The sequence below is a fragment of the Polyodon spathula genome, chromosome 2 (genome assembly GCF_017654505.1).
Source record: "Polyodon spathula isolate WHYD16114869_AA chromosome 2, ASM1765450v1, whole genome shotgun sequence".
In the NCBI taxonomy this organism is placed as follows: domain Eukaryota; kingdom Metazoa; phylum Chordata; class Actinopteri; order Acipenseriformes; family Polyodontidae; genus Polyodon; species Polyodon spathula.
This window is the reverse complement of record NC_054535.1, coordinates 99,482,233-99,543,180: the sequence shown is the minus strand read 5'-3', so window position 1 is coordinate 99,543,180 and position 60,948 is coordinate 99,482,233. Positions and strand designations below refer to the sequence as shown.

Sequence of the window (60,948 nt, the reverse complement as noted above, 5' to 3'; positions counted from 1 at the left end):
TGTTCTGGTTAGCTTTGAATAGAACCAGTGAAGTTTGAATTAGTTCTGCAGATTGCGTACCCCCTGCATTTTAATGCTGTAAGCCTTTCATGTCTGTGGCTAATATAAAAGGAGTGCACTTATATTGTGGAGTAAGCACAAAATAATTGAAGGAACAAGGAAAGTGAAATATGTTTGCATGTTATCTCCCAACTGTAAGGAATTATTTTTTTGGGGGAGGGATTTGACACGGAATAACGTAAAGAAATATCAACGTATACTCCTAATTTTGTAAAGAGAACTTTATTGTATAGCAACTGCTTCTTACACATGAATTAGTCATACCTGCTAACAGCCACCCAAGGGACCTTGTTAAAATGGTGTGTACAGGTCATTTACCATGGCAATATATATCCACAGGGATTCATCAGACTTTATAAATTCCCAGTGTGGGCTCCAGTCTTATAGCTGGCTGGCTGGCAGAATATCTGTATCCTATTGCATTGGAATGTAGGCATCCTACAGCTTAGCTGGGATTTAAAAGAAAGTTTTCTAGGATCTCTCTATCCACCTTAAACATATTTACAGTTAGAAAGTGCTGTGCTAATGTTCCTGCAGGCAGACTGCTGACAGTTATTGATTTGGACGAATTGAACCCTTCACATAGCAGACCCTTCAGACTAGAGATAATGCTAACAGGATCAGTAGTTGGTGTGTAGAACATGCTAAAGAACTGTCAGCTTTCAAGCTAGGTTCTGATTTTTAGTTTTTTTTTTAGTTTTTGCTTTTAGCCAGCAGAGCCCCGTAGGAGGTATCCTTAAGAGATCTGTTAATAAGTGGTGACAGAGCAACACACACTACGTGCTTGGAAATAGGTCATATCATGTCTTATTTATAATTACTGACTGTACAGTATTGTGTAAACATCTGATACCAATATTAAGAAGTGTTTTTTGTGTTAGTTTTTAAGTGGTACACAGAGCAGGGTTGTCAAATGTAACTGTTCCTTTGTGAGGACCTCTTCTTGGGTCATATTGCTGTCAGTTTCCTGAGTTGTCAATGGAGTGCCACATAGCTGACCATTCAGGCTTTTCCAGCCATGGAATTAATCTGTTGATCACCCTTTCTTATAATTCTGAACAGTATGTTTTAAAACCTAGCAATAACTATTGTTATTTTTTATAATTATGAAGTACCTTTTGTACTGTGTCCCTTCTCCATAAGAACATTCCACAATTGCTCCATATTGTTGAAGAGAAAGCACTCGCATTGAGATTGTGCTCATGGAATGGGTCCCATGGAGTGACAGTCATTCCATACTTTATTTTCCCGTCTCCAGCAATCTGTTCAGAAGTTTGTGTTTATGGCAGGGAATATTTTGACGTAACAGAAACAGACCCCTCTGGGTGGCTTTGTCATACCCATGCTATCACTTTTGCACAGTACTGTACACAGAGAAACAGCAAGACATATTTGTGATGTGGCAGTAATCATTCCCTTCGCCGTGTTTCAGTTCTGGCTTGCCTCGAGGTTGATGGCTGTACAGAAGCATTTCTAATGCAGATAAGACAGGTTAGACAGTCCTGTGGGCTGGTCACTGGCAGCTGTTTTCACCCCCATGCACTCTTGTACAGCTGGGAGCCTGTCTGCAGATCAGAAGCACAGTGCAGCACATGTGGGATTTGAAATGGCCCAGATTGCAATTAACACGTTTACCATTCTGGAAAATAGAACCAGCACTTTTATTTATTTTAATAAATATCACTAATGAATTATTGTCACCTTTAATAACCTTTTTATAAAATAAACTGTGCATCTTGGATAGGTCAGGATAGGGCCATACTGTGTTTGGATCTTTGTTCACAATCTAGTACTACTGGGAAGATTTGTTTGTGTTGTGCAGAAAAACAGAATACCTCCTGATTTACTATTCTTTGTGTGTGTTTTAAGGGTTCATATTTTTTACATTACAAACAAGATTAATTGAGGTTCTGAAAGCTGTGCTGCATCAATTCCTGTGACAGCAATAGCCCAGTTCTATTCTGCCTGTTTTCCTGCTGCACTGCCACTGCATTCTAATCTGAATCATGCTGCAGAAGATTTGCAGAGTGAGTATCACATGAAGACAAAAAAAGAGAAGGATGGGTTTGTTTTTAACCCTTTACTGCCCAGTGTTCAATATATTTGACATTGAGAAAATAGGTATTAAATGGGTATGGGAGCATACCCAGGGCAGTAAAGGGTTACTACTTTTTTAATAGATAAGTATTTTTTGTGTTTGTAGGTTTTCAGTGAGCTGTTTTTATTTCTATAGTTTTAGTTTTTACAAGACGTGTGTTCTTTTGACCAAGTACTTTGTGTTTTTTTATATATATATAATTATATTCTAACTTTTTGAAAGGATTGTTAAGGTTTTGTTTTGTTTCTTTCAGTTGCAGTGTGTTTGTGTTTCGTTTGAGATCCCTAGTGTGACCCTTTGTAGCGCTAACCATTGTTGAGAGGATCTGGAATTTGAAGGGTAGACAGAATAAAACATTCTTGATTTATTTCTTTAACTTCACCCGCTTTGTTTCCATGTGTGGAGGTTATTTTCCTTCCTAATGTACATGGATACATGGATTTCATGTGTGTGGAAGATGTGGTATTAATTCCTATGATTTACAAACTGACAGGGTTTTAATGACGATGTAGTGACCCCATAACTGCAGCAGCTGTATACCTGCATCAGATTGTAGCCTGAGAACTGTAGAACTTCCAGGTTTCACACAAAGGGGATTAGGATTACTGAAATGAGAGGACTATGAAACAGAACAGGTTTTACTGAACTGATACCAGGCGAGGATGGTTTTATAGATGTCATGTACAGCTGGGTGCAAGTGCATTGGAACACCTCAAGATGTGCCCTGCTGACCCTGCAGAGTATCAGCAGTGAAGTGCAAGCTTGAGACAGCCACATACAATCTATTATTATGATACAAAACAATGGAGATTACAAATGTATTCTAAAACCCTACTGCAAATTTTACCTGAGAGGCAAAGCAGAAAAACAACATGCAATTTCTTTTTAGGGTATTCAGTGATCATTATTTTGCGTGTCTATGTTGACTTGCGTTTTATTTTTATGATGTTTTCTCTGTTGCTAATTGATGGAAATTAATAGAGTTCCTAAGTCAACAATGCAGGGCTTCTGCTGCAAGTTTACCTTAATCTCCATTTTCACCAGTGCTGCTAAGAATACAGTTTCCTGCAGTATAAATTGGTATTGTAAAGGGATTGGGATGTGGAAGTCTAAAGAGTGAGTTTTCTGAGGTAGCACACAGGAGGATGTTAAATCTCCCTGTATTGCACCCAGTTTAATTGAGCTGTATGTGACCAAGCAGCTGAAGCGTGGCTAATAACGTTTCTTACTTGGTGTTTAATTATCAGCCAAATAACACACTGCTCATCCTGACTCTAGCCGAGTATCTAGGAGGGTTAACTAGACTGACTTAATAAACAACCCTTGTGTATTGAGCACTACTAATGGAGAATCATAATGACTGTAGCTACTAGTTCTTTTAAATGTTTCTGTTATATGTTTTACTTTGTGCATATTACCATCATTTTATGGAACCCGTTATCGATAATGCAGTTTGAATAAAGTTCTTTGCCAGTACGTATCGTAATCTCACATTGTTGCACTGATCATGGCAATATGTGTAATGAAGTAAAGGATTTTTACAATTAACGGCATATGTTTACTGCTCGTATAAAATACGTTTTCCAATCCTAATGGGCCAGTCGATTTTTCTTTTTCTGCAGTGGTTTCAGCTGAGAAGTGCGTCTAATGGTATATGACGAGAGAAGTGTATGCATGCATTCTGAGCACTCTTAACTGTTTGCTGATAACAGCATGTTGAAGTTTTTCATTAACAAATCTGAATAATGTCACTTGTTGCACAAAGTTCTTCCATGGTACAGTGTAGCACATGTGTGGACCTCTTCAGTGCTGGTTTAACCGTATATATCCTGCCATGGACCACCTTAATTGGGTAATTTATACACATCATGTACTGTATTGAGGTTTGTTAAAAGAATATGTTTGTTCTTATTGCTGCCGAAAGCACTGTTAACTGTGTAACCTGTATGTTAACCAATTTTTGCTTTTTTGTTAATTATATATTTGATCTGTGTTCTATTTCTGGCCAACACTACAGATTGAACATGCAACATGTACCTGAACCAGTGAACTCTTTTACCTTAAATATCTGGCTTGCCTGGGCACATCATGATCACATTCATGAATCAATGATTAGCCACTCGCTAGATATGTGCAATATTATTATATTAGAAGTAGAAACGTTCATTAATAAATTAAAAAAAAAAAAAAAAAAAAAAACATGGTATTTAAATGTACATTGTATTGTAAAGGGTTAAAGTTGGACCTTCATATTGCATTGAGCGATTGCCTAATATTCCAAGATTACATATTTAAGTAACAGATATCATTTTTAAAACTAATATAGCAATGTCATTGAAATGTAAAATAATTGCTTTTAATAGTTTTTTGCCTTTTATTCTGCCTATTCTTTATTTTACCATTGTAATCCTGAGTTCAAACCTGCATTGTGTCCAAGGTGAATAAAACCTTGTATACCAAGTACTGAAATTGCCTCTTTTTTCTGTACGAGTGATGTAACATCGTATTCGCAGTTTTGGTGCTGACTTTAATGATTCGCTGATTTTATTCAATAAAGTATATTTATTTCAACTTGTCCCTTGTTTCCTCATTATTATGCTGTGTGCATATGCATAGTTGAGACTATTTGTGTTCTGCCCTTACAGTGAGAATGCAAGTGTGACATTAGAATGACATTACGGTGGAAATGGGAGCGTATGACTGTACTGCTATAGACTAGGGTGTTACACTGAGGGAGCACATGACTGTATGCTAGACTTGGCTTGTGTTATACCGAGGGAGCAAATGACTACTGCTATAGACTAGGGTTGGGTTACACTGAGGGAGCACATGACTGTATTGCTATAGACTAGGCCTGTTATACCGAGGGAGCACATGACTGCTGCTATAGACTAGGCTTGTGTTATACTGAGGGAGCACATGACTGTGTTGCTATAGACTAGGCTTGTGTTATACTGAGGGAGCACATGACTGTGTTGCCATAGACTAGGCTTGTGTTATACTGAGGGAGCACATGACTGTACTGCAATAGACTAGGCTTGTGTTATACTGAGGGAGCACAAAAAGCAATACATGCTGCAGTTTAGAGGTTACTCCATCCGCTCTCTTATCAGAGTTTGATGCAACACTGCCTCCCATGCTTACAACACCTAGTTTGAGCTGACGTTGCCGGTCAGACCGACCACTTCAAAGTGTATTTCTCAAGGAATGAGTACTGCACTGACTCAAGTTCTGTTCATTGTGTTTGGTTCTGGTTTGGAAACTCATTGGGTATGTCTTACCAGGTCAGTGATCACTCCTCCACCTCACTGAGGATTTGTAACACTTCAAAAAAGAATTAGGAAGTTAAAGAAAAACAAGACAAAACATTTTTTTCTGTAGAATATTGTCACTGTATTTCAAAATAAAACCTGTGTTTGTAACTTGTTTGAATTGAACAAGTTAAGCATAATGTTGAGACTTTAGACCTCTGCTTTTGATAGGTCAGTAGCTTCACTGCTGTCCCTGCTGGTATCTGTTCTTTGCAGTAGCTACGGTCCGCTGAAGCCAAGAAAGGGCTCTCAATTCACTGTAGCTTTTCCAGCTGTTGAACTGCAGAGAAATATGCAAAACCATCTGACCTACCGGGTATAGAAGTCTGGGGAGAACTACAGAACGGGATCACAGCCCATTTGAACTGTAAACTTCCGATTTGTTTTAAGCACAAGGTATATGAACATTAAAAGTTATTACTCAAACAATATTCCTTTTTAGCATTTCTACATTAATGCTTAAAACATCTGAGAGTAAAAGGTAAACCCTTAGCCCAATCAGGTGTTTCACCAAATTAAAAAGGTCGAACCACAAGCCCTTGACTAGTGTCTCCCATTGTTTTTACATCATTATACAGATTTCTTTTGGCAATAATAAACTCTGCAAACAGTCCCTAGGAAGCTCGTCATGAAGCTTCTTCATACCAAAGACATATTTTATAAATATTCTATACAGAAACATATTTGGCAAATCAGTTCTTCTTAATCTTTAAATTGCATCATTTCAAAGTCTTTAATTTCAGATAAGACCAACACAAGCTGCTGGTTTCTGAAAACAGTTCAAAATATTGCCAGGTTTATACACCTAAAAAATACAATCATAATAAATACCCAAGTACCATAAGTTAAAAAAGAAAGAAAATATTCCAAAATAAAATGAAGAAAAATTTTACAAATGAAGATAACCAAATAATAACCTCAAATTTACCATTGCACAAAAAAAAAAGGCAAAAACATTTATAGATTTAACCAAACAGTCCGGTATGATTGAAGTTTCCAAGTAGAGTACAAAGCTGTTGAAAAAGAAAGAAAGAAAAGACAGCGTGGGCAGCTTCCTACAGTGTGCAGGGCCACCATTTCTGGTCCTTTTCCAGATCATTCGGAAAATAAAGAAGTATGGAATACCTGATTGTGTGATTTCAGTGGTCTCCCGAGGCTCCTCCAGTATTGCTCTGTGCTGTGTATACAGGGGCTCAGCGCAGGCCTTGCCCTCATATTCAAGCCACATAACCCTTTATTAAATTGAATACTGGGACCCCCCTTTCACACCTGGGATACAGGTCAAGAGGCTAGGTAGTTCTACAGAGAGGAAAGCCGGTCAGGGCTGTACTGTAGTAATCTTCCTGCACACACTGAATAAAGTAACTTGTCTACAAAACCACACCATACAACTTTGAAACTTTTGAAAACCAAAGACTTCCTTACCTCAAAGATTGTAAGGGGAACCAAAAAATAAACTGAAGGTAAAGTCAGCTGCCATATCTTTTTGTTGGTAAGGTCAATTTTTATGTCTAAACAATAGTAGTGTAAAAATAATATTTATAATAATAAATGAAGAGAGTGCTCACCATCATGCTTTGTCCTGAGGTTGAAGCACAAAGCATGGTGTGCCATCTGCTCGAAATGGAAGTGAAAAGCAGACCACATATTTCTCAATAACATGGAATGCTATAAAAAAAAGTTTTTTTTTTATCAGCATCATCATTATCGTCGTATTTTATACTTCAAATAATACTTTCTATCTTCCAGGTGGATGAAGAAGGAAGGAAGGAAAGAAGGAAGAACTCCTGTGGGCACCAGCATGGCGTTCACATTACAGAGACGGTCAAACTAAAGAACAGCCACGCTTTAGCTGCATTCTATGAGCTTGGCCAGGCTATCCCGCAGCTCGGTCAGTTCAAAGATTTTGCCGTCTAGGATCTCGAGCAGTGTTTTTAAATTGTTGCGGAAGCTCTCCTGCTGCATTTGGCTGTTCTCCAGCCGCTGCCCCAGCTCCGTCAGCTGTCCCCCCAGGTCTGCGTTCCTCGTTTCTGTTTCCTGCAGTACAGGGGAGGCACAACATTTACATATTGAGGCTCGAGAGCCTTAGCCTGCAGAACTGTCAACAAGCGACAGCACAAAACAGCAAGTCACATGCAGTATATACTTCCAACTACTGCAACTACAATATTTGATATACTGTGTTAGCATCGGGGAACAAGTAGTGACCTACATCCACTGTATGTATGTGGTGATAATGCAGACAGACTGACAGCTTCAACCACATAGCCCCAGATTTGTAAATGTCAAACGGACAAGCAATTCAATGAAATTCCCAGGTTTTATCGCTGGATATATGTACCAGACATATGTAATCCGGTACACCTGGTGGTACCCCCTGGCTTCCAGAGATAAGCATCCCAAATGAGGGACAAAAAATTTAAGCACAGGGCTATGCATATGTTGGACAATTGACTATAATATATAACGCAGTGTCCCTCACACGACAGCCAGTTTACTCTGCACTTGATCACACAGCTGGATTACCTGTTAGTTCTGGGTTTAGAGGGAGACAGTACTCCTGTATGCCCAACTAATAATAAGTGTAACTGATTAAGTGCTCAGCTACTCTGCCCAAACTCATTCATTCTGGTGAAATTGCACTGTATGTGGAAACCAGCCTACTTTTTTTTCAATTTGGTCTCTAAGTTCAGAGCAAGGTTCATCAAAGTTTTGGAAAAATAACAGCAACCAGTCCCTACATGCTGTGCTGCTACTACTCCTGACAGAAAGGTTTCCTTGTTTCAACTTACCTGACCCTTAGTAGATCGAGAACACTACATCCTTTGATTCAAACAGCCCCTCTACCCCACACACAAGCACAGAGAACACGACATCCTTCGATTCAAACAGCCCCTCTACTTCATACACAAGCAGGGCACAGTATGATGTGAGAAGGACAGCTGGTGAATACCTGAGGCAGACCGAGCATGTGTCTGTTTCATCTTTCTGGCTTTTGAAGGTAATATGAGTTGGAAGGAAACAGCACCCTACCTGAAGCTTCTGCGTGAGAGTGTCTCTCTGAGTCTGCAGCTGTCGGGCATGTTCCATTTCCTCTCTCAACCTCTCGATTTCCTTCAAGAACAAGCGACATAACCCATTCCCCTTAGCGCATGACCACAGCCAATCGCTGAGACCAAAAATCATTTCAAACATGTAAAAAGCAGGCTATGAGAAAACTTTCTTACCTCTTCCTTTGCTTTTAATGTTGACTCCAGTTCTTCTATTGTTTGGTTTAACTCTGTCTTGTGAGATTTGATTGCATTTGCTTGACTGCTCACACACTCCAGCTCAGTCACCTGTGGAAGGTTACAGTAAGAAGTCATCTTGCACAATGGGTACACTCACCGGAACGCTGGCAGGAGGCTTCAGTTCTACTGACGTGTGTGTCACACAGCGGTCCCTGGGATTCTGAGAGACACATCAGCAATCCGAATTGTTCTCTCACTCTGCTAACTGGCAGTTATTTGCAATAAGCAAATCTCATTTAAAAAAGGCAGTAAAGTTATCTGTTAACATATTCAAAATATAGCTGTTAAAATCTTCAGTTGAATTTCCTTCATAAAGGTAGGGGGTTTAAGAATACAAAACTAACTTGACTAAAAACACAACTGAGACAGATCCAAACTAAATCCTGTCATCTTTAACCACGTCTGGAACAATCATGTGTTTCTCATGTTCAAATACTCAATATTCAAACATTCTTACATCTTTAACAAACTGAAAAAAATACAGCAGCAAAATGACATTAAATAAACCTGGTGCCCCTTCAAACTCCATGAGAAACAAGAGAAAAACACCCTTCTGTACCCTCCTTGTGTATAAATGACACTACAGGATCAAACACAAGCATGATTAGTTTAACCTCTAAATATGTCTCAGGCTCTGTTTGCGAGAATATTTGAATATTTGTCCAGGAACTACCTTATCCATTTACACTGTCTTACTGGAAGAGTATCTCATCTGCTTTTTATTGACGTATTTTAGACCAGAGAGTCCAGTTTTCCAGTACACTGAAAATCGGACACGCATTGCCTGTTAACACTCAATGCCAACGTCGCAGAAAGGCGACCACCGGCTCTGTGCCAGTGGTACAAATGTGTGACAGACTGCTGTGCCTTTAATTATCAATTGCTGTTACAAAAGCAACATAAGAGCTGGACAAATTGACAACACAACAATGAGCTGCTCAATTTCAGCTTTTGATAGGTACATAATTTAATATATGCTGCCGTTCAATTATTTTCAGCAACTTGCTGTCAAGCTAGATGTTGCTAACGTCAAGCAGGTGCCTGCCTGGAGGTGGTGCCTGCATTGTGTAGCTAATATATATTTGAATATCATGGCATATGTGTATATCACTGTCATGTCAGAAAGGAAGCCGTGTCCAGTGAGGTAGCTTGCTGTATGAACAGAACTAGTTACCACACAAAATTACTCAAAATATTAGTCACAATATTTAGATGCTCCGTGAAAAGTCATGTATTATTTATTTATTTTACTGCAATAAAGTCTAGTTTGTTTTAATTGTGTAGACAATATTTTAAAAAGATACTCTGAAGCTCTGTAAACAGTGTGCGCTGGTCACATTTGTTTGTGAGGTTTTGAATTAAACAAATAGAATCAAGAAATAGATACATGTGTAGTGTTTTTTTCCTTTGTTTTTAGTACTTTCAATGTCATTTTTATATAGTTATATTTGGCTATGTTTAAATGCTGTTTAGTTTCTGTAGTAACAGGGTTTTGCGTGACAGCTCCAGTGGCTGCAGTACGAGCAGCAGTTCCCTTGAGGAAAGAGAAAGTCAACACGGGGGTGGGACAATGAGACCTCTTCTAAAGATCTGCATGGTTAATCTGCTCTGCGATTCATCCGTGTATCTGCAGTTCTGGTGCAGACTATTGAACTGATAGCCTCATCTTTCCATTTTTATTTTTATATTGAATAATTTTTTCATCTTTGATGGTGATCGAGTAGAGCCCTCTTGTGGCCAGAAGTAATGACTACAACAACATCAACAGGAGGTCTACATTTCTACCAGTTACAGTGCTTCCTTGGGGACCTGTGTGTCTGCTAATTATAATTTGAACTGATAATTTGCTTAATTAGACCTTTTTAATTGTTTTCAGCTCTTAAACAGTTGCAGGTTTGAAGTTAGCGATAACATTTTATAAGTAACTTGAACTATGCAACTGTTTAAGAGCTGAAAACAATGAAAAAGGTCTAATTAAGCAAATTATAATTTCAATGAAGAGTCTAGTTAAGTAATACAATGAAGGGTCTAGTTCTAGAAGCACTGAGTTGAAGGTTAATTCTACTGCAACTGCAACTCATTATCCTGCCTGCCCCCTTCACTCCCTCTTGCATTGCTGTGAATAATACCAGAGCCCATGTGCTATAGCCCTGATTTCACCAGGTGCTGCTGCTGCACTGCTGCCCTCAGCAGTTCAGTGTAACCCTGAGTGCTTCGTCTCCTTGGATCAGAGACAAAGGTAGGAATGATGCATTCAAAACACTTGACTTTAGGCTTTACCAAACCATTCAAGTTTGAGCACACTCAAAAACTTCCCATATTGCGCACCCAAAACCTTCCTCTCATGGATGCTTTGCTGAAAGATCTGCGCACGAGTTGAGGCGATATGAGTTATTTTATAGTTTTGGGGTTTTATTTTTGATCACGTCCCTTTAAACATATTTTAAGCCGATTCGCTTTCTTAATCAAACACTGATTACAACAGGAAGTTGTTTCTTTTTACCCTCATATCTTGATTGAGTTAACAAACAACGTGCATTGATCTCAGCTGATTCTATTTGAACCTGCATTCCGTTCTGTCTCTAATCTGTCTAATTCAGCTTATTAATTTCCACTGCGTTAGTGTCTAGTAGTGCATCAACATATTTAAACAATCTGGTATTCAGTTAAGGCTTAACAACTATTAATTAAGGTTTAAAGGGATGGAAAGAGATGGAAAATACAAACCGAAAACTAGAAGCCCTATTTATAGTCACCCAATATTCTTTCCACCTCTTCGTGGATAACATCAACCTGTGTTCTACCAGATATTGTGCTCGTTCCTTCTGGGAATGTGAAAATAAGACTGTGATGAGTCAAAGGGTTTTCGGTCTGTGATTCAGCCTCCCGACAGTAGATGGCATCAAACCAACTCGGGACTTCCCTTACCAAGATCTCGTGACCATGGCAAAAGTCATCTTTTGAGGGGCGGCACCTTGGTGAGGGGCGGAAGTACGAGTATGTAAATTCCAGCCACTGGAGTCAAGTGAAGGATAAGGACACTTGTCAGTTGAGGATTGGTGTTCCACTGACTACAGAGGCGGGACATTACATACTAAAGGGAACGTACTACTGTGTTCGGGGTTGGTCCGAAAGTAAAATAGGAGGAGTAACGGGTGGAGGGAGAGATTGGTTTTGGTGCAGCGGGTTTTTTAAAACAAAAAACACTAACATTTCTTTTGTCTTTTTTTGTTTATGTATGGGTCGCCACGAAGACAATTAAAGACGAGTCATCACGGTTTGTTTTGGATTTCACCCCTGCACTCCTTCCCTCACACCATTTTGTTTTCTTTTGTTATTTAATCATTTTGTTGTGTATAGAGAATAAAAATAAATTATTTTATTTCTGTACACATAAATTACTGTCTGGACATTCCATTTAATACACTCTCGCCTCACAAAGACAATAGCCAGAAAAGACAGCATATCCATGCAATATTCTTATAAACTTCCCCTGTTACTCGTGGGGATAAAGTGCTCAATTTGACTTTTTCTTTTTTTTTCTACACACAAGCGCACAGACACAAGCACACACACACAAGCACACAGACACAGACACGCACCCTTTTATGTAGCCTCTCGGCCTCGTCCTGGTAGGCGGCGAGCTGCTGTTTCCACTGCTTCACGTTGCCCGTGGACTCGAGGAGCGCCGCTGTCAGCTTGGCGTTGTTTCCCTTGAGAACCGCCAGCTCCGCCTCCCAGTGCTTATTGATTGCAGAGCTGCTGCTAAAGAGAGCAAGCACAACAAGCACATCAAAACAGCATTCTGACTGCAGAGCTGCTGCTAAAGATAGCAAGCACATCAAAACGGCATTCTGATTGCAGAGCTGCTGCTAAAGAGAGCAAGCACAACATGTACATCAAAACAGCATTCTGATTGCAGAGCTGCTGCTAAAGAGAGCAAGCACATCAAAACATTGATTGCAGAGCTGCTGCTAAAGACAGCAAGCACAACAAGCAATTAAAAACAGCATTCGTGGCTCCCGAGTGGAGCATCTGGTAATTATCCGAGTGGAGTGCAGGATGTGCCCTATAGCCTGGAGGTCGCCGGTTCGAGTCCAGGCTATTCTATTGCCGACCGTAGATGGGACGCCCCAGGGGGCAGCGCACAATTCACTGAGCGCCACCCGGGGGGGGGGTTTAGGTTGGCCAGGGTGTCCTCAGCTCAATGTGCACCAGTGACCCCTGTAGTCTGGTCATGCACCTGCCAGCTTGCCTGTAAGCTGCCCAGAGCTGCGTTGTCCTCCGACTCTGTAGCTCTGAGATGGCTCGGTGAGTCTGAAGTGTAAAAAAAAAGTAGTGGGCTGACGGCACATGCTTCGGAGGACAGCGTGTGTTTGTCTTCACCGCTCCCGAGTGCGGGGGTGGTAGTGGTGAGCTGAGCCAAAAATAATTGAATATGTCAAACGAGATTGTGAAATTATAGGCATACTGTAGTGAATCTGCAGGGCAGATTCAAGCCAGGGACCTATACAGTCATGACAGCTAGATACATTTTAAATATACGTAACCTGTGTTAAAAAATAAAAGCTTTTCTGTTCTTTTTTGTGCTATCTGGTTATCAGCAGTAATAAGCTCAGAAATTGTGCGCTGTGTCTTTAAATGAAGCATGCTTGCTAGTACGCATGTAAAAAAATGGAAGCAATGTAAATCACAATGTAAATCACAGTGCTGAAAGAAGTTCAGAGGAGGTTTTAAAACTTGTCTTGATAAAAAGAGTTATTCAAGAATATAGTCTATCAAATATAATTGCATTTTACTCAGGATATTTTGTGGACTGGACCAGACACTTAATTTCTCTGGAAACTGCTGGAATTCAACCAGGGGCCCCTGCAGCGTTTTTTCTTCAGTACAGGACGACAAGAAAGAAACTCCATACGAACTCTGCTATAAACACTGAGTGCATTCTTGAATTGCCTACGGTTGGTGTTTTTTGTAAATGAATGAACATGTTTGTGGAGAAAGCAGATTTCATTGAGACAAATGATCTTTACTTAAAGTGAATGATATTTCCTTTAGAGAAATTCCAATTGATTTTCCGAGGGACATTTTCTTGACATTGCCTATCGAGTTCTTACCTAGCTGAGAACCCATCGCCCCACATAAAAGAAATGCTGCTTCATATTATGTACCAAGCCTGATAGAAGTTTGCTTCAGAACAGGCAAGTGCTGCAGACACTGTGTGCTTTCTGTGGATCTGTTCTATACAGGCAAGAATCCCCTTTAATGTATTCCTTCCACTAAGAACCAGCAGGATAATAACTGGCAATGAGCTGAATGGCTCCACTTTTGGAGTTTAGTATTCTAATTTATATGAGTCACAATGGGCTAGCCTGTACTCTTCAGTCCACCTGCGGTCTGAATGCTACAGCTAAGTGGAGCAGCACTGTAAACCAATGCTAGATACATACACAGTAGGAGGGCCGTCATGTTTAGGACACCAGTCCTCCTTTCACCAGTAAATGTACCTGCTTAATCATATGTGGGATATTAATGTAACTCATGGATGTGCTGCATGTACCCTGTAGACTCCTCTGTATTTGGTGAAGCTTGGTGGATGGGGGTCAGTATGGAGGTGCAGCTATTGGTAAAGAAGCCAACGAGAATCTGGAACAGTAAGACATTCTTTATATAACTCATGCTCATAACTTCAAGCTTTGTGACTCAGCAATGTAGGTGTTCTGGTTTACTGTGGCCTGTTTTAGTCTGAACAATTCCACAAAAACAAAATGGTGCTGAGCACATTCCAGGACACACCCACACTCCATGACGTATTAACGTCTTATAAATCAGAAAATCCAAGACTGCACTCAGGAACTACTATTAAACATTAAAAGTGACATTCCTACAGGGAATGAAACAAGACACAAAACAGCATGTGTTGATGCTTAGTGGATGGCAACAGTGAATGAACACATGCATCAAGCAGGGCGTGAATGCAGCTGCAGCATTTTGAGCTCAGTCAATACTTTTAAAGCATTGGGGATTTTTTGTAACTAGACCTTTTGTATATGTCACATAGCTGATCTCAGCATGGTCATCTTCATTCATGTGCAATGAGTAACACAGCTGACCTCAGCATGGTCATCTTCATACATATGCAATGAGTAACACAGCTGACCTCAGCATGGTCATCTTCATTCATATGCAATGAGTAACACAGCTGATCTCAGCATGGTCATCTTCATTCATATGCAATGAGTAACACAGCTGATCTCAGCATGGTCATCTTCACTCATGTGCAATGATTTTGATCCAATATATATTTATTTGCTTTGCAATCTGTGCTAATCTTGCTTTGACCTCATCTACAGCTCTGGTGGCTAGCCATAGATATTTGTATCACAGGACAGATGAGCCAAAGTGTTGCAAGTGTTTCAGTGTAGTGTGCTTTTCTCTCTTACCCCTCTTGGTTTGGTGAGACAAGGTGCATGTGTGTCAGTATGGTGGGTACAGCTCCATTGATGTTCCTGCAGGGAGTCAAACAAGACATTAGACAAAATGTGATGACACCAAATTGACAGAAACAGAGGATGCAAGGCACACAAATCATGCATGTGACTGCATCAATCTGAGATATACAAATGTAAACTGGTATACTGACATAGGAGAAACCATTCATGAACGTGCAGAAATGTGGTTCAGAACAAAGCAATGATTCCTTGTAGCCCAAGCATAAACAATGTCACCACTGTGCACTAAATGGTGAAGGAGGCTTTGTTTAGCTAAACACTGGATCACAGGAATACCACTGCCTGTCATTTCAAGACACCTGGCTGTCTAGCTGTTCTTTTTATATCCAATGATTGACTGGTATTGTAAAATGATGCCAGTGATTTTCTAGTTGTTTCATAACTGTGCTAAGCTATCTGACTGTTCAAATTGCCAGTTTCCAGGCACTATATAATATGAAGTGGTCATTGTGATTGTCCACCAAATAACATTCACATTCAAACACTTAAGACAAAATGAGACATTTATCAGGGAACACAGATAAATCCATTCTGCTCATCGGGTTCCAATTTCACCTCCCAGTCAAACACTACACATCTAAAAACAGCAACTCACATTGTGCAAGGCAGTGCTGTAGGAAATGAAGAATACAGAAAGAAAGAGGGAGGGGGGCACTGAGCTCATTCCTTTCTGCCTGCAGACAAGGATCTGTAGACGCTGCAGAGCAACTCGGCGTGGGTATTACTAAGGTATTGCTCTTGGGGGCAGGTTCTGGGGTACACTCTGGTCTACCAGTACTTAGAAGTTAGACATGTTTCTGAGAGCTCTACTGAAGCTGCAGGTGTGCTTTACCAGGATGTAGTGACTGAAGCAGACAATGATGCAAAGTGAGTCTGAACAAAAAGAATATTCAAATCTGATATTTCTCATCTTACTAAGTTGCTCTTTAAGGCTTAGGGTTAGGGTGAGGCAGCTCTGTGGTATTCGTGCTCTTTATGGGTTAGGGTTAGGCAGCTCTGTGGTATTCGTGCTCTTTAAGGGTTAGGGTTAGGCAGCTCTGTGGTATTCGTGCTGTAAGGGTTAGGCAGGTCTGTGGTACTGATGCTCTAAGGGTTAGGGTGAATCAGCTGTGTGATATTCGTGCACTAAGGGTTAGTGTAAGGCAGCTCTGTGGTATTCGTGCTCTTTAAGGGTTAGGGTGAGGCAGCTCTGTGGTATTCGTGCTCTTTAAGGGTTAGGGTTAGGCAGCTCTGTGGTATTCGTGCTCTTTAAGGGTTAGGGTTAGACAGCTTTCTGGTATTTGTGCTCCAAGGCTTAGGGTTAGGCAGGTCTGTGATATTTGTGCTTTAAGGGTTAGGGTGAGGCAGCTCTGTGCTATTCATGCCTTTTAAGGGTTAGGGTGAGGCAGCTCTGTGGTATTCGTGCTTTTTAAGGGTTAGGGTTAGGCAGCTCTGTGGTATTCGTGCTCTTTAAGGGTTAGGGTGAGGCAGCTCTGTGCTATTCATGCCTTTTAAGGGTTAGGGTGAGGCAGCTCTGTGGTATTCGTGCTTTTTAAGGGTTAGGGTTAGGCAGCTCTGCGGTATTCGTGCTCTTTAAGGGTTAGGGTTAGGCAGCTTTGTGGTATTTGTGCTCTAAGGCTTAGGGTTAGGCAGGTCTGTGATATTCGTGCTCTTTAAGGGTTAGGGTGAGGCAGCTCTGTGGTATTCGTGCTCTTTAAGGGTTAGGGTGAGGCAGCTCTGTGGTATTCATGCTCTTTAAGGGTTAGGGTGAGGCAGCTCTGTGGTATTCGTGCTCTTTAAGGGTTAGGGTTAGGCAGCTCTGTGGTATTCGTGCTCTTTAAGGGTTAGGGTGAGGCAGGTCTGTGCTATTCGTGCTTTTTAAGGGTTAGGGTGAGGCAGCTCTGTGGTATTCGTGCTTTTTAAGGGTTAGGGTTAGGCAGCTCTGTGGTATTCGTGCTCTTTAAGGGTTAGGGTGAGGCAGCTCTGTGCTATTCATGCCTTTTAAGGGTTAGGGTGAGGCAGCTCTGTGGTATTCGTGCTTTTTAAGGGTTAGGGTTAGGCAACTCTGCGGTATTCGTGCTCTTTAAGGGTTAGGGTTAGGCAGCTTTCTGGTATTTGTGCTCTAAGGCTTAGGGTTAGGCAGGTCTGTGATATTTGTGCTTTAAGGGTTAGGCAGCTCTGTGGTATTCATGCTCTTTAAGGGTTAGGGTTAGACAGCTCTGTGGTATTTGTGTGGTATGTCTATTCTGTCACATGAGTGGATCTCTGTTAGTGTAAAGTACACAGTGAATAGCTAAGTCTCGTCCAATGCACTTCCATCATGAAAACTAAACAAGTCATTAGTCAATTAACTGCTCTTCAAAGCATGCTTTCCTTGAACAGGACATACGTGATCACAGATTACATTCCCTTGAAAGAAAATAATAACAAAATGCTTATTACAAGCAGCTTATCTTTACCACCTGGCTATGCAGCAATTTGATTTTATCATTAGTTGTATGGAGCAAAAAACGTCATGACTCTGATCTTAGATATGAAGCTGTCTTCAGTCAATACCTTTTGTATTGTCAACCACATACTGAAGCGTTATATTTTTCTTGTAAGTAGCTAAAATGGTACAGAAGTGGAGTTTCATTTATCACAGTATGAGTCTCTCTGAGCAGAAATAGAGCCTCTTAAAACGACAGACGGTCAGAAACTTCAATATTCTTTGGTTTAAAAAAGTGGCAATTACCAGTTACTTGCACTAATGAATTGAACTAGTGTAAGCATTTCGACTTTTAGAACTTGAACAGGACAACAAAAGACTTCAGCGGCATCCTAGGTTGTGGTTGTCACGTCCACTACACACTTCTGATACATCTGTTCAATTACACCAAGAATAGAAGAGGAAAACAGAATGGCTTGCAACAAAACTGCAGACATCCACCAAATAGGTAAATGTTTCAGGTAATAATAATTTGCCAGGTAAATGTTGTATGAGGACAGACAAATGCTTGTGTTTATATAATATGCTAAAAAGGCAGCAAAAACACATCTGACTGATTATCCCATAACCCCATGTAAAGCCTGTCTGTAGTCATTCTGATCTTGACTTGCTGATATTGCTAAGTGTTGCTTGGGGTATAACAAGTTGCTGGTGAAGAGTGGTCTTGTCAAGCTGGAGCATGTTCTTGCCATAAGTACCTTGCACACACACACACACACACTAGTAACATTTTCAGTCAGCCTAAATACAGTGCCCTGTCCCTTAATAACACATTAGTAGGGAGCCATAGTTCCATTTGCTACTGGAATGGCATTATGAAGCAATGGGAGCCACGACCATGCTGCTTTATAATCGATTATAACACTAATGTGCGATCATCATGTGCATGACAATCATGTGCTTTCAATGCGTATTGATCGTGATACTGATTGATTGAGGGGGAGTGATCAATAGGGTATGGGTGTATCTGAGTGCAGCGGGAGTGATCAATAGGGTATGGGTGTCACCTGAGGGCAGGGGGAGTGATCAATAGGGTATGGGTGTCACCTCAGTGCAGGGGGAGTGATCAATAGGGTATGGGTGTCACCTGAGTGCAGGGGGAGTGATCAATAGGGTATGGGTGTCACCTGAGTGCAGGGGGAGTGATCAGTAGGGTATGGGTGTCACCTGAGGGCACTCCCAAGGTGTTTTGCAGCAAAGGCTCCGTAGAAAACAAAGCCATCCGATTAAAAACGGAAGACAGGGAAAGTAGCAAGCAGGTACTTGACAGTGGCTTGAGGTTCATGCCCATACAAAACCTGATCCCACCTGACCCAGCATCACTGCACTCTGCTCACCTCTATGTTTTCGGAAGTGTGTGACTGTGCAGAAAACAAGGTGTGGGGTTGTGGGTTCTATACACCTCACAGTAGAATATGGAATGCCGCCCCTGATTCTCAGTCAATCAGAGGCTTATATGAAAGAGTTTTTGATGTTACCTGGAACAGGGTGGTGATTATGTTAAATGTGTTATTTCTGTTACTACTCGATGGTGTCTATTGCATGATGATCGTGTTGTTTTTGCAATCAAACAGATCTTTGTGTTTAACAGTTCTCCAGCAGTAGCCAGTACAGATGCAGAGTTTGTGGATCTGTTCCTGGGTGATGTCATGGAGCACTCCCTTTACACTGCAGCGTGTTCATTTTGAAGTACTAAAGCACTGTGCTGCCTGGGAGCAGGGAGACAGCCTGCATGCGAATGTTAGGGAATGTCTCCCAGCTGGACACTGCTGTGGAACAGCAACAGCCAGGCTGGTTTCACAGGCTTCCACTGTCATTAACCTTGGACTAAAGTGAACTCTAAATGTGTGCGAATCACGGTTGCTTATTAATAAATTCCAGTACACACTGTGAGGTTTTATTATTTACAAATTGCTGAAATATGTACAGGGATGCAATATACGTGGCCGCCATTGTATTTGCGAAGAGTTTTGTTTATTCAACTCTAGTAGCGTTACTAAAAACTCCCAGGGAAGCCCTACAAAGGAGCCTTCTCCTCCCAGCTCACACAGGGTAATGTGTGGTGTATTTAACTCCTTGCCTGCCTCACCCTCTCTGCGCTGTGTGGACCAGCTCAGACACCTTTCCCTTCCACAGCCTCTCCAATCTCTCCCTTCCATCACTCTTGCTATACTGCTGCAGCCTTCACTTTGTTTATGTGTGATATATACAGCGAGGACCACAAGCTTTGCATCGCCTACAATTTCAGGGTTGAGACATAATAAAAATAAACTATAAGAACATCATTTAGATCTTTTATTGAACATCATGTAATCAAATAAAATACAAAATTATATCACAAAAGTCTAACGGAAGTACAGTATTTCATGTTAGATTTCAAAATATCACATTTCAATTTGTCTGTTTTTTGTTAAGTATATGGAGATCTACAAAGCATTATGTAATTCACTATTTTAAAATAACATTATTCAGCAGGTTTTATTTAACTTTATGAACCAAAATGAGTTAATTCTATAGGCTGAATGAACACGTGGCTGTCGCTGTATGTACCACTCTCCCTCTGCTCTGTGCGGAAGTCAATATGAAAGATGCCCACACACATTGTGGCCTGTAACAGGTAAATGAATGACACAGAACAGAGGAACAAACCCATCTTAATGTTTCTACCCTTCTGTGTGTGCTTTTTGAGGGCCCCAGTGCAGGAAAGCATTGAATTGAATGTTTACTTTAATTACAATCATTTGTCTTCCATACCACAGTACCTACATCTATTGCAAATAAGTATTTTTTTTAGAATGAAAACATTTCCCAACTTTGTAATGTGCACTTTGTTTTTGTAATAAGCCACTGCAGTTTTCTTAAGTATATTTTGTTAAGGATATGTATTCTTTTTAGTGATAAAAACAAACAAAAAAAAAACACATTTTGAATAAATCAAACAATTGATGCTATTTGAGAAATATCCACCGAAATAACATTTAATAACACATATACATAGCCAGAAAAATGAAGAAAGATATTACAACTGAAATATTGGTATTGCATACAAGCAAGTAAAGGGTTTTATAAATATATAGACTCTGTCGAGGTAAATGCAATTCATATAAAGACATTCTATTCATTTAAACGTATATAAATGTTGAATAAACTCACAAAAAATGTACAAAAACAGTCAACATCAGCAATCATACAGTATAAACCACTTCACAAGACCATCCAAGCACAGTACTACAATATAGTCAAAACATATTTCAAACTGGTATCAAATAGAAAGAGTGCAAGATGCAGTTCAAATCTAGAACATATCCATGGAATACACCTTTAGCATCAATGTATATTAACAACTACATTGTTTCTGTAAACTGTATAATACTGGGAAAGCCGGCTGTGTAACTTCCAAACGTACTGTAGATCTTCACAGCCCGCAGTAACAGCGGGACCCGCTGCAACACACACTGAACAACAACGATGCATAACTGAGCTTCTCTGAAGGGCAGTCAGGACGTGTTAATATTGCGATTGAAGAGAAGTATCGGACACTTTAAAATCAAGCACAAACCAAGGACACAAACAGTAGTCTAATTCCTGAAACCCGAAATGACGACGTCTCCGTTCGCTTTTTTTAAAGGGAGCAGACTCGACAAGTTTTAAACAGTTGTCTGAAAAAAAAAAAAAAAAAAAAATACAAGATCGAATTTAAAATGCCACGTTTTTATTGGAGGGGGAAAAAAAGAAAGAGCAGTTTTTGTTGCTGTTCATGCTGGGTAACCTTTCTGTTAACAACATTGCATTAAATCACGCCATTCAATGTTTTAAAATGGATTGGTTGCATTGCTTCATGTTATATTAAAAGGAGACTGTTAGACTCAGATTCGCTCAACACTATGTGAAAAGTAATTCCTCAGAACAAGCTGGTACTGGTGATCTATAATAAGTTAACAGCTTGTGTGTAGGGTGTCTGCATTATTATTGCGTTTCGTACTTAATGGCACATCACTTGTCTGCTGCAAGTAAGCACTCTATCAGTGTTGGTACCATTCCCCCCCCAGCTGCAATATTTCACTGGTGACCTGTCATGCATGTCACTGTCACTCCAGGTTATTACTAAAAATCAAATTCCTAAGGGTAAAGATTGTAGTGGCTTTCATTACACACCTAGGTGTGTATATAATGGGATACAGTCCTCTTCGCTTTGTACTATATGCCTGGACTGAGCCAATCTCTGTCTCTCAAATCAGAGACACAGGCAAAGTCAGCAGTGTGACCATTGTCATCCCTGCAGCCAATTCCCTGCCATTTCATACCTATGATTTATTATGCTGTCCTGCAGTTATTTTAAAGTAAATTAGAAGCAGTTTTATAACTTTTGGTGCCAACTAATAGGAACACCCTTTAGCCGGCTATCTGTCCGAGTAGATCTAGGACAGGGAGAGTATGTTGAGCCAGCATTCCAGCTGTGCTCCAGTCTCCCTGCACGGCACTGTAAAGGGCATGCCTCACCTCAGTGGGGAAAGACACAGTGTGAACTGGAGGAATCTCCATGGAAGCTGCAGTCACATTACCTGTTAGACAACCCTCATGGATGCCACCAACTAGATCTGAGAAATCCCTAATCCCTCGTCCCTCATCCCTAACCTGCATGTTTAGGGAGGTCTGCAAACTCACTGATATCTATTAAAATCTGAATCAAGTAATTGGTCCAAAGTGTGCCGCTGCTGCTTTAAGTCGCTAGGCACGAGGTACTTCGGGAACGCCTTGGAAAGGAAAAGACCTTTTTCCAAACCTCGGAATCGACTCACCCCAGCAGTGCCCTTGGAAGGTTTAATTTAAATCTTCCTAGTTCTCATCTAGAACATTTCTAGCCTGATTGAATCCGGCGGTTGGCAGCACTGTATGGGGCATCAATGGGGTTATTTTGCATTACCAGCCTCCTATTGGCAAAAAAAATACTGCCAGTTGCAGCATTAGTTATTACACAGAACAGAAACAGCTGGTGCTACAAAATAATATCTCTACTCTAATAATGAGTTCTGTTGTGAGATTATGGAGATACTAAAACCATGTTGATTAGCCTTGAGCTCCCAAACAAATGCTGCGTCGTGTAAAACCACCCGTTTCTTTTTTACTTTTTTTTTTAGGTGGATGTTTTCTGTAGCCAATAAGCTTATTTAAAATCATACCAGTGCAAATGAACTTCCTCAAATCAGTGCTCCCCTCTTTCTTAAAATATCAAAGCAAGTTCTAATAACTGGTACCAGCTGCAGGAACGGCCCTGTCCCTGAAAGGAGCGCTCAGAGATCACACAGCTGCCCACAACACCTTCCTGGCTGTGGTTTACCTGGGAGCTCATGGGGCCTCCTTGGCTTGCTCTGAATTACCTGTGCGTGAAGGACAGTGCATTCTGGGTAGGTTCAGCTTGCAGTTCCGAGTTCTGGGTCACGTCTGGAGTGGCCCTCTCATCATCTGTCCCATTGATGCTTTCGGGGGTTAGAGGTGACTGAATATCCCCTGGGGCAGACTCCTTTAAAACAAAAAGGAAAACAAATCTCTTGAGTTCTTTCATTTTCTTTTGTGCATTAGTGGGCTGGTCTGTACAGTATGGTACAGAAGTACTTCAGACTGCTTTTAAAACTGCATGGCTAATGGCTATTTTTGACAGACCTAACTTTTTAGTTAAATCACAAGAAAAAAAATGTAAGTCAAATCAAAAAGAAAATTGTATTTCTGCAAACTCAAAGGCAATTACTTGTTTTATCAATAACTGTGACAACAATACAACATACAACACATATGTACCGTAGCACCTTTGAGAGCACAGTCAGCTTAAATTGCTTTGCACTGAACTGCAATTCAAGTGATTGAATTAATACAAGATAAATCAGAGCAGCCCGAGTCCTTTAATACCATTACACTGCAAATTGATTCCGGCTCCTCATGGGATCTGTTTGTAGGACCTTTATAAATTAATTACAATCTAAAACCATATGTTATTTGGCAAAGCGAGAGATGGCTTATGATTTTTAAAAGAGCAGATTACAGCACTGGTTTGAAAAGGTCCTTATGTATTTTGACTCAATGAGCAAATTTAATTATTTGACAGTCGTAGATTTTTACTGCAGAGGGTACTGCACTTTACAAGGAAATGTGATAGGGTTCATGAAAGCAGGATGAACGGCATTTAACATATAGCTAGCAATGAAAGGTATAGCTAGCAATGAAAGGTATAGCTAGCAATGAAAGTCTGATTACAAATGTACGCCTCCACGATATTCCTGTCGCGATATCAAAACATTGTACATCACTGCTGCTTCATGTATTCACTGTTAAGCTGGCTTGCTTCAAGAAGCAGAGCAGTATTCTTTATTATTGATCAGTGTCAGTTTACAATTTCATTAAGTAGCAGAATCGAAAAAAACATTATTCTTGTCTGATTGTTAAATGTCATTTCCGGCACTGTCAACACACTCTACAAACACAAAGCACGGTGCGGCTCTCTCTAATAAAGGAAGAACGCTCCTTCTGCATCAATTAAACTGCATGTTTCAATGATCCCAGATATTACCAGATACAGCGAGGGGTTAATGCTTCAGGTTAGTACCATGGACTTAGGAAGTTGACTTTTCAGAGCTCTGACATAGAAGTCGAATTAAGAGGTTTGTAGCCTTCCTTTCTAGTCTGTTACATTTGTTCTGGTGATGTCATCATTACGTGTCGTATCAGAGACAACTGATATACTTCAAAGTCCTTCAAATTGTTGTGCCAGCACAGTGAATACCACCTTCCATTATTCAAGGAATGTATTTATAAAGTGTTCAACAAAAAAGCAGGGAATATGTTGAAGATATTAATCTCTAGTATATATATAACCAAACAGATCCAGAACACTTGTTCTCACCAAGGTATATCTGCACAGGAGATAAACAGTAGATGTTTGTTCTGTGAGAGAGACCATAGTTGTTTTGTGCTGTACAGTATTTATACATCATTGTATGTGTGGGTGCAGGGGGCAAGGCTGCAGCTTGTACACAATGTTAAGATTGCACCAGAGATTTTAAAGGTCTGCTGATAACGAGAAAATCCGAGAAGAGACTGAAGATCTTTGTACAGCTGCTCAGTCTGGCACAGCCTTTACCTGAGAGGGAGTGCTGGTCAGCTCCATCTTCTCTTGAGACTTCTCCTTCGCTAACCTGGCAGCTTCCTTAAACTCCGAAAACTTTTCTGAAAACTACAAGACACAACAGGTTCATTTTTACTAGATCTTCTACTGAAATGACAGAACACTCATCCCATAAGATTAATGCATACATTTCACAAATACACAACTAACAAATGTTAAAGGTTAAGGTTACTTAAAGGTTACAGTTTATCGAAAAACATTAAAAACTCTAACTTAATTTCCAGGAGAGGGGAAATCATGAAGATAATCACAAATATGTGAAAATGAAGGTATTACATATCACATCTTTACAGAGCTAACCATTCCCTTTTTATGTGTATTTAGATATCACATCTTGATGGTGTAGACTATTTTGTAGCTTGGCCTCTGTTAAGTGCACATGCTACCCTACACTGAAAGTGGGACCAGGGCACCAAGACAGATTAGTGCCACATGTCATTGGAATCACATTACCATCATTTGAAGGGCATCAGGTTAGCACCCCTTGATGCAGGCTGAGTGCACACTGACAGCATTGGTTTGAAAAGTATAGTGGCGATGCTGCCACTTGACAAATCCAACATACATTTCATTCATTAAAAATGTATATTAAATATGGTGCTGGTCTTGGCAGCTGGATTTACAAAAACTTATTGTTTAACACTGGTAGTAAAATTATATTGGTGGTATCTCTGCACAATAGCTTGCAGGCTGCCATCTGATTTGAAGTGCAGATTAAAGGCCTTTAAATACATGTGCTCTGTTCTTACTGTTATTTTTTATATTTCTTTTTTTTTTTTTGTATATTTACAGAATTAACTTTGGCAATTCTTGTATTACTTGTCATGCCAATAAAGACCATTTGAAGTCCGAGAGAGAGAGAGAGAGAGAGAGAGAGAGAGAGAGAGAGAGAGAGAGAGAGAGAGAGAGAGGCAGGAGTTCAGTAGTAATGGCAGTGTGGTGCTGATACAAGTGACCCCAAAGAAAGCAAAAAGCTTAATTATATCACATAACATACTGGAACTGGCATGACAGCTTTGAAAAGAGTTGGTTTATCTTACGGTCCTTTCTTTATTAGTGTAAATACAACCGTGCAAGCTGTTCTTAAACACCTCTGTTTCTTGGTGTGCCTCCCTCCCTCCCTCCTTCCTGCCTGCCTGCCTGCCTGCCTGCCTGCCTGCCCGCCCATTGTCTTGACTAGGGTACCCGACAGGTACGTTTTCCAATAAAGTCTCAAAAGGCACCAGCAACAGCAACGTTTCCATCAGGCTGCAGTTTAAATATGACTCAGTTCATGGGAGCAATGATACACATGGGCCAGCATTCAAAGCATTACGACCAGTCCATCAATAAACCCATAAATATAACAGCTCTATGCAGGCAATACCTCAACTACTGTCAGATGACTGGAACGAGTTTCAAAAAAATTAGAAAAGTTCACCTGTGAGACTGCTTGAAGCTGCAGGGTCGACTCATTGCTGACTGATGTTTGTACCTGCTAAGCTTCTGCTGAGTTTGTTGTGTTTTATGATTATTTTTCACTCCTTATTTACTGTTGTTTATGTTGTTTGCTGTGGTGTTGTGAGCCTCTTGCCAGGTCTTCATTGTAAATGAGAATTGGTTCTCAATGACCGGTCTGGATGAATAAAGGTTTTGATTGATTGATTGAGGTTGTGTGTGTCCAGGTCCTGCCTATTCACCATCCTCCTCATTCAAAGCACAATTAGCTGCCGAGACACATCGGCATGCACATAGCCCACAGCGACAGTGTGTGAGAGGAGTTACATTTACCAGTTTACGAGTGCAATAAAGATTCGCTCTTATGTGCGCTGGAGTGCTTCTAAATCAAAGTAATGGATCCATTTAAAATGGGGGACATCCCTCGCCAGGCAACAGTGTTCAGCAAGGCTTCAGTTACTTCCCACACTGCGAATAAGCAATTCAGATAGTTCTGGTAATGTTCAAGACCTAGAAGCGCAGTGGGGAAATTTATTGTACACCTACCGTCTCATCTATGTTTTCTTAATTGTAACACATAACAGTTCTATTGTGTCAATTTCCCAGGCATGTAAGAGCAGTCTGACTCAAAAAACCAAAAAAGGCAGCATACCAGAACAGAAATCTGAAGCCGCCTACAAGCTTAGTAATAAAGTTTATATGATAGTTACACATCAGCTCAAAGGGAAGAGGAGCTCCTCATCTTTCAATAATGAGCATTAAAAAACAAACCCCCCCACCTTCACAAGATGGTGTTCTGATGAGAATCCCAGCCCATAGACAGTGTTAGCTCTGCTGTCTGCCCACTGGCCAAACTTCTGGGAGGTCTTCGTGAAAGTCATGTTCGGAGTGATGGTGCTGTTTATTATTGCCTGAAATTAAACAAGAAAAAAAAAGTTCTGGTTTGCAGCTTAAAGCACTTTCTTTTATAAAAGACACTAATAGAGAAGCTGGGATACCATAACAGTGTATTGCTCAGCGGGACCTTTAACTTTAGTTAAGCCAAGGGAACCACTGTTAAAAAAAAAATGACCATGTAAACATGTAATAAAAATATAAAATTAAAAAAGGCACTATAAAAATATACAGCAAAACACTCCAGAGAAAGTGGCTCCCCATGCTCTACTTCTCATCCCATCCTCTATAGCCACACCCCTGGGATATTCTCATCCCATCCTCTATAGCCACACCCCTGGGATATTCTCATCTCATCCACTATAGCCACACCCCTGGGATATTCTCATCTCATCCACTATAGCCACACCCCTGGGATATTCTCATCCTATCCACTATAGCCACACCGTGTGAGCCGCCACAGGCACGCGTCTGTTGATTTGAACTTCTTCATTCAACTCTTGTGATCTACGTCACCAAGACCCTTTCATACGAATCACCTTGCAATTCATTGCATCCAATCAGTACTATTCTAAATGCAACTGCAGGAAGAATATGTTACAGTGATCAAACTGCAATCACCAGGAACGATTCAAATAGGTTTCCCTGGGGTTGGGCAATAAAGAGAAGCTGGTGATCCCCCTGAACCACAGTGCACTGAAGAGCCACAGTCAACTGACCCCATGGTGGTGCTCCCAGTGTGGCATTGGGCCATGCAGAATATTGATTTTAAATCAATACACACTGTCACGTGATGCTTTCACCCAAGCGGCCGTCCAGCAATGCCTCTCTTGGTCTCGTGTCTCAATAGGTATTTATATCAGAAATGCTCACAGGACATCATTAAGGGTAGCTGGATGGTGTTAATTCAATCCTTATGCTTTAAAAAAAAAAAAAAAAAAAAAACACAATCACAGCAGAACAAACTCTTTGTTCCAGAACAAACTCTTTGAACCAAAACACTAATCCATCCATCCAACACTGCAGTGTGTCCCCATGCCCAGTAAATATAGTCCTAATGAGCAGGTCCCACATTATGCTACTTTACCCCCCACCCCCCCACCCCCTTTATCCTATCAAGTGCAGCACCCCCTCTTTTTTCACCCTCACGGTAAATTTTGGAAATTACTTTGACAAATAGGATACTTTGACATATTTTTCTACCATTTCCTTTAAATGCCCCCAATTAGCTGCATTTATTTCTACTTCAGCACAAAAGCGCTCTGAATGATTCGAGGTTGTAGGCAGAAGGCTCAAGGGATGAGTTTGGTCGAAACTGTTTTCCAACTGAGCCCACGTAGGTATTGATTGGTAAAGAGGAAGCGATCAATGTAAGCAGGGGCCTGCGCTGCTGCTTACATCATGCTGGCATTGATTTGAACAGGGAGCTTGGGAGGTGGGTGTATTAAACTAATGAGCCAACCGGCTTTTCAGCATTCCACACTCACAGGTGCTTTCCATTTATGTATTAATTAATTTATTTGTTTATTTTTAAAGAGACTGGTCACCAGTGAAACATGGCATATCCCACCAGAGAATTCAGCAGCCAGGTTGAACAGAAAAAAATGTGCTTATAGGAACCTCATTGAACGTCTCATCATTTCAAAACAGCCCTCGCAGAAATAGGCCCAGGCGGGGAGTGACACGTAAACCTATAGCTTCACTTTGGCCAAATCTAAAACAGCAACAACCACAACAAAGGGGTTAGAAAAGTATTGAAGCCTTGGTCTTATTGGAGTTACCAACCTCACTAAAAATGAAAATGTTAAAAATGAACAGAGAAACTGTGAGTCCATCAGGGGAGATGGATTAATGTCAGTGGCCATCGTCTGCCGAGGAGTCTAAATGAGATCATCTGGTTCATTCATTTAAAATAACCAGGACTACAATCTCACATCTGCGTATCAGATATTGTTCCCAAGCCCGGCAGACAAAGGGAAATTACATAATGATGTCTGAACGTTCCTTTAGTTTATACAAAAGAATCATCACACCCCAACCAGGAAAAGTGAGGAAGCTAGGATGGGGAATAAATGGTACTGGGGAAAAGTGTAATAAAGCAGCAATATAATTTCTGTATAGTGCTGTGTGTTCTGTCATAACCTCATAAAAGTGGTGTTTTGGCATGCTGCTGTGCTTTGACAGATTCCTAATGATATATTTACTGCAGATCTGTCAGCTCAGGCCCATTAAAAGGCACTGTGCAGATATGGCTTACATAATCAGATGCAAGTGGCTCAGATCTTCACAGCACTGCTGTTTTAGTCATGAAGTTAAGCTGTTTTACTAGTCTAGCATATACAAGTAGCCTCTGTCCTACACTGCACTGTTATACCAGGTAATCTGGGCAATCAAAATATATCTGGTCTGTAGCAGAAGCCATGTTTGTGTTCATTAAACAATTTTTGAATTTATTTGGGTACTCCAGCATGCAACATCTAAAAAAAATGCAACAGGCTTTTGACAAAAAATGTCACTCTCCAATTATATTTTATTATTGTATATCAGCACACCATTTAATTTTTTAACCTTCAATAAACGTTTCATTGCATGAAACAATGTTGGAGTATCCAAGGTAATTAAAGAATTGCTAACCCAAGGGACTACTGGTAGACAAAGCCTCTAGAGATTCGACAAGATCAGAATCCAAAGTGGCATGTCTCAAACAGAAAGACAGGGGGGTGTTTTTAAAGTGTTTACTCTAGTGGGTAACACGCTTAACAAGTGCAGTACATATGGGAGAAGACACTTTGAGATTGTCATGCAGCCACACAGCAGTGCGATTGCAGTGTGCCATGTGATTGCAGTGTGCCATGCAGTACACAAAGCAGTGCGATTGAAATGTGCCATTCAGTACACACAGCAGTGCGACCGCAGTTTGCTGCTGTCTCCGAGTGTTTATTCAGCTGAGTCACCTTGTGACCGAGTGTGGAAACAGGTGGCTGTGCTGCACAGTTCACTATGCTTGATGAAATGAAGAAACGCTCAGAAATAACAGAGAAGACCATGGTTAACAAGTGTGTCAGGATTAGCATAACTCCTCGCTAATGACCGGCTGGTCGCGTACAGGGAGATTACTAGCCTTCTCATCCTGAGCGCAGCTCACTATTCAACCCAGCACCTGATAGGATCGGCACGCTGTTGAGAAAGCAGCTTGCTTTGGAAAATTCTTCCACGGATTTAACCCTTTAACTTTGAAGCCTACTGTAGTCAGACATACATTCCTGCTTCTAACAACTCAGAATCATTATCAAAAGGCAGGAGGGTTTTTGTTCACCATGCAACCGTGAATATATTTTGGATTACACTCGGAACTAAGCAAATCTGTACATAATGCAACCAAACCCAAATGACTGTACTTGTTTCAGCTGTGTATGTTATTCCACGGAAAACCGCTTTAAAATCAGCCTGGTTTAAACTGGAAGCTGATCAATATCATAACCAGCATTTAAATTGTGACCCCATGAGACCCAGCTGTCTGTTGGCAAAAATCTTTGTTGAGGGGTGACCAATGCAAAGGATTTTGGCACGGGGGTTAAAAATGAACTGCAGAAACAACAGGTAAGCTGCACAGACAACCTGCAATTGTATACAATATCAGGGAAAGATTGAAGGTACAGCAGTGGAAGGGATTTTTACATGGCATATATACCAAAGCGATACAGTGGATGTAACAAACGTATCAGTAAGATATACCACCTAGAACACATGCAGTGTTCTTACATCCACTAGGCAGATGTTTCTGGGGAACACGTTCATGGTTACGCTCTGGTGCACAGACGTATTTAGAGGTTACACGTGAAGGTCACAGGGGTGCTTTTAACTGGGTCTGAATTTTTAAAAAAGCCACCAGGGTGTGACGGCTGAAACCAACAACGATACGAAGTTGGGGTCCAAGCCTTTTGTTCGTTATATCGAGGGGTTCGTTATAGCGAAAGGACAATCAAAATGAACGATATACTGTTGAGTAAGTTAAAGAGATGAGATTGTGAATAAAAGTAGAATTACATGTACCAGTTTGTCTCATGTATCCAGTATTTTGCCTTTGCTTTATCCTATTTGTTAAGAATTAAAAACACAGTACAAAAAGCAAAAATCCCGAATTAAAGCTGAACTTCTATTCAAAATCAATCTGAAATGAATTGTTTCAAAGTGCACCAAATCTTAATCCAACATGCAAGAATCCCAAACTGAGTTTTTATTCCAAATCAACCAAGCATGAAAAGATTGACATGAAAAGTTCATCAGATCAAGTTTTTGTTGTTGTTTTTTCTTTACTCAAATTTTGCTTTGCTTTGAGTGCTTTTTGACAACCTATATTCATGACAGAGCTATGCCTGCATCATTCCTTTTTTCAAATGATCAATATAGTTTCCAGCTTTGTTGCAAAATAAAATGATTTTCGTTTTGTAAGAATAGTAACACGGCACTCGCTTTTTATGAAGATGAAAGACTTCCCTGCAGAGGTGGCATCCTGGGCATACAGACTGGGATGTTGACACTGTCTGTGTTTTTATATTATCCTTTTTTTTTTTGTTTTTTTACATTTGGAGTCCAGGGGCCAAGTTCTTTATAGCCAAAGGTTTGTTATAATGAAGGGCATATAGCGAGGGTGTACTGTATCACACTTTACAGATTAGATAATGAAGCACATAGAGCTGGTGGCACCAGAGGTTGCCTAGTTTACACCAGGTACTCATTCATAGTCAGGTGGCTGACCTCTGCAATAACTATCTCCTGCAATATCTACGGAGCTGCTCACAGCACTTTCCATTAAGAAAGGACTGCAGATAAACTATATCACAAAGCTCACATAAACAGAACTGAATAATAAGGCCAGTTAATGTAAAAGAGCATTTGTTTTACTTTCTCATTCTTGCGAAGGCACTCTTGCTTGAAGCTATGGAGTGCCTCCATGTGTAATTACAGCACTAGAAGAACATCATTAATAAAAATAAATACTCAAGGAAATGGAAACTGTTAACATGCATAATGGCCATGGTGTTGAGTAATGGAGTGCTATTAAGCTCCAATAGCAGCCTCCAGAATGTTATAACTATCAATGAAACCTAGGTGTTGGGCAGTAAAGTCTCTTTGTACCTTAAAGACGGCAGGGCTAGTTTAACGCACGTACACCTACCCTTTTCATAGCGAAGAAGGGTGAAATATTCGAGCCAGGGACCAGCGAGATGCTGGTATGTAGATCTGCACATGACTAATTATTTTACAATATATATGTAAAAGGGAACAAATAGGTGTGACTCGATTACAGGTGTGCACAGCTACTGCCAAAAGAGTTTAGCAGCACCTACAAATAGGATTGAGACCTCATTTAAAAAAAACAACTACATGAACATAACTTAGATCTTTTATTGAACATCATGTAATCAAAGAAATGTACAAAATGATAACGCAAAAGTCTACCGGAAGCCACAACAGCAGTACAGTATTTCATGTTAGATTTCGAAATTTGTCATTTTTTCGTTAAGTATGGTAAACTACAAATCGTTGTGTAATTCAATATGTAAATGTAACATTATTCAGCAGGCTTCCTTCGACTTCATGAAGCAGAATCAGTGAATTCTATCGGGTGATGCAAAGCATTTAACCAGAGCTCAAGTATAGTGACAACTGATTTTAAACGTGAAGTTTTCTGATTGATTTCTTCATTTAGTCCTGCTTTTTACACATAACCATAACTTAATAAGAAGGCAAACACATTTACAAGCACTTATATTTTCATCTTTCATACAACATGGCAAGTGACAATACACTATACTTCTTGCTTTTTATTTTCAGAAAGTCTTTAAGGATAAAAGCATGCAAAATGTGTGTGTGTGTGTGTGTGTGTGTGTGTGTGTGTGTGTGTATATATATATATATATATATATATATATATATTCATTCACAAAAATAACAAATTTTTTCACAATTTTGTATGATTCTCTCTTTAAAAGATTTACTATTTATTCTGTATGTTTATGAATTATGACCTCTGCTGTTCCAGGATCGTTTTTATGTTTGTTTGTTTGTTTATTTATTTATTTAACAAAGCAACAACAAAACAAAAAAACCCTGCAAATTTGCAAATAAAAAATATATTAAAAACCCTGTACAGTCAACATGTGTTATACACATGAATGCATACTGTAACTAAATATTGAGCTCACAGAAGGCCTGCTTGCTCTGTGAGAGGAATATACAGCACAGTCTTGTACCAGATGCCTTGGCTCTGCAGGGGCTGGGATGGGAAACCCCACAGTGGAATCCCTGCCTCTGTCACCAAGCTCCACCTGCCAACAGCACTGCTCTCTCAGCACAGACTACCAATACCGTCTCATAGACCAATGACCTGCATAGTGTGAAAAAACACCCTTTAAATCTAAACATGCCGGCCTCATTTCTGGACATTTAATGTAAATAAATAAACAAATTCATATATTACTGTATGTAATAATAAAATGTCATTAAGAGCCCACTCTTATTGGGCCATCTTTTCCACAGGACACATGACAAAAAAAAAAAATCTTAGAAAAATGTGTAAGACTTTTAGTGAAAATGTTTGTCAAAGAACATTACTAAGCTTCTACTCTACTACACAGTGTTTTACAGTTGATAAAATCCTTTGTGCCTATTCGGTGTATGCCAAATAACATGCCTGAAAATTATACACCACCTCTAAGGCAAATAAAAAAAAAATAGTTTTGACATACAGTTGCCAAAAAACAGTACAAAAACACATTCTTTCTGCACAAGCTGACAAACACACTACTGTACAAAACTCTGCACCTACTGACATGAGGTGACAACTCCCGATCTCATCTCACATGTTTCTGTGATCACCGTCTTCAACCCCCCATTGAGTGATTAACCCTTTCACCACGGCCCTCCTTCAGCCTAGTTACTGTAGCAACCCCCACCACAAGCCCTGCTTGTGATACAACACTAAGAAAACACAGTAAAGCAGGTGCAACACGTGCCGCGCCCCATCGCTACCAACCCATTATTCAACAGATGCGTTTGTAACTCAATTCTCTGTTGCTACTGTAGCTGGCATTTTACTTTCATTCAGGCAATTTACACACTTTGGTGTAAATACAGCCATATGATTTCCACAAAAAAAAAAAAAACCCAAAAAAACAAAACAAAGCTATCTCAACACAATACAAGCAGAGCAATGGGCCAGCAATAAGATAGCTGTATTGTAATAAAGCTGAATTTAGAAAAAGCAAACAAACAAAAAAAAATACTAATCATTATACAAGAGAATCTGTTCATTTGGACTTTCACAAATGTGAATGCCGTATCAGTGGGGAAATACATACAGCCAGGGTTGTAGCAGGGTTCCAAAAACTAGGGCATGCCATTTCAACTCTAACTACTCCTAATGGCACTCCCCTAATCATCAGTGCCTCTTTGACCAGTGACATTACCCAGCCGGAATGAAGAAGGGTGCCCTGCTTACCTTCGCCCCGTCCAGGCTGATTATCCTGTAGACGTTCCTTGTGCTGTCGTAGAAGTAGGACACGGTCACTGCGTGCTTGCTGGTCGGGACCCAGTTCTTCTTGGTGCTGGGGTCGATTTGGAAGACGTGAGCGCGTGTGCTGTAGATGGGCTGCTCCCTGAGAGGAAGAAAGTAGAAGTGATGAATCTGATTGGGCCGCAGCACTGTAGCCTCACAGAGTCTTGCAAGAGACTCCAACCTGGCCAGCACACCACGGCACACCATCTCGCCTTGCATCGCCAAGTCTTTCAGCAGCAAGGAAAATAATCCAGAAGAACACCACACACACAAACAAACAAACACAGTGCTGCTCGCGTGCAAACAAGAACCCAACTGAAGATCCAAAGCGAGCAGCGGGGACAGTGGAAATAGCGCAGGCCTTTCTCCACTTGAATGCAAGTGCCAGCTGTGTGGTGAGATGTGAGTTGGCAATTAAATATAGAGCACGAGAAACAGCAATCTATATAGCCCCTCTCCCAATCTGTTCATCCTGGTAACATGCCTGTCATCGTTCATGTTAGATTAAAACTGCTTTCAATGGGAAGTGGGATGATTTACAAACAGGACAGAGAGAGTAAAAGCTACCAAATTGCTCTGCTGACAAATGATTCTAAGTATATCTAAACCGAAAAAACAAACATAAAAACATACAGGACATGTAGCCTGTCCTTCTCCGCACAAGCCCATGAACTGAATGACGGAAAGATGTTTCTGCTTGAAAGAAATTCCATAGATTCAGATCACTGAGGCACACGCTCCACTTCTGACACACCGGCTTGACAGACCAAGTGCAGTCTGTGGGATCTCTCTCTCCCTCTCTCTCTCAAACACTACAGACCAATTTGTATACCAGTTATAACTTATTAAGACCCATTACAGTCTAGTGACTTCGCTTTAACCCACACAAACAAGTGATACATTCTTCCAATGAACCACAACACAGGTCTTACCAAATCTATCACTGGCAGTCTTCATACTAGGACTGATATAACAGTGGCTTTGGTGCTTATATCATAATTAATATGTTGCCATGAGAAGCTGTCTTAAATATGAATATTTACAGTGGTTATAGATGGATGGGGTGTGTGCACACAAGCTAGAGTGTTCAGCCTCTCAAAAACATCAAAGATGCCTTGCATAATTTAATTAAGAAATTCAACAAAGTGCAATTAATTAAAACACAAGGCTTAATCAGAGGGAGTGTAGTTCAAAACTCAACTCAGACACTGAATCCCTCTGCAACCCTGCATTAGAAATCCTTGTATTCTTCTCATTCAATGCAGCTGAACTCTTACTATACGGGATAATTACAGTAGCACCTCAGCAGGACCAGCCAGCCTCCTTCCTTTACAAATACAGTCATGCAAAAGACATCAATAATATATGCAGACCAGCGTAGTAGTTGGTTAGAATTAACATAAGACCTGACCACCCAAAAGAAATCAAAATAGGATAGAATTTGCTAAGCTACTAACAGGTACTTCATTGCTATATAATACAATGTACAGTCTTGCTACATTTTCTGGTAAAAACCAGCAGTATCTATAGTATCTACATCAGCAGCTGCATCTGCAAAAAAATAAAAATAAATAAAAAATGAAGAATAGAAAATGAATTAAAAAATGAAGAATAGAGCCATCAGGATGTATCATAAAGTAAATCCCCATGACCTATATCTGCTATACTGTAACGTGAAAATATAATGGTGATTTATGGACAGCCAGCTTGTGAAACAGAACGTTGTCAGCAATGTTCAACAAAATTGGAGAAGCTCTTCTCTTGGGATACTGTCAGCTGTATGAAGTGTTCTACATTATGCTGTATGTAAGTACAGGGGCTCCGTTGTGTAAGTAGTACAGTAATAAATCCACTGAAAGCCTTGCTTGTTTAGATACATTTACCAAAGTGTTTTACACATCAGCATAAAGACTGCACACAAACATGCCTGCAGGATGAAATGGTCAGCCAGCTCTAATCAGTGGAGGTTTTCATCATTACTTTACCATAGACTGACAGCGCTCCTCTCAGTGCTCTGATGCATCACATATCCACACAGCTCATTAATCAAGGCGTACGACGAGAACAGTTCACATCAAATGACTTACTCGGTATTTGTTTTACACCAACATCTCATGTGCAAAACTTCTTATTTTATTTCTAATACTAAATTCTTAGCAGCATCTTGACAAATGAATAAGTACGAAGAGTAAACCCACTGAATGAGGTCTACACAGAATATAACTCTAGCTCCTTCATATCATTTGGGTTGAAATTCATACAGGACACAGCTTCGTCACCAGTAACAAGTAAATGACACTCATCAGAACTGACACCTATTGAATGGATGGATTTGTAGCCATTTGTATTCCAACAGTGCTGTAAAACAGCTTAGTCCAGTACATCTGGTGAACGACACCTCTGTACAATGAAAGTCAATGCACGATACATATGAAATTGAGAGAAGACCATTCCAGATATTGAGCACGGTTATGCGATTCTTTATCAGAATTATTCAACAATCTTATTTCGACGTATTTAAATGTACATATGTATTTTCACAGCGGCAATCACATAGACAAGCTGTTGTATATACTGTACTTCATTACACTGGAGGAGAAGTTCCTCTATCTAGTATTTGATTTTACTCTTACAGGTATCCATATACACATTTTTTGTAATTGCTTTTATTTGAAATCGTTCTCATCCATTTATCATACCTACTACATGCTCTTACTGGACTTCACTCGTATAAGCAAATATTTTTTACTATAAAAGTTAACTGCTTAGTCGTTCCCAAGAGATTCTGGTCAGAAACGCTGCTGTGAATGAAGCTCTAAATGACCTATTCAGCTGGCTTCCACGCCACACTTTTATCACACACTCCTTGCTCTCCTATAAAGATGTTTCTGAGTGTTAAGCAATCATCCACCCAACTCTTGATTTTATACAGATAAGTGAACCCTTTCGGGCACAATGAGGAGCCTCTGCATGTGGGTGTGCTGCTTTTACTCTACAAGTGGAAAAGCTGTGCACTTCAGTTTGCTGATGTTCAGTGCCCATGCTAATGTGTGTAAGCCCTATCCTACAATGGTCCCAGGCCAGGCAATAACTCCCATCACTATGGTTACTCACACACACCTTAGCGGTTCATTCACACTCTGCAGGGTCTTGGCACAGTACCAGACCCTGTGGGAAACCTCCATTCAGGAACAGTCTGTACAGCATTGCTAGTTTATTACTACATGAGTTTACAATTAACTACTTTTACCAATTGTGGCTGTGTATTCCTTTTCTCTTACTAATTTAAATTGCATGTGTGGCCTATTAAAGTCATCAATTAATTTAGATAATCTTAAATTTGCCTATTTTGACAATTTTCCAAGATTTTCAGTAACAATGGTTTGATTTCATATGCACAACAAATCAAATCAACAGAAGCAATGGGATGTTCTAATATATGTACAGTATTACACAGTATAAATAATAAATACAATGGGCTACGTGGATATTTCTTTTTTCTGGACAGTTGTATCACTCTGTTGTATCCAGTGTCTGGGTCTGACAGAGGAGTGGAAGTGGCACAGTAACAGGACCCGTGTCAGGAGTGTTACTCTGTATTTTTAAGTTTCATATTCCTTTATTGTTGAAGACTTAAAAAAAACAAAAAACAACAACAACGGGATCAAATTTTACACTGGTGCAGAACACAGCGACCAACTGTGTCAATTTCATCTTCACAATCTGAAATGTAACAATGTATATTGCAATGTAATGTACCTATTACAGCTGGTTCCCATGACAACCAGCAGCTACTGTACACTAACGTCAAACCAACCTTATCCTGCCCAGAGATACTGTAGACAATGAAAAGTATTACCCAGCTAATTATTCTGACATTAACTTAAAAACAAGAACAAGAGCCTGGGACTTGTCTTCAGTGCCACACTGTGATTTACTTCAGAAGTGCTCTCACCTGTCTGTTTAAATAGTTTCAATGGCAGCCCTGATGATGAGAGCCCACCATAAAAAATAAAAAAACCCAAAGAAAATACCTGATCATTTTACAAAAGTGGAATACAACAGCGTACATTTAAAATGCAACTGCCTTTCTGATTAAAACACACACATGTATCTCTTTAACTGTTGTGTTAAGCGAGCTGGAGATGTTTATAGCAGGCCAGTGTGCAATATAAGAAACTTGTATTAGTTAATGTAAAGACTTAGTTTTGAAGTTTAATAAAATAAAATCCCCTGTAAAGATCAGTAGCCAGGTTAGCTACTGTAATACAAACTTAAAACCTGCCAGTCCTAACAAAATGAACAATTGTAAAAATAAGAAAATGTACAGCTACACAAGTATTGTAATGAAAAAGCATGTAGATAATTAGAATGTATACTTGATGAATTTTTTGCAGTTTAAAATCCATTGAACTGAGAAGCAGTGCAGCCTCACGATTAAAAAAAAAATGCAGCAAGAACACTTTTGTGTTTAGAGCTCTGTGCTTTATAAAAAGAACAAGAAACACATGCTGTACTACACTGCAGAATTATACAAAGGGCCACCTTTTTACTTTCATATCCAGGACCAGTACTGCTGCAGTACAGTAACTGCTATCATTGCTGTAAATGGGTCTCCTTCCTAGACACTCAACACATTGAAACAGTCCACTGTTTAAAGAATACAATAATAAATAGCTTTCCCCAAAGGGAAGTAAGCCAAGGTTACAGTTCAAGTGACATGGCTTTAAAAGCTTTAAATCCATGGCTTCTGATTAATGAAACGGTTCATGTAAAAAAAGAAAAAAACCTCAGACAAGACGATGCACTGCTGAGAACACCATTCTGACAGAGAGCAAGAGAAGGTGAGGGGCAGGGGCTTATGCACTGCTGAGAACACCATTCTGAGAGACAGCGAGAGAAGGTGAAGGGCAGGGGCTTATGCACTGCTGAGAACACCATTCTGAAAGACAGCGAGAGAAGGTGAAGGGCAAATCACAAACTGTACTGAACATAGTGTATTGACTAATCACACAGTGTATAGTGTACTGAACAGAGTATTGACTAATCACACTGTGTAGTGTACTGAACAGTGTATTGAGCAATCACATACTGGATAGTTATTAAAGAGGTGCATCTGCTTCTATTTGGGGGGTTGTGTGTGTGTGTGTTTGTGTGTGTGTGTGTGTGATTTCAATGTTAATTAACTTAGTGTTGGGCACTAGAGGAATTCCTAACTTCTAATCCCTTGACCAGCTTCAAAACAGGTCAGTGTCCTGAAATCAGGACATTTTTACAGACCACACAATCTGATGGGCCTATCTTCCATAGCTCAAACTCCTGTGCACCCTGCAGAACAGAGCAATCTGTCTGCGTTCCCCAATGGTCATTTTAGCTCTAGGAGCACAAGCCTCCTCCCCATTTGAAACCTGCTTCAAAACCAAACCAAAAAAAACACATCCTCTAAATATAAGTGTAGCCCTTTAGAAGCTGCTGCACTAAAACAATGAATGCTGGCAATCACAGAAACCACCTTAAGCTAGGATTCACATCCTCAGGTATGCCAAATAAATAGCAACTGCAGATAAAACTGAAAGAGCAGAAGTGGTGTTATGTAGCATTTTGTTTTATTGGCCCATTTGCACTGGGATACACTGCTCCACTGGACAGCAGCGTAGTCTGTGTTCCGTATCATGAATAAAATGATAGTGAACAGACTATTATTATGTAGAGTAAACGATCTTTAACATGTGTATGAACATTGAGACAAGCAAGCACATGTGTATGATGTATCGCTGCTACTATTTCATTTATTATGCTACTATCATGTATTGTGCAATTTCCTCTATATTTAATGTATTATGCTTTTTTCTTTTTTACTGTATATCATGTATTATGCATTTCTCTGCACTTAAAGTATTATGGATTTTATTGTTACTGCATCTTGTACAGTGCTTTGTGATGGTGGTCCACTATGGAAGGTGCTATATAAAATAAAGACTGATTGATTGATTGATTGATAGATAGATAGATAGAGACAGATAGATATGCACATTGAGACAAGTAAACAAACTAGCAAAATATACATATGTATATATCAAAGCCATGACAAAAATGCAAAAAAGTGAAAGAATTGTGTATTCTGTTAGCCCACCATTCCATGGAACCTGGGTGATTAGCAGGCATGTCAACAAACAGTTAATGCAGCCCCAGTGAACAACCTCCCAGTGAGAAAGGCAAAGCCTTAAGGATTAGGACTGGTGCTGAAAATGACAATAATGTAAAAAGTGCTTGCAAGGCATCTGAACGAAGAATGCCTCCCGGGCTTGTTAAGGACTGAAATGAAGGGAAGTGATGCGCTGTGCTGGGAGATGTTCATGCAGGTGTGAATAATAAACTGCACAGTGTTTTGTATTGTGTGTTTGGACAAGCAAGCTAGAGCTCTTCGCTCAATCACTTTGTACTGCAGGAGACAGAACGGGGTGATATTTCCAGAGCAGTGGGAAGAGAATACATATCTACAGCTACCGGAGCCAGGTGGGTGCTTATTCAAGGTGCTTCTCTCGTTCACTTGTGTTGAAAATAATACATTCTGGGGTTTACTGGCTGTTATACACAGGTGAGTGACAGTGGCAGTTTGAGAAAAAAAACAAAAACAAAAAAAAAAAAAACAGGAGACACTAGAATACCAGCATCAGATATTATTGCTTAAAGCTGTATGTCATGATATAAATGTGAGAATTAGTACCTTTTTCAGCAGCTGTACAGTACCTACTTTACAGTATCTACAGTACACTACAGTATTGTGAAAGAAGAAGTCAGTCTCTTGTGCGTTGCACAGCAGATGTTTAAGAGGGCATGCTTCTTTAGGAATCAGCAAGTTGATCTTGGTATATTCAGGTTCAGATTCCCACCATGAACTACGGCCAGGACCCGTCTGGAAAGACGCATGCCTACAAAGCAATCAGTAAAGTGCCCCTGAGTGGTGACTGGCTGGCTGATTGAGTGGACAACATTCACTGCGTCCAAGAACAAAGTGTGCAAGCCCCAAACCGGCAGCGTGCCAAACCCCAGTCAAATGAACCTGGGCCCAGATAGATGTGCACACAGCGGTGGAAACCACGGACATGCTCTTACTGCAGGGTGAAATAAAAAAAGAGCTTCAGAACCACAGCAAGGGAGAAAAGTTTTGCATCGCCCTATACGATTGAGACAATTAAAATAAGCAAATAAAAAAATAAAGCACTATCTGAACATAATTTTCATCTTTTATTGAACATCATGTAATAAAAGAAACTACAAAATTATATTGCAAAAGTCTACCGGAATTAGTATGGTATTTCATGTTAGATTTTGAAATGTCACATTTTTTAATTTGTCAGTTTTTCATTAAGTATATGGACTTCATAAAGCATACTTAGTTAATTAGGGTGATGCAAAATTTTTGGCCATAGCTGTAGGTCAAGAGGAGACCGATTATCACTGGTTTAAATTAGGGGTTATTTATGAGTGCTTAGCCACTTTCTTATTTTGTCTTCCAACATTAAATCTTAATGGGAACTATGACTGTATGAACAGTCAGTCAACTTAATTGTAGCCCATCAAGTAGAAATGCTATCAGGTTGTCAATAGGGACAGCTCTGCACTCATGCAAGTTCATAGTGGAAGATGGTAAAAAGTGTAGGCTCAAACAGAAAGCACTGATAGGTATGGTAAAGTACGGGAATTACAGCACAAAGTCACAGTGCAGAGCATGTATTAAATATTGCTCTGAGACTGCCCACTTAGTTCCAGTGGTGCAGCCAGTAAGTGCCCACAGCAGCCATCCAATAGTCAGTGGTGCATAGGGGGTTATCAAGATTGACTAGACAGAGGAAGCTGTAGAGGAGTGACAGATATGAACAGATTCTGCAGTAGTTTACTTTACAGAGAGACCCCCCCCCCCCTGGTGAAAAACGCAAGCAAAATGAACTAGTGTCATTGTCACTGTCAAAGTTTGCAAGAAGTTCTGTTTTATTTGCATGCATTTGTGAGCCACATGCAAACATTTACAGACACAGTAGTCTTGGAGTATTCTGTTGAGATTAGCAGTTGCTATATAAATAAAGCATTGGATTAAATTGTTTAATTTGGCTGTTTATATAAGGTAGTGTTAAAAGTACATAAAACAGGTGAAACACCAACAGTTGTAAAATATTTCCACCAGGTGGCATGAGTTGCGCTTTAGGAATAGGGCATGCATAGGCATCTGGGGGAGAGGGGAGTAAATGGTATTTGTACTGTACTGCATATTTCCCTACTACCCAACTTGAGCCTTTATATTATATAAATGTGTTTGCAAATGAAGTTTGTGGGGTTTTTTTAAGTTTGTGTTTGCAAACTATCCCTTTCCGATCGCCCCTTCTGTTACCCTCACTGGAGGGAAGAACGCCTTTTTAGAGGCTAAATAAGCCCCGTCTACAGTCAGTTCTTCTTTGTTTAGAAATTGCCTGTAAGTTGAGTGCTGAATAGCGAAAGACTGATACACGCTAGACGCACCCAGCCACAGCGACTTGGGGGAGCGGGTCAGCTTCCCTGCAAAATGAACTCCACCAAACTCACTGTACTTCCCTCAGCTGGATTTAGACCAAGGTCATCAAGGGACACATTTCCCCACTGTGCTACTTAGCTGCCACCACCTTCCAGTCTTTGGAAAGGGCTAATTCGAGATTGCTTTTGCAAAGTGCTGATAAAGGTCCTATTTAAAGAATTCCGAGTCGATTGCCTTCAAAAGGGAAACCATTATCTGCTGTCCTTTCATTTACTAAAGGGCTTATCTCCTGGCCAGATGCAGCAACCATTTGCTGACCACCTGAAATAAAGCTGCCTTGAACTCCCAGAATGAAAGTTATTCTGAAGCAGTATTACGGTGAAGCAAAAGTGTGAAATCTGATTTCAGAGATGCTTTAAGCTGAGGGAACACAAAGCCACTTTTTCAGGAACAGTGGCTTGAAACCTGGTTCCAGGAGACTGGGAGACCTAGTTGAGGCATCTGTGCTGTATCAAACCCCAAGCTTCCCCTGGTGAGCCATGCAGTGCCATGAAACTAAAGTGGCTTAGTGTTCTCTCAGCTTAACATAACGATCAACTCCTATTGCATGAAGGGCTGATGTCTCCATATAGTAAATATCATTGGTTGTGCTCATTTTTAATGTATCATTTATACGCATGAAAACCTCTGGGTGTCAGAATTTCAATTTTCAGTCAGTAAAATCGGTGATATATAAACAATAGGCAGCCATGTGTTAAAAGGTTTGACCACTTTGTGCTTTAAATTAGGCATCTTAAAACAACTTCTGAAAAGTCTCATGCACTTTACCATTTGTGGCTATGTGTTCCTTTTCGCTTACCGTTTAAAATTATTTGCCTATTAAAGTCATCAATTAAATTAGACAATCGCTAATTTGCCTACAGTGGTTTGTTTTCATACGCACAACAAATGAAAACTACAGAAGCAATGGGGTGTTCTAATAAATGTGCACACTGCTGGATATATATATATATATATATATATATATATATATATATATATATATATTATATATATATATATATATATATATATATATATTATATATTTTTTTTTTTTTTTTTTTTTTTAAAGGAAATACCTTTGAGCTAACACTACCATGTGAGATTAAAGTTACATTATATATATGAAATGAACTGAAATATCTGCACTATGGCGACAGCTCTCTGTATCTCTTTTCCCTTGAAAACTTCTGAGTTCAAATTGTGTGTGTGGAGGTGGATGTTTTGGTATCATTATTTAAAAGTGTATGCACACAAAACGAAGTAAAATTGAACAAAACTGTTTTGTTTTTTTTAAACAAACATTATTAACAACTCAGCCAGCCGATCCCTACGGTAGGCATGGGCACGGTGCAGGCAGGCCACACATTCCTTTCCAGCTCGGTCCTCTCAAACACCCCGCCCTGAGCAGATACTAGTGACACATTCATTTCACTTGAGCCAGCCTTGAACCCAGTCCAAGGTGAAGGGCTGGAGAGGCTAGTGGAGACCCTTACTCATCTGCTGGGCCAGGATCGGTACGTAGAGCCAGTTTCTTATTGAACTGCTGCTAGGATTCTCTCCCAGGGGTGTTGTACTGAACCCCTTGCTAACTAACTGAGCAAAAGCACAGCGAAAAGCAGTCTGTGAAAGACAGAGCCGGCTCACAGGGGCTGCTTTCTGTCCTTCCACTATTGGAATCAAGCAGGTCGTCTCTGGTAAGATCATACAGCAATCCACTGTAACCACAGTTTCATTGGAACAAGAGAACTAATGCAAACAGTTGATTGATTTGGGATTCAAAAAGGTCTGCTGGCCGTGGATCGCCAGTAGCTTGGGAGGATGAGAACACTCCCTTGGCAGGAAACGGGACCCGGTAAGACATGACACGCTCAAGCTTGGCAGCTACTGCACTTTGAAGCCAGATGCTTTCAAGTACAGCACTCAAGTGCTCTAGGTAAAAATGTCACAGCAAGTTGTGATCAAAGGGGAGGCTGAAGTACTCCGCGCACTCGGAGGGGCCACTCCTGCGAGAAGCTGCTGTTCCTCATGTACTTCACATCTAAAACCATTCATCTTCCTCACAGGCCCAAGGACTGAACGAAGACTGTAGCGAATCAGGAATTGAGCTGTACAGCTCCACATACAATAGCAGCTGTACACCACAGTCTGCCACGCCAAGGACTGATAGCATTAAAAAAAAAAAAAAAAAAAAAAAAAAAAAAAGAGACAGCTACTAATCAAATTCCACTGCTCAGCCAAAGATTAGCATGTGAATTAAAATAACTGTTTTCAGGCTGTGCCTCAGATCTAACACTGCTCGGAACAGAGGGTGTGTTTCCGCTGCATGGACAGGCACATCTGAACATATCACTGTGGCTTTAAAAAAAAAAAAAAAACACATTGATGCCATGAAAAATGGAATGTGCCAGTTCTACTGTATTACTGGGTGTGGCATTGTTTCAATGCATGTTAGTTCTACTGTGTTACTGGGTGTGACATTGTTTCAATGCATGTTTGTTCTACTGTGTTACTGGGTGTGGCATTGTTTCAATGCATGTTAGTTCTACTGTGTTACTGGGTGTGGCATTGTTTCAATGCATGTTAGTTCTACTGTGTTACTGGGTGTGGCATTGTTTCAATGCATGTTAGTTCTACTGTGTTACTGGGTGTGGCATTGTTTCAATGCATGTTTGTTCTACTGTGTTACTGGGTGTGGCATTGTTTCAATGCATGTTAGTTCTACTGTATTACAGGGTGTGGCATTGTTTCAATGCATGTTAGTTATACTGTGTTACTGGGTGTGGCATTGTTTCAATGCATGTTTGTTCTACTGTGTTACTGGGTGTGGCATTGTTTCAATGCATGTTAGTTCTACTGTATTACTGGGTGTGGCATTGTTTCAATGCATGTTAGTTATACTGTGTTACTGGGTGTGGCATTGTTTCAATGCATGTTAGTTCTACTGTGTTACTGGGTGTGGCATTGTTTCAATGCATGTTTGTTCTACTGTGTTACTGGGTGTGGCATTGTTTCAATGCATGTTAGTTCTACTGTGGGTGTGGCATTGTTTCAATGCATGGTTCTACAGTGTTACTGGGTGTGGCATTGTTTCAATGCATGTTTGTTCTACTGTGTTACTGGGTGTGGCATTGTTTCATTCTTCACTTCTTTTTTAAACACTTTTTTTCTATTAATATATGTTTCTTACCTATGAAAATTGTGTCTGGTCACACCTATTAATTGCTTATGCTTTCTTGATTGTAATAAAAATAACACATATTGGTAAACGCATACGTATAAGGATTTCCACAGGAATCTGGATAAGTGAAAATGTCAATCACACAACACTAGAAACAGCAACTATCTTTAGAGGCAGAGGTTAAATCAAGTACATTACAATGGTCCAGGACCCCCTTGGCAAAGAAATGAAAAAATCATAATGGGTTTTCAACTGGGGAATTTAACTGACAAAAAAAGGGAGCCATGTTTACACTCCTGGAACATCTACTCATGCCATTTCCTTGATTTCTTTTTTTGAACAAGGTGAGATCCTGTCTTCTGTTGTGTACATTTAGTTTTACTTCCCATGGTTTGTATTATATTCAGTGCTGGGACAAATATCTGAATTTTTTTTTTTTTACATGTAGTGATTTCGGACACAAAAATCAGATGTTCGTATTCTCTGAAAATTACAAAAAAACCTTGCACTTATTTACCACCTCACCAGAAGTTGATGAAAATAAATAACAAAAATAAAAAATAAAAAACCACACACAACAACACACAGGAAAAAGACTTAGACAGCAAAAAGTAAATAAACCAGATTATGCGCGCACATACAGTGATCTCTATGGAAAGCCATCTGGGTCAAAAAAGCGTTGTGCAGCTTACATTGCAAAATGAAAATAAGGCCTCAAAAGATTGAAAATCTTAAAAAATGACAGCTTGCCAACAGCTGAAATCCTCTTTACAGAATGCATGCAAACCAGAAAGTCAACTTATCTGGTATCAGAGAGTATCTGGTTTCTAATGAAGTGCTGTGCTCAGAGGGGCAAAGTGTAAGTCAGTGTTGTAAATAATCATCCAGGATTATGGGTCACTGCAACTTTAACACAGAGCATGAAGCTGGCTCTAACCATAGCGCTGATAGGGGAGCCTCACTCCAACACGAATGATGTGAAACAAGACCTGACAACATGGAAAGGGTTAAATGCGCCTGGCTTACACAGTGCAGTAGACTAGATTATCCAATGCGTTTCACGAAGGCCGATTGTTTCGAGAATTTACATGAGACCATAGACAACAGATTACTGAATAACCAGTCTACCACTGGCTGGTTAAATGGTTCCTCTGCTTCTACTGCATTACTGTACTTCATCATTATTCCAAGCTACCTTTCACAACCAGCTCCACCAACAGCCCTATACTTTACTTTTAATTGCATTCTTTATACAGAATGGTAGTTTCCATGCTTGCACGACGTTTGCATGACGAACTTGAATGATCTACATCCTCGAATAGCATCATTTCAACTTCTGTGGAAAAAAAAACCTTGATGAAAAGCAATTAAACTGCATGTCAACGAAGGGACGGATAGCTACTGTACGGCACTAAAGAGGCTTTCAATTGCAGCGCTACCGATTTTCCATTCTGGGAATTGCAAATTTCCTTTTTAAAAAATGACCAATTTCCATTTTTAACATTTTGCCTCACTTTGTATCAATTTATTGATAATTACACATGGCATCTGAACCTAAATAAATAAATACATACATACTACCACAATTCTTTCTTCTTATTATTAAGCCTAGATTTTCAAATCAAACTCTTGTTGCTGTAACAGTAAGTAAAGCACCTGAAGAAACGTCAAACATGTCATAATATTCATAAACATAAAATGGCAGCAAAACTTACATCTATTACGAGGGTCCAGAAAACAAATGTCCTGCCCTGTTGTGAGAATCATATTTACAGTCTTATGTGTTTTGAAAAGACCCGTTTAGCTTTTGCTGTCAGTTAGTAACGGTTCAGCAATGTCATGCGAGAGCAATCCGACTTACAGTCTCCACAATTGAAGTTTAGCGTTTTATTGCCACTACAACAACCAGGATAAAGCAGGAAACACTGATAAAAATACGCAACTCATTTCAAATAGCTTACTTCGGGAAAGCCCTTGAGCACAGGTCCTAGGTCTCTCAGCACAGAACGCAGTGCTTTGCGTTTGTTCCCGTCAGTTTTGCTTTCTTGTTCTCTACGTGTTTGCTACTGGCAATATAATCTCAGTGATATTGAGTCGTACGTGATCAATCGAATGACAGCAACATTTACAGAACAGTTCCCCACCATCCACCTCTCATAGATGATCAGAAATGTTTTCACTTGTGTTTTGTTGAGACATTGCGATCTCTTTGTTGGTGCCGCCGCCATGTTGAGTTTCAGCAGAGACGCGTAAGTCACGTAATGAATTCACTCAGTACGGCGTTTTAGTTACAATTAATTTAGTGCAGTGGCATAAAACATAACTTCAGTAATTCATTCTTCAGTTGTATTGTTTACACTGGTTTTCATCTTCGACAAGACAAAAGCCCTACGCATTAGGAAGCATGTGTTTATTGTGTGTTTTGCTTTCACTGTCCAGAATAAGATGTGGAGCGTGGTCAGGCTAAATTTGGTTTAGTAAAATATGAAGCACCTCATTCTGAAGGCTGGCAGTTTAGTTCAGGGAGGAGCTTGTGTCCTCTCTAAACCGCAGTCACAAAGCGCTAGTTTGTTTAAAATGCTCAGCTCAGGCAAACCTTTGTGTGTTTGGATTGTTTATTTAGAAATACAAGTGTGGGTCCCCGCATGTTTTTTTTTCTTCTGGCTTGAAATACTAATGAAACTGCGTAACTTTCCAGATTTAAATTAAGTTGATAAGTGCACCACGTTATTTACAAAGGTGTAATGACTTTTGTACAAGGGGTCTGATTAATAAACAAACAAAGCAAACAAACAGACATAACTGGTAAGAAATGAACACTAGCACCATAAACTTCTGGCACATAAACACAACCTTTCCAAATAGCAAAATAAAGCTGACTTTAGACTGATTCCTACATGAACCTGCCTAAATGTCTAGCAGTTACTATAAATGAGTACAGACCATAGTCTTTAACCTTTTAAAACAGCCCAGCTGCTACTGGGGACAGCTTCTCTCAGGTTCACATATGGGACTGTAGGGAACCCGGTTTGGCAAAGACAAAAACAGCAGCAGGCCTAAATAGTGTATGACCACCCTGAATGTTTCTCTGTATCAGGATTTCAATTGAGCTGGTACAGGTGAATAACGTACATGAACAGATACTAGCAATAATAAATCACTGAGGGGACTCTTGGAAATATAACACACACAATTAAAAAGCATTCCTCCTCTAACACAGACCCACCTGCTGCTGTTGCATATGCATCCTACTTATCCCACCCCCTGGTCTCCCGTGGAACAGCACATTAAAACTCGTTTTAACAAAAGCATCATCCCTCACCACTGCCTACTTTTGGCACTGCTTCCGTAACTCCCCACCCCCTCAAAACTTCCCGTGCGCTTTTATCTTCTCCTCGTTTTTTTATGGGTATGCATTCTTTAAAGACCCTCCCTCAGGTTTTGTACTGATCAATAGCCACCTTTACACTGGTGCACCCCTTTCACAGTAACAGGAGACTCCTCTATGACTCCTAAGACGATTTCCTCCACATCACTACCGTAACTAAACAATACAGCAGTTTCCAACTGCAATCAGACAATTTTCATTTAGAAAAAAAGAACAAAAACCAATAGAAACAATGCCATTGCTGTCATGACAAGATTGTTGACGCTATAAAGAATAAACATTATGAGTCAAAGTGAATCGTTTTTAGAATGCCTAATACAACACGATGCAATGCTAGCTTATTACCACTCCTGAAGCATGTTTTGGGCGATACCAGTACACATTTCTGGGGCGTCATTGTATCCTGTAGTGCTTTGGCCGTAGGTTACAGTATTTGATTACAGCGGCAATATTATTCAAGGCCTAACAGCAACGGCTTCCGTGGATCACTCAATCGGCCCACGTTAATCGGGATAGATAAGATTCTTATTAAGGATGCTGCAGATTGTTACTCGCGGACTATCAACCATCAGTGTGAGATAGCAAGGCCACGTAGGTGTCACCCTGCTAAAAGAACTGCATTTAATTGAATCTTGCTGCAATTGTTTTCTCCAAGGAAAGTAACATTAAGTTAATTTAAGTACAGGAGGTAGAATCAGGATTCCACCCCCCCCCCCCCCCGCCCCCCCCCCCCCCCCCCCTTTAATAAATGCACTTGTTATTCAAACTTGACAGGAACTGTCACTGTTCTTTAGAGAGACCAGCATTCAGTCAATTTCCCACACATACAAAATGCTAATGCCATGATGATTTTTATTTATAGCCAAAATAGACCTAAAGATTATTACTTACACTGGCCTGCATTTACTGTGGTAAATATTAAATAAGTCAATTTGGCCTTCTGGTAAGGCGCTATCATTATTTCACACGACGGTGTGGTTCAGAACCACTTCATTTATTTCAGGTTTCACTGTTCCTCCATACTGTACAGTACATACAGTAACACTTTCTGCATTAGAAAAAAATCTATTAATATTAGAGCAATGTTAAAGCATGGGGCATGCATCTCCCACAAGGGGAATTACTGTACCTAACTTCTAGAGACAGATGTGTCTTTTTAAAGGGGGAGGATTTCTGGCATGCGGCTCCTATTACAGCATGCAATGTTAATGGGCTTCACTTACACCAGATAAATGCTGACTTTAAATTCTGCATTACCTTGGTTAGCACTATGAACTGAAAGCTACACCTTGCACAAAGTTAATTTATTGTCAGTTAGCTGGCTAATAAAATTAATATGGCACTGTGTAAAATAAAACAAATCATGGAGATTTTTTCATACCATATATTTTGGGAAAGTAACGCCTGTGCCAGAGGGATCCTACAAGACTTCCCGGATGAGTCCTAAAGGACTGTAAAGTAATTGATAGGGCTTCTACATTTAGGAATCACAAAAGTAATTATTTAAAGTATTAAAATGATAAATCGATGCTCGATGGCTGGAGACTGAAGGGGAAACACTGGTAATTAAAGTAAGCTTTGCTAGTTTATGGTCGATGCACGGGGAGTTGGCATGGAGGCACAGAGAGAGCTGGTATCGATGCACGATTTACGGGAATGAAAAGGCAAGTTTTTTGTTCCATTAATAAGAATGAAACAGACAAAGTGTCAAATTTAATATACTGCTAAAAAAACTGAAATATCAGTTGCAGGCTTTTATCCCATATACAGTGGCTTTGACGGAGTTGATATGGTGTATTAAAATAACTGATATACAATCACATCTTTTTAAGAGCTCAAAAAATCTCATCTTCAGATGGAACTGGAAATTCAAAGACACATCCCGTTTAGACTTGTTTATTACCACCTGAATCAAAATTAGAAATTGAAAACTTTCAACTCTTCAGTAATTTCTTCAGCATTATAAGCCTGCTGTTAACTAAAGCTCAGTATCATTTTTATAAAGGGAGGGTGTGGAAACAACTTGGTTAAAAGTTTAAACTTCTGCTGTGTTAAAAAAAACTGAACCTCATTTCACACAAGTAAATTCTCTTCTTTTTTTTTAACCCACAGACTATAATCAATAATCAGAACTCATACATGATGTAAAACCTTTAAACAAACCCAAAGCATTTATTTGAATCCTGACATGTTATTTAAAATGTCCTTTAAGTGTCAAATAAGTTTATAATAAATACAAACGGCACATCAAATATTTTGCATGCTGTATCTTACAGTACTGTTGGTCAACGTGTGGACTTTTGACACTGTACCTGGTTCTGTTGTACAAAGATTATACCAAGTCAGGTTACTTTCCTATTATTGTACAATTTACACATGGTTATAAATAAAACAAATATATGCTAGTTTGACGTGATAGTGATAAGGAACCACACACGCATTCCTATCAAAATTGGGACTGACTTAAAAGGCTAACTTGGCGCTAGCAAGATCAGATTTTGAAAGACTAGACACAGTCCAAGGAGTTAAAACAGAATATTAATTATAAAACACATAATCACAATTCTTTTATAAAAAAAATCCAGAAGAGTGTTTATTTTATTTTTGAACACAACCTAATAAATAACTGTCAACATGCTTAGCACACTGATACAGTTTTGTACTTTAAAGAAAAATGTGACTACAAGAACAAAACCGGGACGATTTAACAACTTTAAAACCCTTAAACAACTTAGTGAAGGAACCCCCACTGCCAGAGTGGTCTGCCTTTGTACACAAGAGCAGGTCAGCTGTCACACAGTACAGGGGTCAAACCAGGCTCCCTGCAAATCACCTGCACTGCAAACAATGCTCTCAAGCAATCACAGAAGCTGCTGCAACAAAGCTGCACATCAGTTACACATGAATTTAAAACAAAAAACTACAATTAACACTAAACAAAAAACTGTCAAAATCAGCCTTATATTTGTGCCAGAGTAACCCTTAATAAATAAATATAAGCACTGTTCACAAGGCTTGTTATAAAACAAAAACACTTGTTTTCTTATTTGGAATCTTCTTTCAGTCACAGTGAAATCCTTTTTCAGTTCTGAACTGGACAGATCTGCGGTCTAAGCCGGCAAGGTCTGACTAGAGTGGAATCTTAGTGGTCTCGGAAGCCCTGGCTGTCAAAATGGGAAGATCCTTCTGTGCAGCATGTTTGATCTGAACCTGTGCACATGATACCATCTGAAGTGTATTTCTTAAAATATTCCATGCGATGCAAACAGAATCTGTTTGATTGTGTCAGTTGTTCTTTTTGAGGTTTCCTAAAATTTGCCAACCCAATGAGCAGTGTAGCAGTCTCATCAGAGCCCATCCACTGGGCAGTGCTGGCAGAATGAACACAGCCACGCTGAGCCAGGAGATAACTGGGAGGTAAAGCACATTATTATTAGGAGAGGAAATCGGCACTGTGGCAGCAGAGTCCCTTCATAAAGCTAAATGTTTTGGAAACATGCCGTTTCAACTCTGGAAAAAACACCACAATCAAGTTGTATTTGCAACAGAAAGAATAAACTGAAGACCTGAAGTGTCTTAATATTCGCTGTGGAATACGACATCCACAAATAAGGAGTCTTATAATAATCATTAAAAAAAAACTGTACAAATAAAACAAACACATTACACAAATAAGTGACCCGGATTGACTTTCTCCTGCTGTGTGATCTACACAGATAGTGTAACATACATACATAGACCCCAATCTCAATACAAACAGTTCTACTGCAACCGATCTGAAAAAAAAAAAAAAAAAAGCAGTCACCCAATTTCCATGCATCCATCGTGAGGGACAACACAGTAAAGACATACTGCAATGTTTTGGAATGTAACGCACGGCGTGTGTATTGTACTGTACTGCACGCACCCCGAGCACTGTGCGCATTATGAAGGAGCATTCTGAAGAGCACGGTACTTGTTTTATTTGAATCTTATTTAAATAAAATCAAATTTCTACTTCCCTATCTCACCTTGCTCAAATCTAAAACAACGGGAACAGTGGGTGACTGTGAAAACTTACTATTCAGGGAAAGGGACTTACAAGTTGTGGTAATGAAGCAAAATAGTTGATTAAAATGGCCATTTCATTCCATTTCAGCACGCATTAAATACAGTGCCCTCATGTGACCAGTCATGTGATGCTCATAAAACCCACGATTGGTCCCAACAACAAAAGTTTATAAAAGTCATTGAAAATGCTGTAAAGACTCCTCTTCCCTAATGAATTGAATCCTTTACTATGGTATTTAGGCACATATACTTTTATTGAGTTATAAAACAATAGGACTGAACAGTGAACAGCGATAAGGAAATACCATAACAGATTAAAGCAAACAGATACAATCTTTTACTACAGATACAATCTTTTTTAAAAGTAGGCTGGAACAAAGAGATACCTTTGTAGGTACGTAACTGTAAGCATGACGATATTTGTGTTTTCACTGATCCGCTTTGCATTAGGAGCGTGTAATCAGAGCTCTCCAAACAGACCTGTCCTACAACCTTGTTTCATATGTGATTATGCAGCTTTACATTGATCCATTCAAGTGTTTTAGGGGTTTAAAATCAAACAATATTCAGTTATTGATATAATCTAAAATGTGTATATATATATATATATATATATATATATATATATATATATATATATATATATATATATATATATATATATATATGTATATAGCAAATACATAACTTTTCAAATACTTTTTGGAAGTTATTCATGGAAGCAGACACAGGCAATAAAACTGACATGGTTTAGCAATCAGCCACTGGATTTAAATGCAGTGTGTAAAAAGTGTGTCTGCAGACAAAAACTTACACTCCAATAAACAGACAACACCAGAACATGGAAGGAATTACATGTCATAAGGGAAGGAAGCTATGGTGCACACGCCTTCATCTTGCATAAACCCAAAATGAAATGAACACTATGGGACCAATCCCCCACTTCTGATCTGCCCACTCCTACCTACTAGGATTGAGAATGTATTACAAGGGTTGTAAGCGTCCCCAGCCGGGAGTAATTACAGTATACTGTTTGGGCAGGACAATAGAAGCACAGCCGGGGCAATAGAAACGCAGCCGGGATATATAGCAGACCCTGATATTGATCGTCATCTGTAGTTTCTCTCTATCAGTTACTTTGTATCAGTTGGCTTGTATCATACAGAAATGATGGCACATTAGGATTACCTATACCTAACCCTATATAGTCTAATTGTTCTGTATTTTCATGTAACGAAGAGCCCGCCCCTGTGCGTATTTTCTATTATATGTTGCATGTGGTGTGTTAAATGTTGGTGTATAGTCATTGGTACATGGGATATAAACGGGTCTGTGTAACACAAGTGTTAAAAATGTATATTTGTATTTAGGCACGGGATTGTACATCACTTCACGTACATTTAAAGTAGTTAATATGTGAGCATGAGGTTGCACATAATTAATTCACGTGCTGGGATTCAAGTGAATAATTCATTAGTAATTGAATCCCAGCACAACAGTATATATAGATGCACGTTTTACTCACTCAGGGTGGGGTGCTCAGTGAGTGGAGAACGGGATTGGAGATGGAGGAAATAACAAGTATAATAATAATAATAACGTAAAGTATCTGCTCACCGTATTTTTGTTTAGTATTAGTCCATTTTTGTTTGTCTTTTTATTTTGGCATAGAGTGCCGTGTCCTGTTGTTTTCTGTTTGTTTAAACCCTTTTATTTTCAATAAACCGGAGCAAGCAAGCGTCCCCATCATTTAAATTCATCCGTCCTGTGTTTGTGTATTCTATTTCCTGGTCTGACACCACCCACTTCGGCCGTCTTTGTGACATTTCATCATGTTAATTTCTTACTATTATGTGCTTTGTATGATTCTCTATTGTTTATACTTTGCCATGCTTAGTATCTATTACAGTAAAACAAGCATCTGAAAAGACCCCTCTGAGCTGTTTTTTGAGGCTGGAAGTACATCAAATGCTGAGCAGTGAAGTCGGTGCAACAATGACAGGCTTCCACACCTCGGCGCAGAGAAACCAACCACGAGGAGTCTTTTCAGAAGCATACAGGCTTCCACACCTCACTGCAGAGAAACCAGCCGCAAGGAGTCTTTTCAGAAGCATACAGGCTTCCACACCTCGCTGCACAGAAACCAGCCACAAGGAGTCTTTTCAGAAGCATACAGGCTTCTACACCTCGCTGCAGAGAAACCAGCCACAAGGAGTCTTTTCAGAAGCATACAGGCTTCTACACATCGCTGCAGAGAAACCAGACTGAGCAGTCTTTTTAGAAGCATACAGGCTTCCACACCTCACCAGAAAAAACAGACTGAGGAGTCTTTTCAGAAGCATGCTGCATGTCAAATAATGACCTAAGCAGAAACCACTATAGGAGGATCATGCAGAATGCATACATTAAATACTGGGGATATGTGGAGGATAAAACGTACCCCTTCAAGCGCCCGATACACCTGCTAGCCAGCCTCTCCTTGGGAACACTCTGGGAAATCTGTCTAATGAATCAGGAGAGCCGGGCGCTATTGGATTACAGCTGGAAACTGTGGGGCCGATACATCAAGTAAGGGGTGAGAGCTCCAAACACTGGAGTCAGCATCATAGCATTAACCTGACACTATAGCAGAGATACAAGATGGTAAACACATTAATTATCCAAGCAACCTTTCTGAAAACAAAACCAACAGGAACAAAAACCAAGTTTAATTGCATGTATTCCCAGATGATTCTGCTATTCAGTTATTGAGCGGGACTCTGACTCATACTGCACATGGCCTCACTCACTTTTACTGGGGAGAAAGCTTTGCCCCTACAACTAAACCACCCTAGGTAATGTAAACAAACTGGGCTGTCAACTACTTAGTAGAATGTACGCATGCTTTTCCGGCTATGGACTGTGGGACACCAAGCCTTTAAACACTAGTGTTCAAAAAAAAAATTAAAACGATATCCACTTACTATCTACTGTAAGTATAGCACAGGCACACATACACCTGACAAAATACCATATATGGAGACCCACAAGTAAACTATGTTGTTATAATCACAACAACAATGCATACAGCATTACCTTTGAAAGGACTGGGATATCCTGATTCTAAAAGTTTTACAGACATTTATGTTTTTCCAAAACTACCAACTGTCCCTCTTTACCAATGTTTCCTGACATTTTGACCTCCTTATTTATAGCAAGAAAATAACACTCTTCAACTGCCTCAAAGATTGACAGCTCTGCATTTACAGAACACACACACAATATTAATAAGCATAGCATTGTTTTCACCAGTATGTGGACTTTGTTTTCACACACACACACACACACACACACACTTCCTCCTATCTTTACATCACAGCATGACCTCAGTGACATTCTAAATTGTTTCAACTGTACACACACACTACAGACCAGGCTACTTAGTTTCAATGGAATGATCACGTCATCTTGACCAATGACACAACACATAAATTACTTTGAAATGAAGCGTTATATTTCAGTATACTGCAAACCCGTTGTATATCTAATGTATGTTACTTGTAACAGACAACAAACCAAGCCAACAAGCAACTTACATGAAGAAAACAAGCATTGTGAGACAATGTAATGGTGTACAAGACTAGGCAATGTTACGAGAGATTTCTGTAGAAGGCTCATGACGGTATTAATATGAATTCTTACAGAACTCCAGTTCGAAAATAACTTACCCCATGTTTGCCTGACAAGTCGGTGAGGCGTCTGTGTAGCTTCGCTGTGGGAAAGATTTTTCTGTTTTATGGTTGTTACTGTTTTTTTTTGTTTTTTTTGTTTGTTTTTTTCTTGCGCCTCTGTTGATCTTTGACAAGGGCGGTGATGTTGTCGAGATTCAGTTGCTGGCTTCAGCAAAACATTGCTGTTTTAACCAAGCTCCGTGCTGTAATCAGGCGGGCAGCTTTCAGGAGAGACCCAGATCTATTTCTTTCATTACACTGAAAAATAAAAGCTCATATATTTTTAGATGTAGCTCAGCATTCGTAATGTATCTTGGTCGGACTCGTAGTGAAGTTGGTCTTTCAATGAGTATTCAGATCAATTTGTGTTTGATTTTTTTTTTTAAGTGTTTAAATACGAATTCCCTAGCAGCTATTTTAATTTGAGGGTTTGAGAGACCGACTGTTTTCTTTGATCTCCAAATGACCCTTGTATCCAGGCGGTCAGAAAGAATATACTGCTCCGTGTTCTTTCACAACACCCCTGTGGTATTTACTTTCCAAAACGGACACCTCCTACATTCGCATCCCCAAGCAAGAAAAATGCAAAAGCGATTCCCAGCTTACTGAATGGACACTATTTTCTTCCCCTCCTTGTTCATTGATATTCAGTTATCTGATCTGTAATATTAAAATTCGTTCACAGTAAAAACACAAAGCACGGTCACATGGATTTAAAAAAAAAAAAAAAAAAAAAAAAAAATTCAGAATTCAAATGTTAATCAGCTAAACTGTGGTTTTACAGAGGAGCGGTTTCTGTAGCAGAGAACAGTCTTTCAGTTCTGCTGCATTCTCAAGCCTCCATCACCCCTTGTATAATTTCACAAGCCACACATCCAGAGAAATGTGCATTAAAAAAAAAAGTACAGAAAATCAAATATCCAAAACCTTTACAGTAACAATATCTGAAGGCACAAGTGTTATTCAAAAAGGGGTCTGCAAAAGATGCCTGCTATTCCATCCTCGTCATTGACTCCCTCTTGTTTCAGTGACACCAACTCCTCTGTCTCCATCCTCCGCTCACTGACAGTATTAAATAGGCAACGTCATCACGCCACCCTCCGCACTGACGTCACTCCCTCTTCGGTGACAGACGTCACCCCAATCAAGGGGATGACGTCCAACTATTTCAGGAAGCATTACTATAAATGGAAAGATCATGCAAATCCACTAACGCAGCCCCCAGCGCAGTTTTTTCGTTGGCTTTCTTAAATGAAGGATGTGCGTGTAAGAGTGGGACTGGCAGTAGTAATAGAGCCACATTACAACGCACACTGCCGTTAGTAATCGTTTTATAGCAAGCCACAAAGGGTTACCATTGCTATTGCTGAGAGGCTTATGCAAGCTGACTATATCATTGACCTCTTGTTAAAATCATTTGAGATAGTCAGATAATACAGATGGCTAGACAAACAGGCTGTACTACAGAAGTCTTCATTTCTGAAATTAAAAATGAAAGTGCAGTAATATGAAAGACAATGTGAATGTTCTCAGTAGTAAGCCCTTATATACCCAAGAGATTATTGATTGAAAATACATACAACTCAACGCTTTTGAATAGTTTATATAACATTGATTCAGTTGAACTTGCACTTAAATACAAATTCCCATGCATAGTATGTAGGGCCACAGTGTCTCAATAACATCAGCTGCTGTGCATATTATGTAGGGTCACAGTAGGCTGTTGAAAATTAGTTTATCGATCGGAAGCGAATGCCATCGTAGGACCGCAGTAAACTCTTCAGTTATACTGGATTCTGGGATGCGGGAGAGCTCCATTGTTGAACTGGTATTTATTTGTTTGTATATTTGCGGCAGTGACTATGGAGTATCGGGGTACTTGCCACCAATGAAGATAGACACACGTGATATCAATAATGAAACAACCTACAACAAACTGAGGGGCTTGGATTGACCAATAAAATGAAGGTGCTTATTGAGGTAAAGCATTGAAATCTGTCTTCAGTCATAGTTGGAAAACTCTCCAGAATGTATATCATGCTATTTTACATGCTAGTTCTCAATTATGTCCAAATACCACGCCACAGTGATTCCCCGCTCAGCTCAGGAGTTCAGTGGGCATCCTCCGATCCCTGCCTCCGGCAGTGGTTTTCAACCACTGGGATTTAGTAATGCAGTTTTCTCTACTGTGGATGTTTTGAAGAAGCCACTTCAAAAATATAAAGACATTACTCCTATGCTGGAAGATCCTTATTATTGCAAACTAAAAAAAAAAAAAAAACTGCTGATTTAAAAGTAATGATTTTGCTATTCACTTCCTGGGACTCTATACCTCTGGGACTAGAGCAAGAAGAGACCATTTGAAACTGGAGATCAGCACTATTGCATTGCAGTATCTAATGATTCTTTGAGACGACACAGCAGCTCGGCCTGAGACAAAGGCGGTGATATGGTATTCGGAGGCCATAGAAACTCAGTGTGAAAGTAGAACACATAGCTACCCACATGTCAAACAAAACCATGTGGATGGAAGATTCTTTGGCTGTTTCAGGCTCGAACAATGTCAGGCAAACATCTTGAAAAAACTGGACTTTCAGTAGATAATCATATCCTGGCAAGCCCCATTACCATCTAAAAAGCTTGATTTAGCAGGGTTATAATAATAATAATAATAATAATAATAATAATAATAATAATAATAATATTATTATTATTATTATTATTATTATTATTATTATTGTTAATAATAATAAAAATATTGGTTCATACTCACTCGCTTAATTCCACAAACTTTACATTTCCTTTACAAGCGCTACACACTTACTGGTGAGGAGGAGAGGCGATCGATGACAGACTTCTATTACTGCTGTCCAGCCAATAGCTCCAATTACATAACTGTAGGCTAGGACCCAGCTTAGGAACCCTCTGCCTGACCTGGTCATACATGTACCTGACCATGGGGCCGCAGTTTATCATAGTCAAGGTTACAGTTGCAAGCACCTCACTGAAAGCTCAATCTGATTCCTGTCAAGTGTTTTTTCTTCCGCAATGCATTTACTACTGGCACTCTACATAACTGAAGCAGAAATGTGAACAGGTGAAAACGAGGAATACTTGCCAAATCAATTGGTTTATTACCTTCAAATCCAAGGAGAATTCAAGATTAGTCACAAGAATCAGGCACAATCCAGTATCAGTCTTAAGTGTTTTGATCAAAGCTTATTACTTACAGTAACTTCAATTCAGAATCATGCATACAAAA

At 39.8% G+C, this 60,948-nt stretch overlaps 1 protein-coding gene across 3 annotated transcripts; it reads right to left on the bottom strand.

Annotated features, from left to right (window-relative positions):
• Positions 1-5,516: 5,516 nt before the first annotated feature.
• On the bottom strand, positions 5,517-58,728 carry LOC121305115 (homer protein homolog 1-like). Of its 3 annotated transcripts, none has more exons than XM_041236664.1 (10): positions 39,597-39,757; positions 34,751-34,907; positions 27,132-27,263; positions 24,871-24,963; positions 23,117-23,259; positions 15,203-15,268; positions 12,362-12,524; positions 8,697-8,807; positions 8,503-8,583; positions 5,517-7,506 (listed from the first exon to the last, which is right to left on the bottom strand). In XM_041236664.1, exons 1-10 carry the CDS (start codon positions 39,746-39,748, stop codon positions 7,318-7,320), a joined length of 1,287 nt encoding a protein of 428 aa, XP_041092598.1. In that variant the 5' UTR covers positions 39,749-39,757; the 3' UTR covers positions 5,517-7,317. The 3 variants fall into 3 exon arrangements, with proteins under 3 accessions (XP_041092598.1, XP_041092602.1, XP_041092605.1); XM_041236668.1 differs by having other exon boundaries at positions 12,362-12,521; XM_041236671.1 differs by lacking the exon at positions 39,597-39,757 and adding an exon at positions 57,684-58,728 and having other exon boundaries at positions 5,518-7,506.
• Between the last annotated feature and the right edge of the window lie 2,220 nt (positions 58,729-60,948).

What these genes read in the sequence shown, in the direction of transcription:
- LOC121305115 (XM_041236664.1), bottom strand. Translation starts at nt 39,748, where the DNA reads ATGGTGTTCTCAGCAGTGCATAAGCCCCTGCCCTTCACCTTCTCTCGC. An exon ending in GCACTGTCCTTCACGCACAG is followed by an intron (nt 15,269 to 23,116) that starts GTAATTCAGAGC and finishes GACTCCCTGCAG; the next exon opens with GAACATCAATGGAGCTGTAC. An exon ending in CCGAGAGGCTACATAAAAGG is followed by an intron (nt 8,808 to 12,361) that starts GTGCGTGTCTGT and finishes AACCTTCCACAG; the next exon opens with GTGACTGAGCTGGAGTGTGT.